Source organism: Typopeltis vanoorti, chromosome 9, assembly GCF_054136105.1.
Source record: "Typopeltis vanoorti isolate ZY-2024b chromosome 9, IOZ_Tvanoo_1.0, whole genome shotgun sequence".
In the NCBI taxonomy this organism is placed as follows: Eukaryota; Metazoa; Arthropoda; class Arachnida; order Uropygi; family Thelyphonidae; genus Typopeltis; species Typopeltis vanoorti.
In genome coordinates, this window is record NC_143557.1 from 39,484,005 (window position 1) to 39,556,093 (window position 72,089).

At 36.3% G+C, this 72,089-nt stretch overlaps 1 protein-coding gene across 1 annotated transcript; it reads right to left on the reverse strand.

Moving 5' to 3' along the window:
* Positions 1–22,355: 22,355 nt before the first annotated feature.
* On the reverse strand, positions 22,356–23,696 carry LOC150102990 (ADP-ribosylation factor-like protein 4C). The gene has a single exon (XM_090397926.1). The coding sequence runs from the start codon at positions 23,160–23,162 to the stop codon at positions 22,557–22,559; it is 606 nt and encodes a 201-aa protein (XP_090254052.1). The 5' UTR covers positions 23,163–23,696; the 3' UTR covers positions 22,356–22,556.
* Between the last annotated feature and the right edge of the window lie 48,393 nt (positions 23,697–72,089).

The window sequence follows — 72,089 nt, forward strand, 5'->3', positions numbered from 1 at the left end:
GGGGGAAAGAAATGCACTGGACGCGAAAGAAGGAAGTTAAATCTCCCCTTCAGTAAACGCATGAATTAAGAATTTCGGTTACTGACAACAGCAAAAAAACATTCTTTAAATAAAATTTCCTTGAGTGCACATCAAGTAAATTAAGTGGATCTCGCATCTTCTTGCGCGTGAGAAGATTGCAAACGAGTGTTTCCACATAGTTCATAAAAATACTGTATTAGTTAAAGTTTATATTTTTGGTGAGGAGTTTTTTTTGGTGAACCATGACCTACCGTCGTCAAAGGAGTATTGGACGATTTCATGGATGAATTAGGGAAATAACACTTTCAATCACTCTGAAATTTTGACACATTACAGGATTTATCGCAGCAATGGAGAATCTCAAGTTTTTTTTTTTTTTTTTTTCCCAAGCACAGCTTAAAAATCCCTGAAATGCGATTTGATGACAACGAAAAACTATTTTATTTAATCACAGCAGCTTCTGTTCATAAAAAGGACCTGCCATGCAGCGCAAAAGTTCTAGAATGACTTGTTAGAGAAGCCTTCCAGTTTTCAACTGCAAGGTTGAAAACTGGAAGGCTTCTGGAAGTGTATTATAAAGCCTTGGGTTCAGTTACGAAAACAGGATGTTAATTAGATCTTAGTTATCTTAATACTATATTTTATAATTTTAATACACTTCTTTTAAAGAATGCTAGGATAATGATGTAACAGTACGATAACATTTGCTGGCCTGGTTGGTTAAGTGGTTAGCGTACCCACTCTCCAGGCTGCGGGTTCGAGTCCCGTCTACCCGTGGCCATAGATGTATGTGATTGTCTTTAGGTGTAGATGAATTTAATGTCCAGTATGGAAAAACCGCCGCCTTTCTTATTGGAGGCTTGAAAAAGTTCCATGTTTGGAACCTTTATCTTAAAATATTTATTCTCATTAGTGTGTGTGCATGTAAACTATTTTTTAAGCAAAAACTTAGTGATTTAGAAACTGTCTTTCCCTTCTCAATATTTAGTAATACCATATGCTAAATCTGTTGTTTTTTTCCTTATGCATTTGACAAACGCATCGACCCAAACCCACGTTTATCTTATTCTGCCCATCAAATTTTAAGTGCATCACCATATTGTACCATCACCTGTCTTTAAATTCCAGTTCCTTCTTTCTAAAAACAGCAAATATTTCAAGCTACAAACATTGTAAGTAGACAGACGTGTTGAAATTACCATAAATCGCTATTATGCAGCAGTTTTGTTATCTTAACATTCTGCAATTTGAAGGCAGTTTGGTATGCCGAGCACACATTACAAGTATTCGAGTGGAAATGTATTCATAAACACTTCACATTATGTCACGTGACCGTTGCACGGTCGAGAAGGGACGCAAGAAAAATTTTCTTTAAATTTGTTTCTCAGCTACATGGATGAAGGACTTCGCTGACGAACATAAATACCGAATCAGGCGGTGGAGTGTTTCGGGCAAACATCTGTCCATTGTAAATATATGGTTGACTTGACGACAAAAAATTCCCACGATCCCCAAGAGCTATAAAGAGAGAGACATTACGGAGATCTGGTCGTATGAAAATGGAGGAAACAAAAGGAATGAATGCGCGGGGGAAAAGTCAGGAAAACTAAATTCATACAAAGAATAAAACGAAATTCAAGTTATAAAAAAGCGGAAGGAATTGCGAGCAGTTTCTTCTACGTCCGTCTCTCAAGAGATGATTATTTTATTTATTTATTTATTGTACTTTTATATTTCTGAATTCCTCTGTCTGCATAGAGGAAACGTCATCTGTTTCTTATTATAAACTGTGACTGATGTTGATCAGAAATGCTTAAGGGGAAAGAAGGTGAACAAAATGCATTCTACAAAATATTTGGTCTTGAAATAAAGCCCGAAGTTACAGTAATGGTGACATCTTCGTAGATGTCACTCAAGACAGAAAAATTAACACACGTAACAAAACTTATAGTGTTTTCAATCATCTGCAACAATAAAACCAAATAAGAAATAGTAGTCATCATCATAGCAACAAACATTTTGTCTTATTTTATTCCAAATCACCGAAGAACCAAAAAAAAAAAAAAAAAAATTGGTCGTTGTGAGCGTAAACGAAGTTTAAGAGGTGAACTGGCACAACTGTGATTTCTCAGGCTATCGTACCAAGTTATTCTTGCTTCAATAGCGCTCACGTAATCCAGTCTGAAGGCAGTAAGCATAAAGAAAATAAAAATCTTGTATTACGGCTGCTGGACCTTCAGTGACCACCAAAGCGTTAATACGAAATTATCGAGTGACAAACAGTTGCAGAAATGTCCTCTATTCGACTGTTTTGTTTATGACAGTGCAGGTTACGTAAGAAAATAAGACGAAAGCATTGGGGCATCCAGGGTGGGGGACATGGGGTCCCGGGCCCCGCCCAAAAAAAGAAAAAGGAAAAAAGCACTAGAAAATTTTCCAAAAAACATCATCTTCTTTTTACCCTCTTTTATCTTGCGGTGTCGAGGGTTTATTAATCATCGGACCTCAAACCGTTCACAGGATAAACTGGTCAGCCCCACGTCCCGGTGTATCCTATGCCCTATAGTGTTCAGTTCTCAAGGCCTGTTTGCCTGCTTTGCAGGGTGAAAAACCATAAGGATAAACCCTACTGTCCATGCCCAAGACAGGCTAATTTGGCTATGGATGAGGAAGATTCTTCAGCTCCTCACGTCACCGACGGGAATCGAACTCAGGACATTCCTTACCCAGGCATATGGTTGCGAAGCGCACAGACACAACGCTAACCCGAATCCAATATCTTTTCCTAATTACAATTCATTTTTTTAAATTTATGTTGTGTCGTGTCTTCTATACTAATGAATTACCGATCACATAAGGTAGAAATACCCTATAGCTCTCGGGAATCACGGCTGCTGTGAACGCAAGGCGAACGATGTAGTGCTCGGGCAGACCGGGCGCTACTTCGCTTGCCCGAGCCGAACCAGAGGAGATCACGGGTTTCATGAATTGGCGATCACTGCAGATGCCAAGTCATAGGTCGTATGCAATGCGTAGTAGTGTGTATTCTCAAATCGTCTACTCAACTCGGCTCCCCCCCCAAGATTAAATCCTGAGTGCGCCACTGAAAACGAAAGTAAGTTCAAAGACATTCAATGGGTAACTTCGTTTGCCCGAAGCAGGCCAGAGGAGATCATGGGTATCATGTATTGGCGATCACTGCAGATGCAGTGATCGCCAATACAATTAAACAAATGGAAGGAAAATGCATACATCGCAAGCGGCATAACGCGAGCAAACCTATTTTGCGTCAGCAAAACATGGAAAATATGCTCATTTCTCTTCGTCTTCTGTTTTATATATACAGAAACAAAAATTACTTTATTATTGTTATTATTACAGATAAAGTAAGTAAGGCAATGAATGTGTTCTTCGATCAGCGTGCAGGAATGAAAAATCTCAGTTTCAAAGAAGCAAATCTTTCCACCTCCGTCTGAGACCGTCAGTTAAAATGTCTTCATAAACAGACATAGTAAATTAAGATATCTACATTTTAATCTTGTGAAGACTACTGGAATAGAAAATTTTTTTTTTTATTACAAGCAAAAAGATGTGAAACTTCGTTATAATTAATTCTCTTTCTGATTACAAGTTACACACAGATTCTTTTCGTTTTTTTTTTAAGATAATTTATTTAATTGATTTCTTGCACAAATCAAATTTAGTTATAAAAAATTGAGTTTGTATATATGGATGCGTCTGGAAACTCACATAAAGTGAAGTTTTTATCACGTCTACTCAAAAACAGCAGGAAAATTTAAATTTTCAAAAATCCTCTTTTAAAAATATTTTAACAAAAATGAATTTGAAAATTTATTTATTTCCTAAGACCGATATTTGAATGCAAAAACAAAACTAAGAGTGACCATAACCAATGGATAATGAATCTTGTAACAGTTTGAAGTAAGTGGCAAAGAATTTTGCGCAACTTACGCATACAGAACAGCACAGATTCTGAGCAGACAGAATCTGCGCTGTTCTGAGGAACACTATGCCTCCCCCACCTAAAAAAAAAAAAAAACAGCTATTATGGTCAAGATTAGAGAAGAAATATCGGTACCGAACACCAAAAGAGTGGTGGACAGTGGTTTCATGAAGTCCCAGTTCCTGCTATTTGACTCAGACGAAAGGACAAAAATATGGTGACTTTAACACGAACTTCTGTTTGTCAGAATGATGCAAGGATGGGAGTGAAGACAAGGGAATGATAGTGTGGAGGACTTACTTGTGTCCTTTCGACACAAGTATATTTGTTCATTTTCAATTACATTTAATGACTACGTTCCCGAAAAATAAACTAAATTACGTTAATATTTTTTCCACTAACAAACACTGATATTCGTTATATTAAATAAAACAGCAAATTAAATTTATGCAGAAATTAATCATCAGGCATTTTTCAGTAGCATAATGGGAAATTAAAACGCATCAAACCAGCTGCAAGAAAACTTTGAAAAAAATCCACTTAATTCAATCACAAAGAAACGTAGCGACGACTGTTGTACAATCCAACCAACATTCCAAGGAACTTTTTTCTTCTCAAAGAAACGCTGGAGGGAAAGAAACAATGATTTGATATTCTTTCGTTATACCTTTAGAAAATCAGCGCCAAGATTTCTTAAGTGTAAAAGTGGGGACAAAAAAAATGACAGCAAAAAATCCGCTTGTTTCAGCAACCCCCGTTATTTTAACGATACATCCAGTTTCGAGGTGCGCTAAATTTAAGAAAGTTTTCTGTGCTACGTCATCTTTGTTTTTCTTTCATTTTTTTTTAATGTAAACAATTCAAGTGAGTTTTACTAGAAGATTTTTCATTAAAAATGCATTATAATATTTTGTTTGAGAAAGCACAAGACTCGGGTTTTTTCCGAGTTTAAGTGCTTTACGAAGATCGGTAACTTTAAATACAATTTATTTGAGAAGAAAGTCAATATTTTATAATTAATTTTTGTCCGTATTAACAGTTAACTTCCATAATGAAGATACGATTTTATAGTCTTCATACCAACATGAATTATTTATAAAAGTAATTAAATACGTTTAAGTACGGTATTTGAGCGATTTTCATCACTTACGAGTGTTCAGCATACACTGACATGACATGAATTTCGTGACTATAACACCCAGCACACTGCTGTGATCCGTCATTCTGGAAGCGCTGCGATAACAGGAAGATTGCTATTAGCAACTCTAAGGTAACTATAACAGCTTCCTTTAGTAGCTGGCCGCCACACCTCCTGTCATCGATTTAAAACTGCCACAAAGCTTTGAAGATGGAATCTTGTCTTCCATAGAATGTTGAATGCTTTTATCTTCAACTGACCTTTGATCCAGCAGTCTGCGTGCTGAAAGTTGCCGATAAAATGAAGGTAACAGCGAAAGTTTCTGAAGAAGCCACTTGAATTTTCAGAAATTGAACTGTTAAAGCGTTTTTAAACTTTGTATTAAAAATTCTGATGCATATGAATGCAGTAATTAATCTTATTATGTGCTAGCGTGGTTATTTTTATTTTAATATCAATCGCATACACGGGAGGTGGAAGAATTTATAGCACATCAGTGCTGCGGATGGGAAGTTGCAAGTGAGAGCTTGAAAAGAAGAAACCTATTGGCATTTTTCTTGAACAGTTGGATGTTGTACTTGTTGGAGTACTTTCATGAGGAAGGCTGTTCCATAGAACGGAGGCAAATGGAATAAAAAAGAATACGAGAATCAGGTTCAGTGTGTTTGCAGATGTACTAAAAAGAAATGTTAGGCAGATGCTGTTCGTGTTTTAACAAGCCAGACAGAGAGTGGAAAAATGATGGAAGGAAACTCAGTGGAGCAGTGTCTGTTGTTCAGCATTAAGAATTTTTAACGAAATTTTAGGAACACCATCTCAAGCATGTAAACACTAATGATGTGTGGATTTCGGATTTGTACAGAGTTAATAGCTGGAAAGTTAAGGGAGAGGCTTTTACATCCAGCAATGAATGGAAAAAGACTAAAGAAAGTAGCTGGATGAGTGAAAAGTACTGTCTTGAGAGGCGAAGAATGCTTCGTTTTTTGGAGACAAAAGGAAGATACTGATAAGATGTGCTCATGCCAGAAAAGGCTGGATGTAAATGTTAGTCAAAAAAGAGAGCTACGATACTGTGTGTTTGATTTGTATATTATTGAGAATAAGGGTAGGTGAGCTGAGATCCCTTTTGCAAGATAAAAGGCAAGACTGCGTTTTGGAATCATCGGAGATGGTTTATCTTCCTTCCACTGAAGGATTTAAAGGTACTTGGTTGCAGACGCAGCCAGAAAGCTTGGGATGACTGAGCACTGCATGGATCATCAAATGAAATGTACTATCATCGGTAAAGCGGTGGATAGGCATTATGTATAAAAGAAAGAGGACGGGTGAAAAGAGCCCTGAACCTCTTCTGTATTGATGGAGAAGCTCAAAGAGATGATATCACTATGATACGCAGTAAACAACAACAGATAAAGCTGGCTATTCAACCAGAGGATGACAAACAGACCGAAGGATCTTAAATTGATAATTTTCGATGGAAATATCACTGCATGTTTCTCCAAACTTTTTATGATTCGTATCCAGTGATGGGCGAGTCAACTAAGAGATCAGTGAATACGGAGTGATGGAATCCATATTGTGACTATTGATTAATTGGTGGGGTTCTAAGATAGTGAAGAAGTTGACTGTTATTGACTCTGTCCGTTATTTTGGAAAGGACTGATGGAATAGCGATTCGTTGACGGTACACTTAATCTCCCTTGTTTCGAAACAGAGAACCTCTATAAATCCTACTGGTCGAAAAGATAAGGGTTCGGATCACATCCCTGATGTGAAGAATCCTTATCAGATCTTTTCAGTTAAAGGCTAGTTTGTCAGTCGCGTACGATGGTGGTAGCGTTTTTCATCCCGTAGTTAGGCGTACCTGCCACCAGAACAAACGCAGTTCACGTACATGAATTTAGGATGAAAACTAATTATGAAAATCTAATTATGAGAACCTGTGGGTAGCGTGGATTATTATTATATTATTGCATTTTTTTTTTTTTTTTTTGGAACAAGTTGAGATAGGAGCTGGGTGAGAGCATAAAATATTGCAAATACGACGTGACAAGTGTTGGAGCGCAGCTTTTGAATATAGCTGGTGGGGATGTCATTGGGAGATGAAGATTTTTTGGCATCAAAGTTGCGTAATATTATTTTGATGTCTTTTTGACGATAAACCATACAAGATATATATAGTAGTCTGTTTCTGATATTAGGTGATCTGCGTTGGTGATTTATGTAGGAGTTGGAGAATGTCAGCTTTATTTTTGGTTGCTATGACAATGGCGCAATCTGAATGAAAGACGGGAAGCTGAAGGTAGATATCAATCCAAACCGAGCGATTTCATCTGTCTAGTGATTTGGGTATTACTGGGTATTTTTATTTATTTTACAGGGGTGGGTATTTATGTTAAATGTCGTAACATAAATTGTAACATATGACAAAAATACTTATGAGACAGATATATTAAAGGCCTCCATGAAGATAAAAGATTTGTTAATAACTTTATTCCTTCTGATATTGAAACAAAATCCTACAATGTTCCTTTAATTTTAGTTAACATAAAAAAAAGCTTTGAAAGGATGGGGGGGGGGGGCAAGGGAAGAAATACGCTGCGGTGTATTAGTCATTTATAAAACGCGCATTACAGTAATATGACTTTTCCATTAGCAGTGCTCCACTTAGATGTTTCATCCGATAATTATCCTTTGATGTTGACGAGTTATAAATATTTGTGCCCACATAAATAATCATAACAAAAATAATGAGTTTAATTTGAACCTTGCACTTGTTTTTCCGAATATATTTTTTCAAAATTGGCTCGTAAATATTGTTTCAAAAATTCGTGCTTCTCAAATAAAGCACACTAACTTAAAATAGACCCCGTTTTATTTTAGATTCATAGTATGACGTCAACAGATTATCCTATCTTCGATTTCTATTACTATCAACACTTTCCATCAAGTTCTTTACTCTTAAATTTTGCTTCCAACTTCATGTATTTTCTTGAATTTATTGACTTATAAGGCGGTTAGCTTTGCATTCGAGTTGTGTGTGCACCACCAATAACGAAACAACAAACATTCATTGCCGCTAATTCGTGCGTGTGGGGGAAGGGAACGGGGAATTACATAAACGATCTTATTCAAACAGTAATTTTGGTTCCACGGGCATCAGTTTTGGCCAAACACAGAAATCTAATCTTAAACCGCTAATTAAAGCGGAATGACCGACACGCTCATCACGCAGCGTTTCAAACGACAAACGCGAACATACGGACAATGGGCGTGACGCCCGCACAGCACTTCCTGAACTGCACTGTAGGCGTACACAAACTATTTAAAGCACATTCAACTACACAATGCGAGCCGTTTCCTTCCGCCTAATTGCACTTTGGCGAATGTTTGAAGGAGGAAAATGAAAAAAGACGAAAGAAACAGAAACTGTCGCATTTACTAAACGACACCCTAATTAGTTCCAGAAATTACTTCGGCGCATGCAATCTGCAAAGAGACAATACAGATAACGAGGATTTGTCACGAGGGACACGTCAGTTTTTATAACAACATCCTCCTCGTCGTGGCTGTCTATCTCACGAGACGTTCCAGTCGGCTCGAGAAGTGAGGTCCCCCCCCCCCCTCCCCGTCCCTTCGACAGAACACAGCCGTCCGTGAACTGTAAACACGAGATGTAACCTTTCGCAGTGCGGTTCGCCTCTCAGAAAACGTGACAGCCCCCTCAGGTTAGCACGTGCGCTCTTAGTAAGCTCAGGACGTGGGCAGGAAATGTCACAGAGCGAATTCGAAGCTGCAAATGGAACAAAAATTCGCAAGTTAGAAGTTAAGAGGAAGATACTGAGGTGAGCACGTAGTTTTCATGCGAGGTCATTGCAACCAAAGGTCAACTTGTTGGTTTGCTGTGTGTTGCGTAATTTAGGTTGTTGGCACGTACCATATTTCATGAGAAATATCGGGAGACAGGTCCGTCTGGAACAGATGAGAAGGGCGTGGAGGCCAATCAGTCGTGCATCGAAATAAAAGAACGTATAAAAATCCAAAACTAAAGGAATAATTTTATGTGCCAAATCATCCGAGATCCGTGAAAAACATGGAGGAACAGTTTTGGTGTGCTGAAGGTTAGGGTTGACCTTATCCCTAGGATAAGGTCAATCCTAACCTTCAGCACACCATAAAGAGCTCCAAGTTATTTTATCAGATAATTACTATTAGGTTCATCCGTAGATCTAAAGAGATGTTTGTTTCTTTCCACTGCTCTGAAACATTTTCACGGCATCAACGTGCAGTTTATGGCATTAAATGCATTATCATCGCGTAAAAAAATAACTGACACAAAACAGACAAATTTAGTATAAATCTGTAAACAAAGTAACACCCTACAGTTCTACGTTTAAATGGATTCTACTTTCTCCATTAGCGTTCGGTGCTAAATTTTTTGATTTCTGAACAATATCCTCTCGAGTGACATAATACCTTCCAAGCAAAAATTGCTTTTTACTTTTTGAGAAAATAAAAGCTATATTTATGTGAAATGAGGGTCATAAATGCTTATGTTTCATTGTACAGACAAATTCATCAAAAATAGTCATGAAAATGTAAATCTATAGATGGTGAATGCCATTAAATTCATCGGTGCCCATAAATGTGTTATCTTCATGCACATTTCGCGTTTGAAAGACACAGCGATGGTGGGGAGAAAATAAAGAATCCTGTACCTCTCCGGGGCCTTTTACTATAGAGAGCCTTACACCGCACGATTCTTTAGAATAGATGATGATCATGTTATGCCAAGACAGTCTGACGACGAAGGAATTCTGAAAGCTGTATTCCGTGACATCCCATCATCATACACAATCCGGCGGAAACATCGCAGGACGAATCTCGCGTCCCCCCCCCCCCTTTCAGAATGCATAGCAACCGCTACTATACAACTTACATTACCGAAAATGCTAAAAGAGAAACAAAATAAACAACATTGCACTATAATATATATTTTAAAGTCATTAAAAGAAGACAATGACCCCCCCCCCAATTTAAGAAAAAACAACCACGAAAAAAATAAACGTGTCTAAAAATCTACAGTAAAAGAACTTCACTAGCTCTGAAGATTTTGGGGTGTCCAAGTGATGCCATCAAACAATTTTGTTCTTTGTTTCATAGTCATGACGAAGTGAACCTTTACATAACCTTTAATTGGCGATGAGTTACCCGATCTCATAAGAAAGTATCATTTTTTTCCATCCCGCAAATCGACCACGGAACACATGCAGTTAACGGTCAAAAATACTATTGGCGAACGGTAGATGGTTTAAGTACAGTAGATTATCTGGCGTTGTCTAGAGGGGGTTTTCTTGCGGTAAATACTTAAAAGAAACCGAAGTTATATCGTTATTAAGTCAATACGTGGACTTGGAGAGGATATCTATTGTGTTGAACGAAAAACTGAGTTTTAGGTAGAAAAACACCTTTCCACGAGACCGGTTAACTCACCTTTTCGAAAGATACCTGCAATGAACGAGTCCCTTGGTCATCACGAAAATTCCATAACAGAGAGGCTATTCTATAGTAAGGCAAAACACCCTAATTATCGTATGCAAACAACACAGAACAGCTCCTCATTTAATGAATAATATAAGAGAGTACAACACGCGCATTTCTCCTACCCTCATCTGTGAAAGTACAGGCTAATCATTCTAATCGCTGCTGCTAGCTGGCGTTTACGGAAAGGTGCGAATGTCCACATCCATTATTTGAATAATCCATATGAATGAAGACGATTAAACAAATTGTGTTGTGAAGATTTATACACTGTGACCTATTTCTGTCATCTCAACTCGCCTCTCTCTTCCTATTCTTGCATAACTTGCAGTAACGCTTTTTGAATTATTAATCAAATTAGCCTTTGCAAAGTGCAGCCTGCGAACTATAATATAATGCTATGTTCTACTTGAATCGTGACTGACGCACTCGTTACATATAAGTTGGTCGCACACATAATGTGCATCTTTGAATTATGAGAAGCGACTAGAAAAAACGACAAACATGTCTATAATTGATGGTAGTTACACAACCCTATAATCACAAGCATCGTCCTACTTAGCTCATCGTTTTTCTAGTATCTCAGTTTGAATAAATTATTTGCATATGCTAGCAATTTATCTTAACTTTTTTCAATTTTTCTTGCTTTATATTCGTATAGTAGCCAGAATCCAATATAATTTTAATATTAGAGCGAATATTTATTTACATAATAATATTCGTCTGCTGAAATGTGACATCAGGTCTGTTTTAATTGTTGTAGATGTATTTGATACTAAGCAAGTCATTTCCTGATATTCGATATTTCCTTTTTTTTAGCAGTTTCGGCTAATGTCAGTAAATTTCGTTTTTCAATGGGTTCTAGTCAAGGACTGTTGATAAGATATTTTCTTCATAATTTTATGTTTATTGGTAAACACAATTTGATTTTTTTTTCACTACATTAGACTACTTTTATTCATATAACGATTAAATGATACAATTCATGCACTTGGCATTTCCTTATTAAATTGCATTTATCTTATTAAAAAGCAATTTCTCGTTTAAACTAACTTAAAATTTAAGACCAGTCATGAAAATTTATTTTGTCCTCGTTACACGTTCATATTTATTGAAAAAACAATTTGAAATTATAATAATCCTTAGTCCTTATAAGGACTGGCTTAAAGGGGCGAAGCAAGAATGCTTTTCATCTTCCCCGTTATCTGTAGAGGACAGTGTAGGGATAAGGTGTTATTGAGCTATTAAAGCTCTGATCATGGCAGGAGGGGGGGTTGAGGATCGGATTGATTCATTCAATACCCTTGGAGGGTAATGGATGGCAATGCTGTAGCTAATGAAGTTCTAATTGAGGCTCGGCTATCGCTGAAATTATAATAATTTAAACAAAACAAAATTATATATGAGCGGTACATATGTAAAAAACGGGTGTAGGTTCATAATTGTGATATTATTATTATACAAAGATGCTATTACAAAATGCGCCCTATTTATATAAAGGATATTACATGTCCTTTTCTTATTTATAGCCTGATTCAAAATTCTCATGGAGCTCATGAGAATGTAACCTTAGGCATAGGATTTACCTTCGTTAGCACTACTTAAAAGACACGAACTCAGCCTATGAGCCCTTAAATTAGCCTTTTATTAGTACGATAAGTTTTATTGTTCTGATAGCCGTTTCGAAATGGGATTGTGGACTAACTAAGTAAACTGCAATGCCGAAGAATGTTACATTCTCACAAGCTATCAGGAAAATTTAGCAACTGGCTATAAATAAAAATGGACATATAATATAAATTAAGCGGATATTTAAATCCAACATCATTTCAAAGCGTTCGTGTCACCTATAAGGTTCGTCTAGCGCAACTCGTAAATACCGGCGAGTGTATTCCCGCAATTCCTTGTCAATTTTCACACGAAACTTTTATAGTTTCTGTATTTGGCTTTGAAATGACGTTGGATTTAATATCTTAATGATATTAAATTTCACTTAATTTATATAATTTTGCATCACCGAAGTGAAGCCTTTTGGCTCTTTATTTTTGTAAAGGACATATAATATTCTTTTATATTAATGACTTACTTTTGTCCGAACGAGGCCTTTTCGATTCTTTATTTTAGTTACACTTTCAAATGGATTTTTTCAAGTATTATTGTCTCCAATTATTTCTTTACTTACTAGAACATGTAGTTTGTTTTATAACTTAAAATTTTTCGTTACTAGAACACTTTCATCACATGCTGACATTTCCTTCTCTTGATACCCACTCAGTGTTTAATTTTGCCCACCTTTCATCTATCAATATCTACTAATGTGGCCAGCCCATCTTCCTTCACACGCTTTACAATACTTCACAATATCCTCTACTCCAGTTTTCTCTCTAATTTTATTATTTCTAATTCTATCCCTTTTATGTGGAGCATTCTTCTCTTCCAAGACTCTTTGGGATACTGGCAACCTGTCTGTTTTTTAGTTTTTGTCCATGTCTCGCTTCCATAAAAAAACAATAGAATAATACACATATTAGATAGCGTTGTTCTTAAGCATACAGGCAAATGTCCTAACAGGTAATCTTCATATAGTCAAAAATGATTTGAATGCTTTGTTCCTTGTGCGATTCTTCTATTTGTTTCTTTATCTTGTTTTTATTTTCTTAAAACTAATTGACTAAATATAGTCAATCCACAATTTCAACAGGATTATGTCCTAATTTTCGTTCATTCTGATCTGAATTTGTCATTCATTTTAATATTACTTCTCAACAGTATTAGACATTATTTTTAAGCGTGAAATAAATAGATAAAAGTACCCGAATTAATAAATTATTCATTTTGATCAGAGCAGTAATATAGTTGAAAAGCAAATATGCAGTGTGTGTGTCTGTATTGTATTTTTAACTATGATAGACTGTCTTGAGTTTTTTTTTTTTTTAATGGTCTAAGAGTAAACTGAGAATATCTGTCGACATTCCATTTTAGTAAACGGTCTTCGAAGTCATTTACCTCACACTAGCTACACATATGTGCACGAAAGGTCATTCAGGAACTGGTTGGTTAGAAAACAACCTTTTATCTAGCTTTCTCTAAAGACCTCGTCCTACAGGGTAAACTTATAAACGCCTATTAAACTACCAGGAAACGAACTGCCGTGTTTCACGTGAGTGGTTGTGTTTACACGATTGCCAAAATATGAAAGTTATGCATAAAGAATGATTACCTCACGTGCTTCCGTTGAGTGCATAAAACCCGACTGATTTTCAAAGAGATTCCAAAGCACGGATGATGCTAATGTCCAATGCGGTGTTCATCGTCATTGTGCCCGATCAACGTAACAAGGCAGAGAATCCCATACAAGAGGCTGCGCGGGTCTGTATTCACAGTGGATGGGTACAGTTAAGGAGAAAGAAATATACCATTTACATGCGCATATATTATATGACATAATACTCTGAAATTCCTACGTAAATAAAACACATTCACGTTGTGCGTTTGCTGTCGTATGTTATTCACATTACAAATGACATGTACATTTACATACATATTCAAAGTTGTGCTAAGAATGGACAGAATGAGACAAACTACAAATATGATAAACTGTGCATTTATTAGAACACATAACAGGCAACTGTACAACAACATATGCTATCAGCTTGCTGGTAGATTCAATCTCTATATTCTGTACATGTGTAACAATTGGATGAACAGCACATCCAATCAGCTGTTGGTCCTGCGGCCTAAACAAGTACACACGCTGCTCTCTAGTTTGCTTTAACTTTGTAAGAGAGATCAAACACTAGTGTGATATGTTAGACGTGAAACTATAGCAATTTTCAATTTTACGTCACCTGGCACCAGCGTATCCCTCATTGACATAGGGAGCAAGCAGCTACAATATGCTTTTTTTTTACTTCGAAGTTATAATTATATTTTCGAAACCCTACAGATTTATGGGTGCATCAGGGTAGAAGAGGGAGACGTGCTACTAAGTAGGAAATTCTTAACTAATAACGACTAATATATCAATTATTTCAGGGGGGAGGTTCTTCGAAACGAACAATTCATATTTTTATCGATTTATTTTTTTAAATTGCATTTCATTTATAGCGTAAGACAGAAAATAATAAAGTGCCATCTCACAAAAATAATTCTTATATTGAAAAAAAAAAAAAAAAAAAAAAATTGAGCATGCGCGCTCATTCGCACAACTGACAGGCATCCAAACTCAGACATCCGGTTCTGCTGAATTTAGGTACCGCTATCCAGCAACGAGATCCTTACATGAGCAGTAAGAAGATATATAACACTAGTATTTTCGGAATGTTTCTAATTAGCAAATGATCTCCGGGTAGGAACCCTTGAGAAACAAGTTGCAACTAAGCAGCATTAAAATAAATCAATTAAGATGAAAGAAAGCAAAGTTCTCAGTTCGGGAGTTGCCAAAGGCGACAAGGCACGCGGAACAGCAAGGAGCCTTGGGTGCATGACTGCAATTAAGTTTTCGGTAGAACTGTTTCCCAAGTAAGGTACCTTAAAAAGAAGAAGCAGGCGAGAATGATTACGTGTCCATTTTCTCACAAGTCTTGATTCTTAAAGAAATGCGTTCGTTAGTATTTCGAGAGAACGCAAAACATCTTTTGTGGACTTCAATCGCCCGTGCTATTTATGTGAGATTTAACGAAATTTCAAATTTTAAAATTAGCTGCAAATCGTTCATAACAACAAAAAACTAAGAGGATTTTGGTAATACTTAAACTAGTCTAAATAAAAAAAAATGAATTTTATCTTAGAAGCCCAATGAAACAGCATCAATGATGATGATAACGGATACCGTGATTCAATTTTTTTGGAAAGAATCCGTTTTTAAGGATAGCAATATTAGCTACGAGCCTTGAACTCCTAGGATGCACTAGTAACATTTCATCGGCAATTATACATTTATTTATTTGATTTTTTCTAATAAACTAAAGGTAATCTAAAATAGATTTTCTCCTGTGGCATACATCTTTTCAGATTCCAAGAACAAGAATAGACCCCCCCCCCCCACTTTTGGAAGCAATCAACTCTTTGCCAAACCCCTAGTGTCATCTCTACGTCATTTCGTAGACAGGGACACTTGGTCACGTTAATACGCAATTAATCCTATTTTTAAAACCTCTTGTTATGATTAGTTTTGTTAATAAATAACTGAATATGCTTCCCCACAACCTAAAATAATCATTAATTAAGTATTCAGTTAATGAAAACGCTGCATACTGGTCGCACTGTTCAGGGTGTATATTATTTATATCTTTAATAAATAATTGGTTTGGACCATATACACAGACAAACAAGCTGGGATATTTTTACTTTCAATAAGCTTAATATTTTAAGGACTGAACCATATAAAAGCTCCGAAGTGTGTTCCATTAGTTCACTCTTATTGTCCCTCACCTTATTTAAATCTTTGGTTCGGTTTCACCAGTTGTTTTAACATAATGATGGAAGAAGGTTTGATAGTCCAGCATATAGTCACGAACACTTCACACGCAACGTAAAAGACTTGATGGAATGAATGATTTAAAAATATTTCCAATGGTTAAATTACACGCAGAATTTTTTTAAAAAAATCTACTTTTCGTTATCGCAAAGCACATAATCAACTACAGGAAGCTTCTTCGCCAATTACACTTTTAATCTTTAAATACGGATCGTTCACCTCCTCCTTCCACCGCCAATCATGTCTTCGGATAATTTTAGAATCGAGGTTCACGTCTGGTTAATTAGCCTTCAATACACAAACTTGTTAGAGCAAACAGCTAACTAAATCGTGTCGAGCTTTGTAATTGTCACTTGCCATTGTCGTAATAGATCAAGTTTGATTGGTGTTTGTCACAACATTACCAAGACAGCACAAATGTCATTGAACGACAATGTCTTTAAATATACAATGATTACATATTTTTTGCAAAGTTTACATCCGTAAACAACTTGCTTTTTTTTTGTTTTGGCATGGAAATGCTGAACGTCCGACAAACGTGTTAATAAATAATAATAATAACAGCCTTGCTTCTAAGATTTTGAAGTGCAGGACTCAAGAAAGCAGTAGAACTACTTTTGTTGGTTGTCAGTTAGCTACCTACTAACGTAAATAAGAATGAGGTAACGATAATGACCATCACCAAACCGATTTAAGATTACGATTCGCTATATAATTATGGTTTTAGATGCCACAGTTCTGCACTTCTTGTATTAGCATAAAATTTAAGAATTAAGATTATACTAAAAAAAGCAGTTAAATCCCTGTTATAGCCATATCCAATCGAAGCAGATGCAGCTCCCAACTGTTGCCTATCAACACTACCAATCCTGCGCACAGAGTACTCCAAGCAACACATTAACGAAACAGGAGTCAAGCGATCAAGGAATAAGTCCAATCTGGTTTACAGCAACAAAAAAACTGTACAAAATACTGCTTGTTAGTGTTATCTCTCGAAGGAACTTAAAAAGTGGAAACAGGCCGGTAAAACAGGAAGTGCAACGCGCACACACACAAACAGGAAAACATCTAAAGAATTGTGCAATCTCAGAATCACAAAGGCATAGCCGAGGCATCGTTAACCTGCTGTCCACCTATGCCAAGATGGCTCCAGCCAGGTTATTGACTCTCTCTCCGTCATTACGGCACAGACGAAATAGCAATCCACCTTCCACATTACGCTGCCTTACTTTTTTTTTTTTTTTGGTGTCTCCCTTCTCTAAACTTGTCACTAGTTTTTCGAATGTCACTTCTCCTTTTTCCCGATGGCCTATAAACTACACGATTACGATGAGAGGTGGCACATCACACTTAAACTGCATCGCACGCCACTATTACAATCAGCCGCTTGTTTTTATCGCCGGGTGTCATCGTGTGATATAAGTATTGAGTGTTCACTTCAACAAACACGTTGGCTTTTGTTGCTGATGTGTTGGCACGTTCAACCGATACCGACAGTAAACAATGGAACTGAAATAGCGGATATAATAACCATTACACTTCCTGACCTCCGTGGTGAGGCCAAGAAAATAATAAACACACAATCAAAAAAGTAGAAAATGCATTGGCTGAACTCCAGTTTTCTATTTCTGATAAAAACAGTTGCGTTTTGGTTTCCATGGCTACAAAAGGAATTCTTCTAAAGCACATTCTAGTCATTTTGATTTAGTTAATTCATCTTCAATGTATTAAATATGACGTCTGTGCTGAAGAATAAATGATACGCAATGAGATAATCTGTTTAATTAAAGACATGAAGAATCAAAAGAAAACTATAGCACCCATCTTGGAAATATCACTCGAGCATTCATCACATGCACATTTGCTTTTATAAAGTACGAAAGAAGAAAAGAAATAAACTGTTAATATTTCTGTTTTTAGTTTTATGTTGATGTATTCATTTTTATCGTTATAAGGTGTATAGCCGGATTCTAACCCATGTTCAATAGGATGACAAGTCTGATCAAAATAATATAAATTAATGCTGTTTCATTTTTTTTTTACTTGAAAATATCAATAAAAGGAATCTGCCTGAAGTAATTTGAAAATCACGCGTGAAGGAGACGTTAAAATTTACGCGAATCCAACTGAATTAAATAATAATTACTATCATTTAGGAGAATGATGATAGATTATTTTTAATAATAATCAGCAAATTTTGGTAAAAATATTTAAAATCATATATGTAATTAGATTGAAATAAGCGCGACGTGTAATATAACTAGGGTTATTATGAAAATTATGCACTATTTAAGTTGAACTAAAGCATCCAAGGCGAGATTCATTTCTAGTATTAAATATCACTCCGAGATAATTTTATCAGTGTATAACAGCATTTAAGAAACATATTAAGTTGAAAACATCACGAACGTTTAAACATGCACTTTAATTCTGTACGGAGAAAACGTGAGAATATTCATAAAGAAAGATTGTAGGAGAAACATTTTGGTAAAAAATTCTCGGGCTGCGCACTCACTATTTTAAGTATTTTGTAAGATGGCACTGGTCATCATAGGTTGAAAATACAATTAGATAGCTAGAAATAATAATTTTCCGTTTCCTTTTACTACTAATTTAATCAAGGGAAGGATTCAGGAACTTGTGCTATGGTAGCGCTAAAACATTTATCTTCGTTTGACAAGAACATCCCTGTATTGTCCTTAAGCGAGTGAGAAGACATTTGTATATTCTACCGACAAAGATAAATAAATAAAATATAATTAATTCTATGAGCGAATGATAACCTACTCGTATAAATGCCTTTCATACATCAACACGAAAGACATGTTTTGCCAATTTTATATTGAAACTGAATTGTCCGATGTAATGCCAAGAAACAGTTCACACTATAATAATAATGATGACGTAACGCTCACTCGCCTAAGAAACAAAGAAGATGGCCACCCATTATTTCAACTCATCACTTGATTACACAGCCTACAGTGTTCTGATTTTTTTTATCGTAAAATCTCTTCCAGCACTGATATAATAATAAATATATTTGTACATAATGCATATTGATATATATACACACTTATTTCTGATATTATATAGATAAGAAACTAAACAATCAACATTTAAATAAAGTCCATTGCTAGGATGCAACAGCACAGCTTTTATTTTATTTCTATTTTTTTTTTAAATAACTCACTCAAAGTCATTTGCAACTGCTTATATACACACCATGATAGATTATAGAAAAGTATGTGGTGCTGCCATCTGTCTGGCTTAGCTATCTGTCATTGATCTCATCTTTCGTTTCCATTTCTCTCCGCACTGGCGTCCCGTCTTGGATTGAGTAAGGGTTGACACAGATAAAGCATAGTGCGCTTATGTCGGACGGAGAGGAATAGTTCTGGAAGATTGATATGACTTAAAAGTTTTCGGTTCTTCTGTACCTTCGTGTGAATGGCTGACTTATTAAGGAGAACAGTAATTAAACAACATACGCCAACCTCTTCAAATTTTAAGCAGGCCTGGTTCCATTTGCAACATCGTTGGTTGTTGGCATGACCTGTGTATGAGCGCATAAGCAACTTATCAATTGCCTAACCAGAAACACATTTACAAATGTCTATTATAGACACATAAAGAAATAATAAATGAGTAAAGTGATATCGTGCATTTGTACGTATTCTATAACCTTTCCGTACAAGTGCAAAGCAGATGCTCGCCGCCTACAGGTCAATTGCGGGTGTTTTTGTGTTTGTGAACTGAATCAGGGAGGAAGAAGGGGCACCATGTGGACAAACCAATGGGTTTCGGCTTAGATGTGGAGATATCAATTTCGCAATGTGAATATTTCGTAAAATAGAACGCTTCCCATGGGAGAAATCCACCTGCAGCACCTGTTTCTTGCTTTGACTAAGAATGTGTGGGTGGGTTCCCGAGAGAGATAAGTGTATTCATAAATTGCCAGTCAACTCCATTAAAACAGCGGTATAACGAAGGGCATAGACGACACGAAACAGAACATCTTCAATAGGTTTAGTTGTTTCTAACACAACAATAAAGATAGCGTGGAAACCAGTTTAAGCTTGCGACACCTGTACATGCGTTACAATGACGTCACAAGGGCTGAATAATGTCAGTGTTTTAGCAGGCAAGAAAATATTCAAAGTGGCTTTTATCAAAATCTATAACGCTGTCGCTTACATGGTCAGAGAAAATTAGATATCACACCAGTTCGGCAAATCGTATAGCATATTCATGGACGGTAGCTAAGACGCAGCACCCGATTCCTTAACATGTCGTTTACGCCGATGTCGACGTATGATGGGGTTACCATGGCAACGGCTACCGTCGTAGGGAATTGCACTCCGAAGAAACAGCTATATAACAATACTTCTGGATTAAAAGCAAAACGCGTGGGCCAAAACATCTATTATGGATTATGTAGGCTCGTGTTACCTTATAAAACGGGATTACAAGTGAGCATATTTCTACACAAGCACAAGTCTACTTTAATTTTACTTTTGGGATTGTCTAGCACCAAATACGGTATGAGGTAACACCTTACAACACGACACGTTCAGCACGTTACATCTTAATATAACGGTAATACTGCACTGAATACAAACATTAAGCTTTTGTTTTTTTTACTCCTTTATAATACTTCGTGCTGTGTTTCCTTATTTCCTGTAAGTTTACGTGAACAACGTTGTCATAAGACATTTTCCAGAATTTTCTCACCGCATCAGTTTCTCTCAAAATACGAGATATTTAAATAATTGTACGACAATACAAATAAATGCCGACAGCGAATATAACCTTTAATTATTTCTTTAATGGCTTTAGCTGTTTTCCAAAACGAAGAAAAATATATATATATGTATATATATTAGCACATAAATTTAAGTTTTAAAATTCTTAATTCTTCTCCACAAGCGCACAGTTATTCTAAATGCTTATTTAGCCAAATACAATTATTCCAAGTTACTTTTTTACAATAAGGTTTGGGGAATAAAAAAAAACTAGAGTTTCTGGGGGGGGGAACCCTCCCATTCCTCCCTCGTATGACTGGCTAACTCATCTTTAGTTAACTGAAATGTTTTTATGAAGTTATTTTCATTCTAGGTGGTAATGCTGCCAACCAAATACCGAACGAACTACGGAGGCTCTGCACAAATTGGTGATTTCTATATCTTAACAATGGAATAAAAATTGAAACATTCCAACGCTAGGCAGAATGAGATTTCCTACTTTATAGAAGTTTCATCTGTTTCTGATTATTTAGTATAAAAACAAGAAATGAGATATCCTAAACAAACAAACAAAAAATCTGGTTTTGTCTTCATGTAAATATAAAGATTTCTTAAATCTCTGGACAAGGAAAGACTTATTTTTAAGACGTACAGAAGTAGTTGTGTGAAACAAGGGATTAAACGTACTAAGAGTGCAAACAAACATATTCCTTGAGGAATTATTTAAAAAAAAAGGTTCAAAAATACCGCTCAAACCTTGTTATCGAAATGTATGACCAGTCACCTATATAAACATGATCCCACCTTTTATTTATATCCCAAATTGGACCAGGAAATTTTCCATATTATTTGCAATTATCACGCGTGTGACCTTTTATTATTATGCGCTCATCCACCCAAGCCAATGTCAACCATTTTTGATAACAAATTCTATTATATTGTAACTACTTGGACAACAACAACTCACAAGTGGAACCACTGAAATATCATTTAGAACATCCTTTCATCACCTTTAAATACTAATAGAACAGTCCGAAGCCATTGCCATCATTTCTTTGTAATTAATTCTCACAATTCTTAAACTTATAATGCTTTATATAAAAACGAAAGAGATTTCAATTAAACTTTAAGATAAACGATTTTGATAAGAAATACTTTGAACTGTAAAAGCATGTTGAAGTAAGAATATTTTATCAAAAGCTAAGCAGTCTTCTTCGAATTATCCTTTTTCAGCTAACACTGGATGTTCAGAAAGATTAAAAAAAAAATTACGGACTACTAGTCCTACTCTGATAAAGATATTCACGACAATTACAGTTATTGAGTGCAAATATTAAAAACAAAAGTTTGAATCTATAAAGGGACTAACCGCACGTCACTACACAACATTATTAGTGGATAATATTAGCGATTGCACTAGAAACAATCAACAGACTAGTTCCCTGTACAGGGCATAGAAGACTTACGAAACAGATCGTTTATTAACAAAAACAATTGCACTTAAATGGAGCTATTGTTTCATGGAAGCCAGTCTGTAGATGAAAAGAGGCACGCCCCCCTTAAAACTACCCTTAACAATTAACTTAATGACTCTGGGCAAAACTTAAACTATAAATATCCGTCTGAGAGGAACTGTGTTCAAAATTACAGAGAGTCTTACTCAATTCGGGTTTAGTTTGATTTCTTCTTCGCTTGTTTGGCCAGTCTCCGACGTTTCAAAATCATCTCGTAGAGAGCTTCGAGTCCTTCGTCAAGTCCGTCACCTATAATCGCACAGGCCGGCTGCACGTGCCACAGGTGGTTTGGGCCTAGTTCGTGTAGTCCTAGAATTCTTTCGATTTCGTGCGGGTCCTTAGCACCAGGAAGATCCTGCTTGTTGGCAAGAACGAGGATTGGTACTCCAGCGTTCTCTGGACTTCGTGCCATTCGTATGAGTTCCATCCTAGCTTCTTCCAACCGCTCTTCGTCGACACTGTCCAGCACAAACACGATGCCGTCCGTGCAGCGGGTGTAGGACCGCCACAATGGTCGAAGTTTGTCCTGACCACCGACATCCCAGATTAGAAAGCTCGTGCCTTTCGCCTTACCCGTCATTCCTTTGATTTTCTCACAATTGAACCCTATCGTTGGCACTGTGTTGAGGTACTGGTTGAATTTGAGTCGGTAAAGGGCCGTCGTCTTCCCAGCGGAGTCCAATCCCAGCATCACCACATGTAAAGACTGGTTGGGTGGAAGGCTTTCGAGTAAAGAAGCTCCCTTCCCCACAGTTGATCCCATGGCAATGGTTCAATGATCACCGTCATCGGCAGTAGGTCCCACACTCTTCGCCATGTGTTGAGAAAAAAAAAAAGTTACGGAGCTGCCTGACGGAAGAGAGAACACATATTAGCACCCAGTGACCGATCAATTCCAACCTTACAGCTGATTCGTCGGAAAACCCAAGCGCACTGCTCTAAACACCATAGCAACAGCACGCATCTTGGACGTAGTCCGGATGTGATCGCAATGACCATATGACTGGACGTCAGCGGATGTGTGTTGTGTTCAGAAATTGCAGGAGCTACGCGTACACAATCAACAGGGTCATAGGTCACCTGTGGACGACTCGCAGAGGGTTCATCGAGCACTTACACAAGTGGAATTGCCGAGATCGACTCAACAAGACGGAAGATGTCTAGTGGGGGAAGCACGATTCACAAGAACAGGGTAGCCCCTTCTCATAAGCTGGAAGGCAAGGGTGGAACGGCCCCACTGGCGTGGGATGGGTGACTCGGCCAGTTCCATGTATCGAGCGATTCCGAACTGATAGACAGCTGCTGCTAGGAAATATCCTCCTCTTACCTCGGTACGGCACAATCTGGCGGTTACTTAACGAGAGCCGAACCTCAGAAGAGCGCGCCTCTATTCCAGCGATACATGGCCTCTCACCTGAGCACTTCCTGTGAGCGAAGCGGCATCGACGGCGCTGCATTGCAGGTGTCTAGGGAGAGCAGTCGCAGTGGCGACTTGGCAACGGATGTTCAGCATCTCGAAGGGGCGAGCAGTAGCAGCTGTCGGCAGTGTGTCTTATTACTGCCCCGACCACGAAAGAACAGCACCCTGGCAAACTTGCGCCATACGATCTCGTCGCCAGAACGAGTGCGTCCGCTTCCTCTTAACGATCTACAAGCTCGGTTGCTGTTCTGCTTCTGGCTCGTTCTGCTGTCCTAAACGCAAACCACGAGTCAGCCGTTTCACGCATGACGTCATGAACAAGAGAGGCTTATTCAGGCAGAATTATTACGGTGCGTGCATAGGAAGAAAAAAAAATGAAAGGGGAGGACAATGCGAGGATGCTACAACAGCATTAGGAAACCTCTCGCATAAAAAATACAAAAAAAATAAAATAAAATAAACGTAAATTAAATTAAATTGCAAAAAGTCTGTGGAGCAATTATTGCGAGGGTAGCATCGATAGCTGAACGTAATGAACTGAATTAAAATTCCAGACGGCGCTTTAGCTGTTGCATCACACGGCTTACCTAGGGATGAATGTCAATTAACAACGTAATTAGAAGCGGAATCCGGATCAGTTTCCTGGTACGAAACCGCATATTGTGTGTCAGCGTGGACTAATCTAACCGAATACCTACATGCAGATTTCTGGGTTGATCCCGAGTCTTCCCATTGCACAGTTTTAGTTCATATATGAAGACGATTTCACAGACTAAAGACCCTGCGTGCATTAGCAATGTGCATAACGGAGTTAGGCTTCGCTAATCTTCTCTCATAGTACGTTAACTATATACTCAGTCCACGCTAACAGCTATAATTATGAACATCCAGTTCTTAGCATTCATTGAACAGGATGTTTAGAAACAGCGATTAATTAGCTGAACTATTCGGTTGGTAAAGTAGTTTGAGATAGACTAGGCCAGTTGATTTTCTCCTTGTCGCTGGTTAAACTTAAGGATGAAAAATATTTAGAGAGAAAGGACCAATAGCTTTGGAAAAGAGGTCTCCCTCATCTCAGATAACGAAACTCGACCAGCTGATCTGAGTGATTTCATTTGAAAATGAAAAAGTAGCCAATACGAAAGGAATTAAATTATGTCTATGAATGCAGTGGGCTTTCGGCCTTGTCTGTTTGGAGAAATATAAAACTTGAGGTTCCGATAAGAAGAATCCTCATGTATGAGATAGGGCAACTTAAACTGAATAAATCTTTGATTAGAGTTTTCGCATCTAACAGGATTCGCATCCGTGCAACCCCCTAAAAAGTGCCTCTGTAAATATAGTCACGAGGTGATGATCTTTCGTCATATACTTCAAATACACACATTCGTTTTCTAATAAGATCCAGCGTATACTGATAACCATGTAATAAGCTATATGCGCTACTATTTATTAGTAAACATTTGTGAATGCAGCACGTGAGAGGTTATAAATACCTACTTTTTAATACATTGGATCGACTAGGGACTTAATAAGATGGAAACCGTTCTTTCCACATCAAACATGGAACTTTTAAAATCCACTTCAGACCTCCTGTGAGTGACAGCAGTCTCACACCGGACGATGGAATTCATTGAATATCTAAGCAAGCATTCATATTAACAGCGGGATTTCTACGATCTATTATGATCGGAGACGGGAAGTGTTAAAACTATTCAATCAACCTAGAAGTCGATAATTATGCTACTATCTAGTTTAAAAAATTGACACAAGGATGTAATTCCCTAAAATGAAGACAAACAATTTTGCTGTTTCTAAGCCCCACCTGCGTACATCAGTAAAGCACAGACGAGTCTAGAAAAAGGCAGTGTATTAATATGAATATCAATAATACATACACACATAAAATGACCTAGACGACACTTCAAATGGAAAATTTACAGAGCCAAAATTTAAGTTCTGACGACTTACAAACGGCATATACGTATATCTGACAACGTGAAACATGACACAACATTTTTTAGTAAATGCAAATTCATCCCGCATCCTAAACCAGTTAAACCGATCCAATAATTGTTCAACCATAGCGCACTCTTGTGGTCAAACTTTACATTCATTTTCTTCTATCGACAGAAAACAGTAGAGAAGAACTTCCCAAATAAATACTTCTGGCTGACAATGTTATCTGCAAATTAACGTTGCCTTTTAAGCGACTAAAAGAAACTGTTTTGAATAAGATATGGGGAAAAGGTAGTAAAGGATAATACCACGTTTTACCCATACATGAACGCTTCTACGAACTCCGCAAATGGTACATGCGGTAAATCCAAGAACTGATAAATGCGAAATCCATAATATGCGTGGAACCTCATCACTTGCAGAACCTGATTCTTCTTTCAAGGGTTTAATTAAGTTAAACTCCCTGTGAGTATCAAGAACACTAAAATGCTGCAAATTCGGAAAGTAATTTTTGCCCGCATCCATACCTGCCAGAGAAGAGTTGAAGCAGCCACGCAAAAGAGTCGAAATTTGGTCTAACTCAATGAGCCGATGTTTATTTTTAAACTAGAGAGAGATTATTTCGATTTTATCGATATATAATGAGTATATTTTCAGAATATTCAGAAATAGTCTTAGCACAGTTTAATATACTCTGATTATTCTACCTGTACAAGGAAACATTAATGAAGATGTGCTGCAACCAGCAAAAGACACTCCAGGAAGAGCCATCAGCACCAGCGGTGAAATATGTTCCCAACAAAACACAGTTTTATCTTTAATGCGCTATTATTCGACAGATGCCAGCATGTTTTACCATAACTAAAATACATGAATTTAATTAAGTTAGATATCGGAATGCTGTCACGAGAATCTGAAAGCTTTGATAAGTGCGTGTAGGAAAATAGAAAAAAAGGCTATCCAAAGCTAATATTTTTCTACCCATAAGGAGGATTAACGTACTTGCTTAACGATCTACATATTTAGATACGCTATTTATCTCTTTCAGTACCATAAGGCAGGTTAAGGTTCAATACAAGAGTTATCAGTTATCTCGTGCTTATAATAATAAGCACGTTTTAAGTGTATTTGATGTGATCTTCTAATCCTGAGAAAGAAGACCATAAAACATGAGAAACTAGCCGATATGTAAATTAATTTTCTGTGGCTATATACAGGATTACTTTATCTATTATGGGAATAACCAGAGAAGTTTAATGCGAATAAAACTCATTTCTGAAATGCATTTTTCAGATTAATAAAGAATTCGTCTGTTTTAAATGAGAACTAGGGAATCATATCGGATGGAAGAAATATCAGAAATGAGGCTGTTGAACATAATATATTTGTCAATTTTGATTAAACTGTATGTCCATCATCTCATCATAGTATTAAAGTATTGCAGACTTCTTGCAATTCAAGTGTAGAGCCATTATTAGGACGGTGAACTAAAAATCTGTGTCAAATCAAATAGAGAGTCTCTAAGCCTAGGAAATATGCAGGCAGAATGCAGTCTTTCAGGTAATCCTCTTGTAAGAGTTAAACGGCGTCATCTTGCTAGCGGAAAATTATGACAAAGGTGCAGTTTTGGAATTCCCCACAGTGAGTCAAGTGGGATTCACGTCCAGTGATTGTAGATCAGGTAAGCGGAGTTTGGATTAGTCATTTTGGTGCGGTAGCCAGCACCTATTAGCTTCGTCAGGTCTGTTCTGCGCGTCCACGTGAAACAAATGAGCCCATTTTAATGGAACTTAACATTGATGACTTGGAGAAAAAAACAAAAACAAATTATCAAACAATTTTAACATTTGTTAAAATCGGACAATTAACAATTCTCACGGGGCTGTGATGACGTGTACGTAGTCGAGTTTCATGTCATTAATGTTCAAGTTGGGTTTTAATTTGCTCGTTCGGAATATTGATCGCACTTGATGGATGTCCGTTGTTTTGTTTATCACGCCACTTCAGAAAGAACAAATCCAAGTATCGCGAACACGCTGCAATGTTCCGTACATACATTCTGACTTTAATTAGACTCGGGATTAGTTAGGAGGTTTACGGAAAAATCACAAAACGCATAAGTGAGGATTCACCTCTTCAGGTAAAGAAGTTTACAATCTAGGATTTAGGAGGCGATTACGTCTATAATATTCACAATCTATAATACTATGCCTGACTAGATCCCCTCTGACTTAGGGATACTGTGGCATACTGTCTGAGCTTTCATTCAATACGAATATTCAAAATATTCTTTAATGAAAAATGACTGTAATTAAAAAAAGGTAATCCTTTAATTATATTCTAATGACTGTAGACAAGTTATATTCCTTTCTCTGCCTTCACTCCGAAGAGAAAAATTAACGGTGTGTTCGAGACAATCTAACTGTTTAGAGACCGAATTCAACTTCTTTCATATTTAAAGTGACAAAAAGAAACAAACATATTTGAATTATAGGAAAACTAGAGAATAGTTGCCACATGCAGTAAAAGAACGGGGGTTATGGTTAGCTTTTTTGTGTAAACATTATTGGTTCAGTTTTTTTTTTACTATCATTTTACGAGTGCGTTTGACCGTAGTGATTTTCACTCGTTGCAACGATCTTTTATCTTAGTTTCCCTTCCAGGGACATCACCCAGAAGTAAGGACAAATATTGGATGAGGAAGACTTGAAAACTACTTTATACTTATTGCCATTTCTTGTTGTATTAATAAAAAAAATATCTACTTCAATGTTTACATTTAACATTTACGAGTATAATTACACCAGCCTTTGATCTGCTCAGTTTTTTGTCCTTCGATTTCTAGCATGACAGAAGGATATAATTAATCCCCTTCAGGGTCCTCAGGTGAGTATGAGATACATTAGTTACTGAAGGACATTTTTGAATGTGCTCGTTACACGCAGTACTTCCTCTTGAGCCACAATTCCTTAGTCAATTCACTGCTAATTAAATTTCTTCTGATGTAATATTAGTATCCTCTCTAGAAGAGCTTTTCTAGTAAGCCCTGTTCATTTTTCAAATAACAAAGTAAAAAAAAAGAAGCTTAAAAGCAGAGAATTAAATTCGTAAAGGACTGCATATTAGAGAATTCAATTTTATCAAAATATGAGAGCAAGTTTTGTTTGTTTTTATTTTTTTCTTAACTTCCTCACCTTTTAAGGCAAAGTAACTTGGCATCGCAAACATAACGAATCTTTAATGGGGAATTAATCCTGTTTGCATGTCGCTTCTTATCATTTCAAATACCAAACTGAATTTAATCTTACAAGAAATACAGAGAAAGGGTGGTTGCTCCAAAGAATGGCAGATGACAGCATTTGGCGAGTCCGAAGTCGAATTGCAAATAATTGTCCGTTCATGTGCGAAACAGATCATTCATAAATTAATGCACTGGGAATTGCGAAATAAGTAGGTAGGGTATAGTAAAATGCAGATATTGGATCGGCCCAAAATGAAATTTGTAGAAGATTTTTTTAATTGTTTTACACGAAAAATAACACTGTGGATGAAAGATGACTTTAAGAGCTTACAGTTTCTGGAAGGTGAATAATTTATATACTCGTATTTTCACAGATATATATGTATAACAAAAGAAAGGCTGGAGTTCAGTATTCGCAGTAGAGAAATCTGGTGTTGTCCAAAAGTTTGGTGTTATTGAAGATAGCAATAACAGAAAATATTTTAGATCCTCACATAATAAATTATTTATTTATTATTATTATTAAGACAGTGTGCTACTTCCTGCTTTATGTTTCAGCGGCAACAATAATTTTTTGGGCACAATAATCACAAAGATGTTTTTCCCTCCCTTTATTTAGCAGCTCTTTAGGGGAAAGTTTCTATGTAAATAACTGTGTCATTGGATGATGGGTGACAATTTGTGAGTATCAAATAATAAAGAGTCTCCTTTCAGTGTGAGGATTGCCTATTACCATTTAGCACATTGGGAATGATCTTTCATGCAATAACCCCCCCAGCCCCCAATTATTTTTTCTGATGAAGAATAAGATTGTTTGTGGTAATTCGCTACCTTAGCTGCATTCAGGCACCACTACATAACATTATTATGACGCTGATAAAACAGTTTATAAAGCTATACTATCGTGCACTCTTAACAATTAGGTTTACAGTTCCAATTTAGTGAAGGTATTATGCGTTTAGTATTATAAAAAGCAAATAAAGATTCTAGAACAACACGATTGTAAAAGCTCTCAAATTCAAATAAAGCTGGATAAGTTTTCTGTTAAACTCCTTTCAATTTCTTAGGCATTTTGTTTCATCTAAAACATAATTCTATACACAGCGATTTAAACAATCCTTACTTACATGGAAATAAACTGTGTCTTATTTGAAAAGGCTTTTTTTTTTTTAGGATTGAAAAACATGAAATGATTCCAACAGACAGTCATGGTGTAGATGCCTTTGCATTAATGTATACGCTTTTATAATGAGGGATACAGTAATTATCCAGGGTTAAAGAAATGGATTTAATGGCAGAAAGTTGGCAAACCGAACTCTCAGATTGTAAAAGTCTGTTGGAAAAACAGCTTCTTCTTATTATTATTTCTTTCATCTAGCAGTTTGCTTTTGGCTGAACACACTTTTTTTGCGAGAGAAAGTTAAAAAGTAAGATTTCCTATTTTATTGCTGGCTAAAGAATTATCAAGGGAACTATGACTGGAAGATGCGCCAGCACGTTCTCACCAGTAAGAACCAGGCGCGCGCGCGCACACACACACACACACAGGAGCGAAGAGGCGTTTCTTCTCTGGAAGCTGATGTAGGGTTCTCGTTGGGAAACGGCAATCAAAGTGAACATACGCATGCGAAAGATGAGTCGTGATCTATAATTCGTTTCCTGTGGGCAAAACGCACTCGAAAAAAAAAATCGTTCACAAAATACAGAAGGAAGTGGACAGACGTCCACTGTGTATACCTGTGACCTCAAACCAGTGACACATTTCCACACCTTCATAGCTGATCTGACACTACAACTGTACACAGGCACAAGCATACATGTTGACGTTCATACCATGCAGTAATGTTGCAAGCACTTTCGTTGTAGTGTTCAAGGAATTTGATTTTATGCTTTTTTTAATTGTGCGGAATGAACAAATAATTTCTAGCAAAAAAATTTACAGGGTGAGGCGGATCTTAAGATATTAACAATACAAAATTAACATTTCGTCCACCTCCGAATTAATTTCACATTTTAGAAACATACAGGAAGTGGGCATGCGCACAAAAAAGTATATACACAGAATGTTTTACTACATACACATCTACATCGAGGCAATCATTGCTTTCATAGGACTTGTCACACAGCGCAGGCTGTATCTTATCTTATGGGATTCTGTTCGTTCAGCGCGCTGACTGTATCGAAAATGTGGCCATTAATATTTATCTTTCGATTTCTCAACTCTGATTGCCTCGGCCGTGGAGAATTAGGTCGTCCAGTCAGAGCCATATTCCAGATGAGTCTCTAGATACCGTGGAGGCGTTTTTGCGTCCAAGATTGTTGAGAATGTTTTTTAACGTTCAATGCGTCTGCTGTGAAAGCAAGTTTACAGTCCAAAAACAGCGAAATTTATCAAGAATAAACAGATAACTTAAACGACTTTTATTATTTTATAATAAAGATAATGTGTGTAAAGGCTCAGGTTAGCGATTTATCTATTAAGCTTTTCTATACAGTGCATTTTTTATTTTCAACATAAGATATTTCACCATAAGAAAATGACCGATTAAGCCTATACTTTGTATAGAGAAAGAGTTAATATCACCTTCATAGTAAAGCATAAAGCAGACGGGCCATCTTGTTTTTTTGTTTTTTTAAATCCTACTTCGCTTATTTTTCAGATCGAAAATTACTGAGTAAGGATATCAATATCTAAAATCCTCTATTGAGTGCATTTAAATGCATTATTTTATTAATAGCAAAAATGCGTTGGTCTTTTGTACACCTTCTCTACCCTTTGCATACGAATTACATCACTATGGTTACCGATATGACGACAGCGGCATAAGAGCGCCTCTAGCGGCGAAGTAAAAAAATGAAATCAGACGAGTCAATATAATAGATATTCGTATTACGCAGCGATTTCGAAGAGCAAGTGTATTTTATTTTATAAAGACTATTCTCTGTGATATTTCAATAATTAAAAATGGAATTTGCGGCAGTCTGACGAATTAAAGTCAGAATATTTTAGATTTCTCGCGTGAAAACCTTTCCTACCACAGTTTTATATTCTAAGATACGGACAAGTCAACCCTTAAAATATATACTTTACAAACAATCTACAAGACTCATGGTATGAGTTGCGATGACCTAAAACAGCACAAATGCGCATTCTTAATATATCTGCAGGTACATTATGACCTAAAAGCGAAAATGCGACTTAAAAGCAACCAATTCTGCCCTGTACTTAAAGCCGACCGCAGCATGTTCATATTTAAATATGAAATATTCACTTCTTCGAAACACGTCCAAAGCTTACACGCTGCCAAGACGAACAAAGTGCATTACACCACACAACGTATCTTATCAAGAATTCATATCTTGACCATCTGCTCCTGCACGAGATCATAAATAGGCTTCCATCTTTACTAATAGTTTCTTTGAGGAAAAGTTTTCAGTGTAATGTACGTTGAGGTTGTTTTATTGACCTACATTTCCAACAAGCTGGGGGATTTAGTGAACATCTCAAAGAATTAATGAGTTTTTGATATCCATGTTACATATACTGCCTCTTAATTGTTGCCACTCTAGGTTTCCGTAGTGTCTCGACACCTGACGCTCCCATAATTACAAAGCACTAGAGAAGGTAGCGCTGTTCTCTCGCATGGGTCATTAGAAACATTGAAATTTCGTACAGAATTAAAAAAAGAAAAAGAAAAGAACGCTGCTGGAAAAGGGTGGGATAATTAAAGGTCTCTACATACAAGAGTTCTCAATTTGCGCATGGTTACTTCCCAACTGCTTATTCCTCATTCTTTTTTTGTTTGCTCATTTAGAAAACTGCTGTTCAGTGTATTTCCGCATTTTTTCGAAATTTAGCAAGATTAAAAACTATTTCCCTATCTAAAGTAAAAAACGTAAAGTTTTTGTGGTGTTTTAATCCTTAAATTTCTCTTAAAGTAAGTTCATTTTATACTTTATTTTTATACCTAAATTACGGCAACACCCACGTCGAGTTCACTCAATTAAAAACAAAGTTAGGGTGAATTTAGATAAAGTAAAACTAGTTTAATGCTGCCAACTAACATAAGAAAACAAAATTTTCAGGTACGGTGCTATTAAGATACTAAAGAGAAGATAATCCAAAGAAAATTTAGTTTTCCGCATATCAACTCATTTGAAAAAAAAAAAAAAAAAAATGCGGGCTAGACGAGAAGTATTGTGCAGCACCCACATTCAGTTGCTGCAGATCCAAACATATGACAGGAAATCAGATACAAAAAGTTAAGTCAAGAAAATTACTTTCAATAACTGCTCAGAAGATATTTATTGCAAAATTCTAAGTTAAGCTGCAGATACTAATACATGATTCCAAAAAACTTATCTGAATACTCTTATTCGATCGCCTTCTAGATGGAGAGATGAACGCTGATTGTACTAGCTAATAAGGATGTCAAAGAGAATTCGTGAACAAGGAAATAAAACTAAAGGGATATGTGCTGAACATATCCCTTAGCTGTGAAGAGGTTCTCTTAATAATGTAGTGCGCTGATGTACACTCTCCTTTCAACGTATGAGAGCTCTTTGTTCTGTATGAGCATCTATTTACTATCTCGAATTTGCACAATGATTGCCAATGCTATCAATAATTCTGATTCGTTTTTCACAGTGAAGAGCAATATTGGCATACGAGAAGACTTTTTTATTTATTATTTTTTTTTTCAAGAGTCGTTCTCTGAAAATAGGCCCAAAAGTATCCTGATAATCTAGGAAACTAAGACATAGCCCACTGGTTTCTCTTAGCTTTGTGCAATATCATATCTATGAACTACGCTTCGCTAAGTTAAGAAAGTGCAGCCGATAGCAAACTTCTGCCACTACCTCCTCAAAACAGTCATCTTTAATATACCTGAAAAAAAAATCTACAAAAAAACCTCCGGTTACATATTGAATTTGAACACAATCAAGTGACACCTGCGGAACCATGTCATAATATAATGCTACTGGTTTACTAAAGCTTCTAACAAGAACTTTCTTTCTGGTATATTATAATCGCTCGATACAAATGACTGCTTTGCTGTTCATGTGATATCTTTCAATGCACCGCTTTTTTAGTTATTTCTTTCTTGCTCCTACCATTCTTCATGTCTTAGGTTTCGAAAGAACACGCAGAATAGTGCCTGGAGGTGTAGGGATACTTTTGAAAAGTAAATGCGTTTGATATCTTTACTTCGGTCTCTCTATTCAAGAAACACGATCATTCAAAGGTTAGTGGAAGATATTTCGGCGTGTTTTTTTTTCATAATTATCGCGTCATCTTAATTTTGTTTTCATTGAATATTTGAGTAAAACGTGACGTATGAGAATGTAAGTGCTTATTTTGGTAAATCCTCCAAAACATTTGATTTTAGCTTCTTTTTTTTTTGTTCCATCTATCTTTCTTTCGTCATTATTAAGGTTAGGGAATAGAGAGAGAGAGTAAATAGGAAGCAGCGCCTGCTTCTCTAATCGGACATTAGATGTTTTGCTAAATGAAAAGGTTTCGATCTGAATCTTTTGCAACTCTGGATGGACTATTTCTAGGTGGTGTTGATGTCTGCATCCTATTTCTAGGATGCAGAGTTCTTTTGATTTTGTGGTAGCAAATTATAATTCATAAATACATATTACAAATGATATTAATATAAACACTATAATATAAATAAGCAACAAAGTTGTTATCAGCAACAATCTTTAGATACATTTTAAGTGAAGATAGCAAATTAAATATGGACATGGACAACTGAGAAAACAAAGCTGGTACGAAAGAAAGTCAACTGAATAAATGTATACAGAATAAGAGAGAAATTAGTCAAAACATTAAACTAACTGTATACAAGACAGTGTTCAAACTAGTTTTAACTTACGAATCTGACAGCTGAATTAAAAAAACAGTTGAAAACTGGAGATAACAGATATGAGTTCTGAGAAAGATTAGAAAAGTGAACGGTAGTATGAATAATAGAATCATATTAAAAATTAGGATATTACGAAGGAACTGATTTAGGTAACATTCAAGAATGTATGAGAAGAGGTAAGCTAAGGTGGTATTGGTCACTTAAACAGAATGGATGAGGAAAGGCTAGAACAGATGTTTAATGCTAGGATAGCAGAAAGAAGACCCAGAGGAAAACTTGGAACTATAGATTCATGTAGTTAGAAATGCCTAAGTAGATATGACAATACAGAGGTCATTACGTGATCAGAATGTTGTCAGATTAATGTGGAGAACTGTCGATAGGATGTCAGCAATAACGAGATCATGTAGTATCCTGTACGCCCTCCTTCAGTTTACATATCATTGGGAAACTATGGGGCCGTACTATGTAATATACAACCTCGCTCGGTCAAGTCAACCCGGCCTTCACGTGGAGTGGTCTGTTTCTGCTAAAGGGGTTCTGGCGACAGCGAATATTCCCGCTGCAAAGTTACCTTCCTAGTTGGAGGAAATGCCAACTAGTCCTAGATGGTAGATCACTCTCATCGCGGTTAAATACCTCGACCTTGCTTATTGTTAACCTGAAGCGGTTATCGCCATCCTTGGTTCCTAGAGCAGGAGTTCTAGTTTCTCCTTCCCCAAACCTTCGACATGTAGTGTGAGTGGCACCCTTCGAGGGTATCACTCATCTTCCTTCGAGGGTACAGCAGTAAAGCAGTTGCTGGCCGCCAGTTAGTGACAGGACAGAACCAGATGCTAATGCGGGTTTTTTTTTTTTTTTTTTTTTAGGTAGGAGGTTTCCTGATCAACTGGCACATAATCTCGCTGCCAAGTCGTGCCTGGAGGTAGTTTGCGTAATGGCATGTGGAGCGCTGTCTAGATTACGTTGCGGTTTGGAGACTGGTTGTTCGCTGTATGGCCGACATGTTCAAGAGTCTATTTACTCCCACTGCGTGTTCCCCTTCTATTTTGTAATATTAAATGAAACTAAGCCTAAATACGTATAGTCTCTCAGCGTTAAACAACAACAAAAAAACTTTCAACCCCCCCACCAAAAAAAAAAAAAAAAGACTCGATAAATCGCACAAAAATGTTATATATTCATTTTACCAACATCCATGGCATCAACAGCAACTTAAATGACGTGCATCATATCATCATCTTCAGTTATCCAAACTTGATGTTCTGATACTGAACCTGAAATTTCTACTAAGTCAACCACATCTCATCTTAATTATCCAAATTACACCCTTTATGACCGTTCTGCTATAAGGGAGGTACTTGTACTTTTGTACGTTCTGAAATTCTTTGCCAAAGGATATCTGACCTAGAATCTCACCTCTTTGACCTAACTTATCCTAACTTTGACCTAACTATATCTAACTTAAAATTCCTGTGGCTTAAAATTTCTTGTCACATTTTGTTTCATTCACCCGCTTTCTACCGTTCTCCCAATTCTGAAAATCATTCTGACCTCTTTGACTGGAAGGAGATTTCATTTCGATTTCATTCAGTCAAAATTTCCAAATAGTGAAGTCATCCTTCTTGGTGATTTGAATGTCCATAATTGAAACTGGAAGAGAGAGGCAGAGATTTTGTTGTAAGTAATAAAAAAAAACAGATCATTCATCTTCCTACCAGAATTCTCGACAATCTTCTTCACTCACCCAACCGCTAGAGAACTTGTTAACTAGTTCTCCTTCTAGGTACTCTGTTCAGGTGACTGTTCCTCTTGGCAATTCAGAGCACAATCTCATCCAAGTTTCATCTCTGGCGGAACGTCATTCCTTCAGCCATTCACAGCTTTGCATGCTCTGGCATTATAACCAATGCCAAGTGACAGGACTTACGTGACTTTTACTCCTCCTCCATTCCATGGTGGGACTGTTTTCATTTTTCAGATCCAGAGACATCTTGTGATCGTGTTACACAAATAATCCATATTAGAACGGAAAATTTCATTCCCTACTGTTAAAATTTCCAAATCCATATTTAAACCATAGTTGTCCAAGAAGTGGTAGGGCTCAAGAAAAGCAAACAGCCTTTCATAAGAAGCCTTGTTTCAGCTGAAGCTTGTTGAAGCTGTTGTTTCAGCCTTGAGACTGAAACAACAGCTTCTTTCACAGCTTTTGTCGATCTATGGTAACGCCTATATCTAACAGGCCTTTGCCGGCCTGCTTGGCCGAGTGGTTAGCGTATCCGCTCTCCAGACAAAAGGCTGAGGGTTCAAATCCCGCCATGGGGATGGATGTTTGTGATCGTCTGTGAAAGTACAGGTGGTGGTAGTCGGCGGTAGATGGCGTTGGCGTTAGATGATGAAGGTTGATGGAGTAGTAAGACGAAGAGTTGTAGAGTAGGCGCCCTCCCTCGATGAGTCTTTGGACTCCCTAGAGGTGTTACGCAAGACATCATGTTACAATGCAACAGTAGCATTGTAACATGATTTCTTGGCTTCATTCTTCTTGGCCTAGACCACTGCATCTTATTCCACCTGTGATATACCGCCAGAAAGAGAAGACTCTTGAATAACTTGGATTGGTCATGATGTAATCCTACCCATTTTGTTCAAAAGATGTGCTCCTGAGCTAACACCTGTTCTTTATCATCTATTCATTAAACTGTACTCAGCTTGTTTCCACCTACAGCATGGAAGACTACTTCTATGCTGTAGGCGGATGCTGTTGTTGTTGAAGAATTCACCTACAGAATGGAACAAGAAGTACTCATATACAACCAGTTCTCCAATAAAGGAGTAAATGTTTACCATCAAGCTATCGACCTATTGCTCTTACATCAGTTTTGTTTGTAAAGTAACAGAGAAGGTTGTCAACAGTCAACTGCTTCAACACCTTGAGAACTGCTATCTAATTAGTGACCACCGGTATGGGTTTCGCTAATCTACACCCACAGATCTCTTGGCCTACGTCACGGACCTGGTAAGGTCTATCATCGAGGGCTTCTCAACAAGTTACCATAATTTGGACTGCCGACGTCCTTGTATAAATGGGTTACCAGTTTTCTCTTAGATCGATCCCCCACTTGTAATGGTGTTCTCTCTTCAGACTTTCCTGCTAATACTAATCTCTCCCAGGGTTCTGTCATTTCAGCCATTCTTCCTCTTTCTGATTGATATAAATGACATGCACTTATTGATTGAAAACCCTATTCATAGTTTTGGTGATGACAGCACGCTCCACTTGTCCTACTCATACGACAAGCCTTGCAGCACTGAGAAATCTCCAGTTTCAAGATCATCTGTAATAAGTGCCCTGGACACTACTGATCTCCTCAGTATCCTTGACTGGAGTGAAAGCAACCTAATCGACTAAAATGCTTCCAAAAACACAGTTTTTCTTTTTTTCTCGTAAAAATGCCTCAGATCATCTCCACTTACTTTTGATAATGCTAAACTCAACAGTCAAGACCAAATCTCTCTTCTCGGACTGACTCTTACTCCAAACCTTTCCTGGTACAATCATATCACTTGTATAACATCGCCAGCTTCAAAAAAAAAAAAAAAAATGGAAGCTGGCGATGAAAAGACACTTATCTTACAGACCCCCTATTCAGCTACTTTACCACAGAAGTTCAGTTTCTGCGTTGAGTCTCTTCTATAGATCTTTCCATGACCATTGCTCAGCAGAACTAGCATCTATTATACCTCCCATTTCTGCCAGATCTACAGGAACTCAAGCAACAGCTGCTCAACATCCCCCATTACTATCGAAGTACATTCTCATCGAATCTGCTACTCCCAGTCAGTTTTCATTTCATCCGCCTCAGTTCTATGGAACAGTCTCCCTCATGAAGCACTTCCAAAGGACTACAATATTCACCAGTTCAAGAAGTATATCAACGGACTACTCTATTCCTGACCCTGCCCTCACAAAGCATCTGTTTGCTATAGATTTTTCTTCCTTTCGTGTGGGGGGGGGGGGAGAAAGAAATCAGGAATTTGATGATGATATAAATGATTATTTCACATAAATAGAAAATCCTGTGTTAAATAAATTATAAATGTTAAATTGTTTCGGATATTTTTCTGCTGTAATGGTGAAATACTAATAATGATAACGGAAGGTTATCATTATTAGTATTTATTAAGTGCAACACTTTTACTCATAAAATACTTTTCCTGACAATAAATTTGATATGAGAAAATAGCCATAAAATAAAAATAGAAAAAATCAGTTAATTAGGAGATAATAATAATAATGTAGTGATGTATGTTTAATTATTTTTGAATTACGGTCGAGATAACCAGTTCATGCTAGGAAATATCTCAAAGAGCAATTCTAACCGAAGGATCGGATGAAGCGATCCGTCGTATACATCAGGCACTTTCGGAACTTAGTGTGATAGATTTACTGTGTGGGATTACTTGATGAATATTGTGTATGCTCACTCTTCTTTTCTACACCTTAAAACAGTTAGAAACTTCGTGAAAAAAACATGAATCTGCTTCAGATATTTTCGATAAAGATGTGGCATCATCCAACACCACACTCTATTTAACTGTGTGTTAATTTATAGTGTTAATTATACACCTTTCGTAGTCAAATTCAGGGAGCACATTCAAAGCGGTGGCGGCCACTTTGAATACTTGTGAATTGCGATGTTATGAAACAGCTAAAAATAGACCCTCCCCCAAATAATTTTTTTTTTTTTTTTAACTGAGCTACTTTTCTAATTCTCGCAGTTCTGTAACCGTTTATGCGATTTTTGTGACCCAGAATAGCCCGAAGAATAACTTTATAAAATATTGACAATGTCTTTGGATACTGCGCATCTTACATAAGAGATGGACAATATCGCATTCGCTATGCCCTGCAGCTGAGAAAAAATACCTAACCCTACACAAACTGACTGATACAACCGATGGTGCAACAGGTGAACAAGAGTGAAGTGTCCATGCTTACAACGTATCCACTGGAAATGGTTACTTTTATGAGAACGCCACAGAACATGAATCGTTCGGGGATGGTCCAAGGAAGTTAAATTATCAGACCTCACGCTGCCTACTCTACCACGTGGTCTCAACTCGGTGTCATCGGAATGAGATGGACGTTTTATTTCGTGATGGAGATCCATGGCAGTTCAATCTGAATCGAGTCTGAATATGCGTACATTTCTATGAAATTCTTTCAGCACCTCGACTAGTCCGTGTTCTGACTGGTTCAAGTTGTTGTTCTGAAGGGAAGCTCAACGATGTGCTAATTGCTATCACGTAGGTCCTACCTCCTCGCTATATATTATTTGGCAGAAAAGAAAAATGTCAGGAAATAAAAACATGCCCATACTTGCAAGTTAATACAATTCCTGATATGGAAAGCTGTTTTACTAATCCAATGGTTACAATAATAATTCATATGAACATCCGTCCACATACTTTGAAATAGTGCATTTTCCGAAAACTTTCTGCAATTAAAAAAAAATGAAGAAGAAGAAAGAAAACCGTATGTAAAGAAATTGATCTTTGGATGTTGAGGGAACACTTAAATGTCAATAGCTTTTGATAATATTTCCCCTCTCGGGATGGAATTACACAAACTACATTCTTATAACTCGAAGGTTTTCGTACTTCGTACTGCTTAAGAGTTCTAGATCATTTAGAAAATAAACGAAATAATATTTGATCTTCAAATTGACGGTAAATGAAATAAAAAGGAAGCCATAAAAGCCGTTGTGATAATGGCGGTGCAGTGCGAGTCTTCAACAACCTATGAAAGAAGTATTTTATTTGCTTGCATTAACAGCGTCAACTTTTTTTTTCCGGTTTAAATCATCAGCATTCCAAAATAACTTAAATGAAATTTTGTACCTTTTCCTCCTTTGACGTGGCCATTAACATTCAAATGAATGAAACGAAGCAAGGGCAAATTCGCATCATTTTCTATAATTACATCGCTTTCAAATACGTCGCAGTCGACGTCTGTATTCGCCAAACATTGCCAGCAGAGAGGACAGCAAAGATAAATATTAAGAAAAGTCATTATAAATCAAGTAGCGATTCAGATAATCTGAAGATTTTTCAGGCAAAATTTCTATACTTAGTGTGCATTGTACGTGCGTTATACAACGTGTAGTTAGCGTAGAAAAAATTACGCTAAGTAGACCTGTCAACTTCTTTATGTATAAGGATGAAAATATTTTTAAAATACAAGTGAAGATTCTGACTAATTCGATAAACGCCAACGTATATGCGTCTACTACCTATTTATCTGACTATTTTCTTATTTGTTTTTCTTATGTCCTATTTATCTTTATTTTTCTTACCTGAAAAGAAGTAGAACAATACTGCAGTCAAAGATCCTCGGTTACCATCACGTCACACAGATTATGAGAACGATTTGCATAACATGCGACATTTTTATTTCCTAATTATAATCATTTGACTTAAGTAATAAAAGAATGAGGTCCATACTGTATGCTTTTACGACTAAATTGTGTAATATGTCTCTGAAACACACGTGACACTAATATTTTAATTAGCAGCTCCTCATTTCCTATGTGTTTTGTAATCCTTTCTGTTATCGAAATAAAGAAAAACCCTGGGCGGTTAAGGAAAACAATTATGAATGGTCAGATATTAATACTGTATTCAGCTGAAGCATTAGTGCTGATAAAAAAAAAGCAACCGCTAATGACAGAATGATTGTCGTGGCTTCTTATCACCGAGTTCAGTTCGAAGTAAAGCAAATTGGAACGAAATGAACATCGTGGGGAGAAAGCGCTGAGTGTGTCACTAAAAATGTTATACAACTGAAAAATGCTCTGACACATCTTGCATTATTTTCATTTCCATCGTGATGGGGAAAGATGGTATATTAAAATCCTTCATTAGATTTTGTTTTTCATCCCACCAAAGAAATAAACTGGCTGGTGATTAAAAAAAACTCAAATATATTGGTGTCTCATGGTCTTAGTTGTATCGGTGACTAAGGAAATGCAAATGAAATTTAAAACTTATATAAAAGAGACTAACAACGCATTATTCGCATAAATACAACTTAAATTTAAGGACTAAAAATTAAAAAAGATGTTACATCTGTTACAGTTTTGCAGAAAAGCAAAGAAATTTACGACAATTTTAACCAGATCGAGGACTTAACCTGGTTAAAAATGCACCGAATGCTCTTAATCTAATGCGACGGCAATTCAGTCTGACAGCTCACCTATAACGCTGCTCGACAACCATTTAAACCAATATTCGAGCAGGCAGACCACAATGAAATCTGTAATGAATGGAGAATGCTGTTCGGTAGCAACTTGTGTCAAGGTTCGCGACATTTCAGACCAGCAAGGACATTTGTTCCAAGGTTATGTGTGCAAATTCATTATTGCAATAACAATATCCTTTGTGTAGTCATTATGCACTTACCACGTACTCATTTCTCACGCAACTAAAATAGGAAACGCTGCGTTGATATTAGAGTAATTATTACGTAGAGCATTGCCAAGTTGGATGATAGCGAACAGAGCATTTTCACTAGAAACTTCATTTAACACCTGCAGAATAAGATACGTTATGAAGAGCTGTGTTTCAAGTTATACTTTTAATACGACGCATGCTCAGTATGACGCGTAAAATTAACCAAGTTCACCAAAAGACTACATTGTTACATTTCATACGAATTTAAAAACCTAATAAATGGTGAACTTATAACAAAGGCAGTATGGATATCACGATTTGTATTCAAAATCACAGTTGTCATTACTGTATCTAAAGCAGACGGTTGAAAATAAACAAATCGCGTCATGAATAGAAACATGTGTTACTCTTCTGAAATCCCGAGGGTATCTGCAGCACAGGAAAATATAGCATCATGCTGCTTCACAGGATCAAATCATATTATGTAAATTTGCGAGCAAGAGATGAAAACGCCTTCCGGAAGAAGTATTTGAATTTTAAATTCGTGTCCGTATATTTCATTATTTGCGCTATTCTCTGATACATAATGGAATCATTGGCTGCTGTCTTCACAAATTCTTCGTCTTAGAAGAGATGCTAACATACCTTTCACAAAATTCCTATCGGCGTATCGACGACGGTTTATCAAATATCACAGGAATATCTAGAAATGACACATCCTATCATATTGAATCAATTTCTTAGATAAATGGAGTGTCTCCCGTTGCGCAAACCTAATTGTGACTTCTATTATGTCAAAGTAGATCTGTCCTCGTTCAAGGTGAGACGCCAAGTAAAAATTGTAAATCCGGGAATAGAAAAGGGGAGTTTTATTGCAATGAAATGGCATTCGCACTGGTGTGCATTGCTATTATAGCAAACACTCGCAATCAGTGAATCAAATCAACACTCCCAGAAGTATTTTTCCATTCCCGCATCATCCACTTCACAAGAAGCAGTTGCAAGTGATGTACGTGTTTCTTATGAAGCAGTTCATGTTCATCTTTCGTCGATGCTTTTAGTTGTAAAACCGTTTGATGGATTTTGATGAAATTACGCAAAGGTTGATTAATAAATTATCAGTTCTGTTTTCAGTTTTATCTACAGTTTTGCACATCCCGATTTTAATTAAATAAAACTTAAGATAATGTCCGCGGGGTTAGCCGAGTGGCTATGCGCTTTGCAACCATATGCCTGGAAAAAGAGTGTCCTGGGTTCGATTCCCGTCGTCGACGTGAGGAGCTTAAGGATCTTTCTCAGATATAGCCAAGTTAGCCGGTCTTGGATGCGGCCTGCAGGGTTTTCTCCCTAGTTTATCTGGGGGTTTTCCTCTCCCAAACAGGCAAACCGGCCCCGTGAACACACGCAATTACAGGCATAGGACACACCGGGAGGCATTCCACCTTATCCTCGGGACGGGGACGGCTTAGTAGGGCTACAGATAGCTCCGTAACAGGCCACTAGGCCTAATACCTGAAGGGAAGAAGAAGAAGAACTCAAAATATGAGAAGAAACTACCGAACACAAGAAGTACAAAGGGAAAAAAATAATAGAATTATAAGCAATTGAATTCTATTTAAAAATAGAACGTACCGTTCTTGTTTTCGATACAGATCAGGTTGGTTGTTAACAGAACAGTAACGTATTTTGCAACAGCGAACAAAAGGCATTAATATGATCTTAATTAAAAGTCTCATAATTTTATACTGCTCAGACCCTTCCGATTACCTTAAGGGTAAAATTTATGAAAACAAGGACTCTTATAACTGCACAGAACCTCTACAATGATGAATTCATTGCGTGCATTTTGTCCCTCTTTTGAATCCCGTTAGTCTTTTCAACCAAAAACTCAATCTTTTAAATGCATCACGAAGAAGTCTAGTAAAGTTGTAAAGAGGGTTGTCAAAATGAGACCAATGGCGAGTATATTTTAAACATAATAATAATAATTTCATTGTGAACTCGAAAAGAAAATAAACTTTGCTTTATTCCTAATAAATGTCAAAAGACGACAATATTAAACACTAAGAGACAAAATATTTGTCAACTTATGTAATATACATAAGTATATTAACTACCTAACCTTAAGTGCGAAATCATCTGCGAAATGGGAATGTCGTACAACGAAATATGTTCAAAACAGTTGTACTACTTCCAAAACAGATGCAACTGCGCAGAATATGTGCAAATCCTGTGGACTACCTCTGAAGGAGATCTGTAGTTGACTTTGAAGTTATCTACCAAAAATTGTATGCCACGGAATGAGTTAACAGCGTTTCAAAAGGGAATAATAGCCCGATGTTTGTACGTGCTACTCCCAGTAATAATTCTCAAGTTCCATTTCTTCACCATCTTGTGAATTGTGAAGTTCTCCAATCCCAAGCAAGTCCAACCGACAGGTGTGCTTGACAGTAGAGAACACCAAGCGAATACCGTGTTGAGTCAATTGCATTAATGACAAGTTTAAAATGGCAGCATGGTGATGTCAAGTTGCTTCTGTCGTACATATCATCATGACTGCCAAAGTCATATCCTACATTGATGTTTTGGACAACTGTACGTGTCTTACGCTGCGGTATTTTTATGGCTGTCGATATACTGGACTAGGAACAAAAAATGAGTTAATATCCTTAAATGCTACTACAAGGGTCCAAGAAATTAAAAAAAGCACGCTAAATGATATAAATAGCAAAATTACTTAAATTTTACAACTTAGCACATCATTCGAGTTGATAAATGAAATATTCATGTGTGGTGTAATAAACTAAACTGACCTGTTTAGTCAAAATGCAAGGCATGTAGCTTTGCATTTTGAGATTCACCATCGTCTGTGATTCCCTCATTCGATACGGTGTAGTTATTTTATAGAAATGGTGAAAAATTAAGTTCTGAAACTCCTGGAAAATCCTTCAGAATCTTTCACGACATAAAATCAATGACACAGCCAGCATAATACCTGTTGACCTGTTACTATCTTCATTTCAAGAAATCTGTAATAATATCGTTACTCTAGATGTTATAAATTATACTAATCTATAAATTATAACTTACAGATTTTATATTTTACACACATTTCATTAATATTTTATAAAGTATTAATAATGAATCAAAAGTCGTTGTTCGAAACTTCAGTACTAAAACTCTTTTAGTACTGAAGCTCTTTTGAAATTCCAATGCGATTTGAAATGAACTTACATTTTTTAACTGTAGTTTAGTCCTACCATTCTATAGCTACAGGAAATATTGCTCTCACATTACACGCAATTCCAGTGTAGAATACGAGAATTGCTGATGTTTGCTAGTTGGCTTATGTCACTGCAAACTTAAAAAATGGCTGACATTTATTTTATATCTTTTTCTCTTTATTGATTCCAAAGGTTGTCGCCTTTAAAGGAAATCTGGCATTCGTGATGTGTTTGTCAAAAGTAAAAAATATCCTCATAACTCGAAAATGGGTATTCTTTGTCGTAAACCCGTAATTCCGGCCAGAAAACGATCTACCAACAATAATAATGCAGAGGTCGTTCTGAGTAAAGTGTGTCCACTGAACGGAATAAAACGTGTTTAAGTTCCGATCATTTGACTGTCATTTGGACAAGCGGTTAATGTCACGAACGAACTGAAGTCAATGTACCCTCACGCAATGAAAGAGGATGCAGGGATTAAGCAGGCCTGGGAAAACAATGCATGCACGCTCACATATACACATAATACTGAAGCTAAGGGAATAAAAACGGGCATAAATTTCGCTTTTGGAAAGTAAACACAAGAATTGACATTTCCTTTATATAATATGTAATGCCATGCGAATGCAGGAACAATATGACCCGAGGGAAAAGATATTAGACCTTTTTGCAGGCTTATAAAACTTCGTTGGAGTAATAAGCAGAATACGATATTCGTAATCAATCAATAATAGCTAGATATACTTCCAGTTAGAGAAGAAAGAGCACTATTTCAAGACAGAAAATAATACAGGGAGGGAGAGGTGCCAGACGCTGCTTCATCAACTAAATCACGATTAGAAACTCGTAGTTTTAGGATGCAGTATTCACCGTTCACACACCTCTGTTTGGTCCCAAATGGATTCTAACAGCAGCAGCAGAGAATGTGCCTCGCGTGTGGCATGAAACGAATTACATCGCTGTTGGTAAATTGTAATTTATTGCATTCCTATTTGCATATTGTGTCATTATGTTAACTACTGTCCGCACAGTACTATTGAAGACAACCTGGATTCTAGGATAAACCAAGAGTATCCGATTAATTCACCAATTATATCGAAGTATTATGTAAGTATGTATTCAGAAGACATGCTGTCTTATCTGCTGCAGATAAGACAGCATATCTTTTTGAATTATTGACGATTGAGAACTAAGTATCACTATTCACTCACTCTTTCATATTAATATGTAATATTTAAGCGCGTATTAAGCTTTTGTGAGGTACATGTACGTCATATTCTCTCTCTGTTGTCCTTGATATCTTGGACTGCCTATCAGTGAGGCAGAAAGAATGGTGATACTGCCCCACCTATTCCCCTGAGACCGCTATTATTAAAATAAGAGCAATCTCGCGAGAAAGATGGAAATTTCGTTTCCATCGGGTTAACAGATTTTTAAGGGATCAGCTGTGATTCTCATCCCAGGACCGAAAATTATTAAACGGGGAATGATTCTGGATAAACCTGGGTTGTTTAGCAAACAACCCCCCCCCACTTTGTTTCTAGGACAGAAGTCAAAATTCGGAAATTCAGAGGACAAACTGTGGTCGCTGTGGTTGGAATAAATGGTTTTAAACAGTTGTATTTTAATGAGTTTTAACCAAATGCATTGCATTCCAAGTTTATTTAAAAATGTTCTTAATTGGCTTTTAATCGTGAATCATTGCCTGGAAAGCTACTATTTGTTGTAAGTGTTCGTAAACGAAAACAGCACTCCAATCAGAGCCACGAAACAGTGGTCGATGAAGCAGCTGCCAACACGTCTTACTTCCTCGTCCGTGCGATTGAACACCTATGTCTACTGTGAATCATTTTAACTCTTTATTAACACTCACTCTCTCTCTCCCCAGTGTACATTTGTAGACAAGCGTGCCTGAGACACACATTTAAACCTTCCTGTCCATCATGCGTGAAGAACTGTTAGCATCCAATTCCACTCTTGGTGAATTAGTTCATTACAAACCCATTCAACGTATAAAGGGTACATTTACTAGAATAGGATGTTAATGAGGTTGATTGCACCGTTTTCTATCCAGAAATAAAGACAGACTGCGAGCACATAATGTCAATCGGACATTTAGAATTAATCCTGACGCCAAATGTGGTAAATGCAGTTTTAGTTAAGTTGCATGACATCAACCAATCCAGTGGAACTAATGTTCGTTCTTGAATAGAAGCTTCCGAGCATTTCATTTGAAATACAGCCTTCAAAACATTTCCTGATTGGATAATAAAACCAAAACAAAATCTCCCATGGATAAAAACATGTAAATATTTCCAGGGTTTTGTTTGTAATAATTGCTAGCTATAGAAAGTAAGTAATCATTAGGAAGTCACCGAGTTTGAGCTGCTGCAAGCAGGTGGTAGCAATTATCTCCAGCAATTTACATAACAGCTAAGCAGCCTGTGAACAGTTAACCTACTTTACAGTCCGTGTGGACAAAAAACGGAGCTATTCGAAAAGTCATTTGGCCTATCGCAACTTTAATTACAAATCAAACGACGTGTACATAACAAATAGAATATAAAGTGCTGTAATTAAATAGCAACAGCATGGAATGTGGTTTGAAAAGGTTCCAACATAATTATCAGCAGATACGCTCGTTCCAAATGAACATCTGCATTTGGAACAGCTAAATGCACGCGTACATATCGGCATACACGTTTTAAAATTATAATAATTAAAAATGCCTACGTCGAACTTCACTTTGTTCACAAAATCCTCTACTAACACATCCGATGTGCTGCTATTCACATTTGGATGATTACATTCGAGTCCGAAGAGCAATCTGACGATACTGACAAACTACCCAATTCAAGAACGAAGTTTTACCAATGATTACTTTCCTTTCAACCATTAAATGTTGGGAAAGTGATCGATTATTTTATCTAAAAAAAACTGGTTTGTAAATTGTTCAGACTATTGACAGTTTAACGACGTCATGGTTGATATAACAGTTGTCAGGCAACGGTCATAAACCTGACTACGACGAGTGTCTTCTTAAGAATGTTCGCGAAGGTAAACACTTTCAAAATCGTTGATTTGAAGTTGTTTTGATTGAGGAATATCTAAAATTACTTAAGAATTCTTTTTGCTTCGCTGGTCTTGGCATTTAAGTAAATGTTTCTGTTGTTTCACTCGAACATGTTTTCATCATCCATTTCGGAACTGTGGCTACGCTACAGTAGCAAAGATGTTTGGAATAAATAAAGATAAAAAAACACGGCATCATCATTAGTTATGATTTGGTACAAGGCCAAGATTATTGGCAGCATTCCCTTGACGGCGATATGAAAACAACACGTCGAAATGACAAAGCAAAAGCGACAACGACAATCATTCATCGCAAAAAGGAAAAAAAATGGAGAAAGATGGATATTTTCATCAAAGAGTATTCACTGAAATTGTTCTACGTCATGTTTCGCAGTACATTCGCAAGTGGGCGAGGAAGGGAAGATGACAACGCTGCAACACAAAGCTGTACAGGGATAATTACTACACAGAAGTAGCTTCGTTAGGATGGCATTTAATCTCCACTCATGTACCAAAAAGTCACATCGTGTTATAGACCCTTCATTAGACACTTAAAATGTTTAAAGTTTAGATGAAAATTTTCGAAAAAATTTGGAGTAATAAAATTTCTGCCTCAAATATCGAATCTTTGCAGACCGATTATGAAACATTACATATATTCTTCCATCCAGTTCTTGTTTCCAGCAGAAATGGGTTTAATCCTCTAATTGGGAATTTTATACAATTAATATAATTCATACTTTGTGGTAAATTAATGGAGATTGATTGTCATCCTAACGAAGCTACTCTTATGTAGTAATTATCCCAGTACAGCTTTGTGTTGCAGCGTTGACCCATTGCTTGCCCAATCCTCTGCTGCATTCCCTAAGGGCGGGTATTTAGTCTGTAGATATTTGTTCAGGCGGCCGGTTTGTCTGTTTTGAGAACTGAAAAACCCATCGCCTAGGTGGAGACCGAAAAGCTCAGATGAATTTTCGTATTATACACGGGATTGAAACCCAGGTCTTTCCAAATGAGGTACGGAAGCTCTTATATACTCGTGTGTGTGTGTGTGTTTAAAGATTTGAATGACTAGAACCGGGATTTAAGTCAAAAGGTTTTAATATTAAAACACTACTAGTTTCGGCTTGTAATAGCCTTCATCAGGTGACATAAAAGAAAGAAAAAACACTAAAATACTGAAGCTTAAATAAACTATGAACATCATAGAGAGTCTCTATCAATTTCATTTCTCTATCAGTTTCTTTTATTATTAGAATAATAAAGTAATAATAAAAGAAACTTCAACAAGACACTAAAGAGGATTGGACTAAGCATCAATAGGTTGATAGAGACTCTCTATGATGTTCATAGTTTATTTAAGCTTCAGTATTTTAGTGTTTTTTCTTTTTCTTTCTTTTATAATGTCACCTGATGAAGGCTGTTACAAGCAGAAACTAGTCGTGTTTTAATAGTAAAACCTTTTAACTTAAATCTCGGTTCTAGTCATTCAAATCTTTTAAAATATATGTATGTTAACCGAGTTAATGATCATTCATTCATTCACACACACACACACATTAAAATCCCTCAAACTGGTTACTTATTAATATAGTTTTGAAACCATATTTAGTATCATCAAAACGATATAGTGATAATGATAGTTTATACAGGATCGCACAGTGAGACGTCTTTGCGAAGAATCGGCAAAAGCTTGCAGGTGAAAATCTAAAAGTATTTCATCGATTAACTTATGTTTATAGTACTGAGACAACTTCAGTCTAATTTAACATGTTCATTGCCAAACACGCGATATCGCGCGATGCGAGCTCCCACCAAACGACCGATCACGCGTTATCGCGTGGACGCCGTTAACTAAATAAAAAAATAAAAAAACGTTGGCCACCACACGAAATTCCAATTTTCAGCTTGGCAATGAACAATATCGCGCGATCACGCGATGCGAGTTCTCACCAAACGGCCGATCAAGGGTTATCGCGTGGACGTCGCTAACTAAATATAAAAATATAAAAAATTTGCCCACCACACGAAATTCCAATTTTCAGCTTGGCAATGAAAGTGTTAAGAACTTCTTAAAAAAGTATTTCATCGATTAACTTATGTTTATAGTACTGAGACAACTTCAGTCTAATTTAAGAACTTCTTGGCATATGATAGCTGCCATTAGTCCCATAGAGTAGAGTGATAGCATCTTCATTACAATCAACTGGAACTTGCCCAGAGAATTCGCGCAATTTTCTATACGGATTCTCTAGATGATGTGCATGCTTTACACAATAAAAAATCCTCAAATTCTAGTGAGAAAACTTTTCCATAATCGTGGGAAACCTTTTAAGACATCTTTAGGTAAATGCCCTTATAAAGATTCCTCTTGTCTCTCCTAGGTATTTCCGACCAAGGGTGGCTTTGCTAGTCACCGCACTAACGGAACGGATTTAAGAAATAAATAATCATGCAAATACAACAGGAGGCAAGCTCATTCTTATGTTTTACCGCCTCCATAATAAATGAAAATCATTTGTTTCACGCTTTTTATTAGAGGAAAGAAAATAATTCTAATAATAAGTACTTTGTTCTATCACTTAATCAGTGAAAACATCTTGGTGGAGGAGAGGAGAGGAGAGATGGACAAAGATCTAGAACTTCGGGGACATATTGCTAAAACTGTGAGCACAGCGAATAATGGGAATTGTGCGGAGGGCTTACAGAAGTAAGGATGTCATGGTTCCCTTGTATAAGTCTTTAATCAAGCCACACATGCACTAATTTGTACAGATTTGGTCACTCCGTTTTCAAAAGGATTAAAATGTATTGGAAAAGATCCAGAGACGATTGACGAAGGTGGTTTCTGGAAAGTGAATATCAAGATAGATTGAGGAAATGCAATTTGCAGAAGCTGGTGGATAGGAGGGATATGCGAGACAAGTTATTAAGGGGTTATTACCAGGTTAATGTGGGAGAAGGTTTTTCATAGAATGGGTGAAGACATGTAGAGAACAAGAGGTCATCCCTGGAAACTGTATAAGGAGAGTGTGAGTAAGGACGTGAGGAGCAGGTTTTCTGCACGGAGAGTGGCCAGTGATTAGAATGCATTGCCAGAGAGTGTGGTGAGCGCAGAGACAGAAAACCTATTTAAGGTGCAGTATGATGAACTGTTGCTTGACAGTGGGGCCTCCCCCAATGAGTCTTTTGACTTCATGGAGGTTCGATAATAACAATGATCACTTATTGAGTTATATCTCGCTCATGGATGTACTAGCACCACCTAAAACTTGTGTCGATAATTGTTCTCATTATAAGATATTATTCGAGTGAGGCCAGCTACACATCTCTGGAGATAAATATCATCGTAAGTTTTTATGTGACAGACAATTTTAGGTTCCTGGTGCGAGATTACCATCAGGCTTAATAGAGGCCTGAAGTGGCTGGAAAAATTACCAAGTTTGGTCTCCAGGGAGGTATATCCAGCTTGCTTACCCCTGTAATGCACATGCTGTACAAAACGTTATAGGTTTCCACTGGGTTAGAAAGTACATTATAATTGACAAATCATATTCTTGTTTAATCTTATATTATTCTGCACTGCTACAAAATGAACTTAATGATCAGCAGACAGCAAATACAATAGCGAACGAAGTAATCCGAACAAGCCGAATTTTCGTGAAGTTTTTGGTTTCGATTTTAGGTCACTATGTTTGGTTGAAGAGATCGTGGCATCACCACGTTACTATCCTCTATCCTATAGTCGACCATGGAGAAACGGAAATATTTTACAAGCTATGCTTTGGAAGTTGGAACCTCTGCAACGTCCCAAGCTGTAAATAGTTACAGGGAAGCCGACACTGAAACTGAGTTAAACGAGCGCTGCAAGTGCACTCCATGATGATGTCAACTTAACTCCGAAAGGAAGGTCGGCATCTGATATTATTTGTTTGAAAACAAGAAACAGAGTCTCGAAAATTGGAACGTGAGAACATTATATAAACTACGGAATTTTGACAACTTTATACAGGAAATAAAAATACTTAAAGTTGATGTGATGGGAATTAGTGAAAAAGATGGCCTAACACGGGAAAACTAGAAAAAGATGGCTTTACATTTGTATGTTCTGGTGGAGAGAAGCAAGAATATGTAGTGGGTTTCATGATTAAGAAAGGCATCTTTAAATGTGTAATGGTGCAGTGGCCCATAAACGAAAGAATAATACTTATTTATTAAATTAGCCGCAAAGCCTTTTAACGTCATAATTATCCAGGTTTATGCCCCTACGATGAAGAAATATAAGATTTTTATAATAACTTACAAAAATCTATAGAATATGTAAAATCAAATGAAATACTCATAGTGATGGGTGACTTGAATGCAAAGGTTGGAGAAGGGGAAGAAAATCCAGTTGTTGGAAAATTTGGACTATGCGAAAGAAATGAAAGAGGTGAGAGATTGATACAATTCTGCATTCCAAACAACTTACGCATAGTGAATACTTTCTTTCAACATCCAAAGCACAGACTATATACTTGGACAAACCCAGATAAATCTATGAAATCTATTTGGTTTCTTATAATGATAAATAATAGATACAAAAATAAAAACATACCCAGGTGCTGATATAGGTTCAAACTATAACCCTGTTGTGTCTACTTTAAAAAATGAAACTAAAAAATATTTCAAAAAAAAAAACAATCATACTGAAAGACTTGACTTAACAGCTCTGAATATACCTGACAACATAATGGTGTTTAACTCAGAAATTAGGAAGAAATTAGATCATGTAGGATATAAAACAGAAGACAATATACTTTGTAACACAGAGGAAATTGAAAACAGGTGGTCAAATTTTAGAAGTGCAATATATAAGACGGCCAACGAGGTTATTCCAAAAATTAAATACAATAAGAAAAAACCCTGGATGACTGAATAAATACTAGAACTTATGAATGAAAGACGAAAAAAGAAAAGTACACAATAGTATAGAATACTCAGTAAAATTATAAAAAATGAATGCAGGAAGGCTAAAGACAAGTGACTACATAAATGTAAAAAGAAATAGAGGAATTGGACAAGAAACACAATAGTAAAGAAATGCATAAGTCAATCCAAGCTCTGACAAATAAAAAGAAAAATTTCAACCATAATCTTTGTATAAAAGATCAAAATGGAATACCAGAGACACAAGATATCATAAAAAGATGGAAAGAATATGGAAAAGAACTGTTTGACTCTGATCGCACAGACGCACCAGATATACAAAATATAGATGGTGAACCAATTACATATGAAGAAATGGAATACGTTCTAAGTCAGATGAAAACAGGTAAAACACCAGGCCCTGATCGGATGCCTATCGAATTGTTAAAGAAAGTAAATGAAAACACACTTAATGACCTAAAGGTTATTTTTAATAACATCTATGATACAGGATACATCCCTGATGATCTAGGGAAATCCATCTTTGTTACTATTCCCAAAATTCCAAGAACTTTTGAATGTTCAGAATATAGACTAATAAGTTTAACAAACCATGTTACAAAATTGCTACTGAGAATAATCCTAGAAAGAATAAAAGGCATTTTTTCAACAGAAATAGAAGACACTCAATCAGGTTTTCTAAAAGACAAAAAGGTACAAGAGAAGGAATTTTCAATTTGAAAACATTATGTGAAAGAAGCCTAGATAACCAGAAAAGCATCTATCCTTGTTTTATTGATTACACCAAAGCATTTGATTCAATAGATCACAAGAAATTAATACATATCCTACAGAATAACGGGTTAAAAGGAAAATATCTACTTATAATTATAAATATATACTGGAATCAAATGGCCTCAATAAGATATAAAAATGCATCTGTTCTAATAAAATAAAAATAAAAAATAAAATAAAATAAAAATGAAAACTGTTCTAATATCCAGAGACATTAATATAGACACAAGAAAAAGATTAATAAAATGCTATATCTGGTCAAGCCTTCTCTACAACTTGGACTCTAAATAAAGAAGAAGAGAAAAAAAATTATGTTTTCGAAATGTGGACCATCAGAAGAATGTCGAAAATACCATGGACAGCGAAAATGAAAAACGAAGATGTTTTAACGAAAGCAAAAATGAGCATGGTGTGGGTTTGGATATTGTTAATGCCATTTTAAAGAAGTTTTACGGAAGATAGGTACCTTTTTCTCCTGATGACAGAAAAGGAAAATGTGGGCGAAAAAGGAATACACTTACTAGTTAAGAAAAGCAAAATGAATCCAAGATTATCTAACTGTTGACTTAAACAGAGACTTGGCAGCTAGTGAGATTAATGTTTCTGACAGACAGTCCTTCGAAGATTGTTGGAAACAGGAAGGATTTCCGACAGACCAAAAAAAAAAAAAACTTTTGAGGAAGGCTATGCAGAAAAAGAGCCTCCAGTGGGCAAAGCTGTACAAAGAGTGGACTGTTGGGAAGTGGAAGAAGATCCTATTCTCAGATGAAAGCCATTGCTTTGTCCAAGGAGAGCGGATACCTTATGTTAGCATATCAGCCGCTGAGAAGCTTCGACAAGGTTCTAAACACCCAGCTAAAAAGATAAATACAAAATTAATAATGGAAAAACTCACGTAAAAAGATTATTTAATAGTATAATTTTCGCCTGACGAAAATTATACTATTAACTTATACTATTAATAACTTATACGAAAATTAACAACGGAAAAACTCACGTGAGTTTTTCCGTTATTAATTTTGTATTTATATGTCTGCTCACGGTTTGCCACTATTAAAACTTATAGCTAGAAAGATGTTCTGGAATGTTTTACATATGACGATACAGGATCAGGGTGACCACATCTAGTACTTTCGTACTAGATCTAGTGCGTTTTATAAATTTTTAGTGTTATAGTACGTTCACCAACAGATCTAGTACTTTCTTCCTTCCAAATAATAATAACATCAGAATTAGACATACGAGTTTAATGTTTTTCTCTTCTTCCACCTCCCCATATGTCACATTTAGTGACAAGAATATGATTTCTCTTTTTTTCCTGCCGCTCTCACTGTTGCTAGTCTTCCCCCCCCCCCCCAAGATCCCGTACTCGGGCAATACGACTGGCATTAGCCAATGAAAATATATTCTTCGCTATTCAAAGTTCAAACACTTCTCGCGCGTTATAAAAAATCCAGTGTTTTTATTAATTTTATTAACAAAAACTTGTTTAATTCTTCATCGAAAATATTATTTAGATTTTACTTTTAAACATGTTCTAAATTTAAATTTGATTCTAAATCTCAGGAGAAAATGTGTAGTGCATGAGTCAGTAAAGTACATAAACGAGCTATTGAAAGTGAAGATATTAATGCCTGCCCTTCCCACTCACAAGAAACCATTTCTCACACAGATAATTCAGATAAAAGAGAAAGTGATGCTAGTTATGATTCAAATTCAGGTTTACAAGGTTTATTTAAAAAGATGAAATAATCATATAAGCAAAAATTCAAAAAAGAATGGTTGGAGGATCCCTTTCTTAAATCCTGGATTTATTCAGGTAAAAGTAAAGAACACACTGCTTATTGTAAATTTTGTGATATAAGCATTAATGTAGCAAATGTCTATTGATTCGTTATGCAAACGCTCCAAAACATTAGCAGAATGTAGAATCTAAAAGAAGCTCACCAGGTATAATGTCGCTGTTTAAATCCAGTTCCAAATATCAGTCGGAAAAATAAATTAAAGAGGCAGAATTAAGATTATGTGCATATGATGCAGACAGGTCCCTTCCGTACAGGGGTGGAAAGAACCCGGGAGGCACAATTTAGGGGCGATATAATCGAACACGTTCATAAAAAAATAGGGAATAAATAATACACTGAACTGTTTGTGCATATTTGTCACCTTCGAATGTGAGAGATTTCAGTGAGGGGCTGAATCGCTGGGTAGTTAAATAAATGGTACAAGTTTCAACACAACTTACTTTAATCACTGCTCTCAGCACAGTGAACAAACATTTAAGAGTTTCTTGAGTTTTCTTCTTGATGGACCTGTGTTTCACTCAGGATTTCTCCATGAGTGCAGGTCACAAAGATGCCTCCAACGATCTCGAGCCTCTCTCTCTCTTCCATGTTATCCCCATAGATTTCACTAGTGGATCTTCTCATCTTGTAGGTGGTCTTCCTGGTTTTCTCTTTATTCTTGTTGCCAGTTGAATATTCTTTATGTCCCTCTGTTATTCCTGAGTGTCTGGCGATGTGATCTGCCTATCTCATCCTGCAGTTACCATATCTTTTATGCCTGATCTCTTTCTTAGTTCCGTGATTCTAACATGTTCCATTTTGTTGATGTTACAAATCCTACGTTCCATTGCATGCCGAGTTATTCTGAGAGTCTCTTCTTCTTTTCTTGTCGTGTTCCATGTTACATTACAGGAATATGTTTGTTTATTATATAAAAATAACTTTTTTTTATTATTTGTGTTTTTTCTTTATTTTAATATACATTCCTCTTAATGTGCACTATACTAAAATGATTCGTAACGTGTTATTGTACTTCGGGATCCTTTAATTTTTGATGGAAAGGGGGGCACAAAAATTTTGCACTCAAGAGTCGCAAACCCACGAAACGGCCCTGGATGCCGAGCACAATCTGCTTTTGTGGCTTATGAATACTCTTCCAACTCTATCGAAAACAATTGCTCCTGATAGTGAAATTGCTAAGAAAATACAGTGTGGACGCACTAAATGTAACTATCTTATACAAAAATGCGTTGGCTATAGATTCACGCAATGAAATCTCAAAAAAAAATCTCCTTTAATGAATGGACTCCTTTTGACAAAAGAAAAATTGAAACTTTCATCAGCCACAGATTTTACTATTTCTGAAGAGTTAATTGATTTAGCAAAATCTGATAAAAATAATGAACAATACTTCCAGTGTTTTTCTTGTGGGTGGGAATCCCTGTATATATGTAAACAGCATAATAAATAACTGAACATTTAATGTTACATTATTTAAAACGCTAAAATGAGACTAAAAATTATATGGTAAATTAATGCAAGTGCTTGAGTTACAATTGAGACTTCTATTATGATGATTGAAAACTGCAGCTCTTGGACTCAGATGATTACAGTGAGGTGAGTTTTGACTATTTTTCTTTTCATATTTGTTATACCTGTGTTAATTTTGAGGTTTTACATTGCGTTCATCTATGATAATAAGGTAATAATACTGTAAAATGCCCTTTCGTTTCATAGAGTGAATGAAACGAAAGCAAATAAAAATTTAGTACTTTTTATGAGATCTAGTACCTTTTTTCCTGCATAAGTTAGTACGAAATATTTTTGTTGAGTGGCCACCCTGTACAGGATCACTTGTGCCCGTTGATGGTACGATGAAAAGTGACCAATGCATAAAAATACTTGGAAAAAAGTTGGTGCCACAGATCCAGAAAGACAAAACTCATCTTCCAACAGGATCTCGCTCGATTCCACACTTCAAAAAAAAAAAAGTGAAAGAGTTCCTCAAAATCACAACATCCAATTGCTTCAGTGGACGGATAACTCTCCTGACATTAACCCAATAGAAAATTTGTGGGCCATAGTGAGAAAGAGACTTGGAAAATTGAACAGTTACACAAAGGATAACAAACATTATAAAACTATGGTTTCGAGATGCAGAAAAAAGAAAAATGTGTTCGCGTTGGTAGAGTCCATGCCTAAACGATTTCATTAACTTGTTAGAAACAGAGGGGCACATAAATTATTAGGTGAAGTTGGAGTTTAATTTTTGTACTTATTTTCTTGCGAAATTAAACTGTTTCTTTTAAAGGCGAGTGTTTGGATTAATTTTACGCTACTGTGTGTGTGTGTGTGCGCGCGCCAGAGATAGAGAAAGGAGAGAGAATTGTTATTTACTTAAGAGAAGTAAGAAACTGTTCTTGCTGTTTTGCATTTCTTTCTCTTTAACGGAAAGAGTCTCTTCTCGTTACAGAATAAGATGTAGGAGCGAAATATATTTTTTTTTCTTTTCAGTTTCAAGAACACATTCCTGTCGTCAAGTCTTGTCTTTGTGATAGAGATTTCAGCGGACTCAAGTGAACGTAGAAGAAACATTCCTGAGTTTTATTTTGAAGTTTGTGATAACGTCGGCGAAAAAGAGTTGTTGTGTCGTGAATTTTTAAGGAACACTCCTGTAAGGTATGGAAAAACCCTAGAATTTGATTATTACAATGAGCGAACTTGTTTAAATAACTAAAAGAAGCATACTACACAACAAAAGTGTTATTTAAAAAAAGTCTAACTTGGAATGGTGTAAAATAATTATTCAATCTGATATTCAAAACAAACTGATTAAGATCCATCTACAAAATCACCAATTAAGAGAACCCTTAATGGAATCAGTTGGCAAAATAAATAAATAAAATACAAAATGCTTCAGAAGAACAAGGACCAGCCAATTACCGCTGAAGTCCCGTTGCAATTCTAGATACGTAACTTCCTTGGTGAATGGAGTGACACACACAGACACACACTTGGTCTTTCGAGCAGGATTCCCAGCTTGTCTACTCCTTAATTCGCACCACTGATGTTCTTATACACTTGTAGGTGGGAATTCATTAAACAGTTAAAAATCGACATAGCAGACTAAGGAAGAGTCTTAGGATCCATTCGAATAGTAGTAAATTCCTGAAAAAAAAAAGTCTGCAATGGACTGCTCGTGTAACGCAATTCTTGAGTTAAAGTGAACAAAAACATTCCAACTTAACTTGGTTCAAACAAACAGACCAGTTGCAGCAATAATCATGCGTAAAAAATATTCACTTTCCAGAAAAAAAATAGTCAGAATATCAGAGAATATTATAAAAAGGTGCGCTTCTTACCTAACTCTCAAACGTCTTTTGGTCTCAGGAATGCGAACTGCTTCAATAATACGATACTCGATGGGCAGACATTTGAAATCACAAATGACTGATATAACATGCAGATTCCTGGCTCCTAGTAAGCCATTCAATTGTGTGTGTGCAGAGAAATTGCTCAATTTAAATAAAAACTGAAATGCTTCCACATCTAACTGAAACATCATATTTCATCAAAATCAGTCTATCCGTATATGCCTAAAGATGGATGGAAACAGAGATCTCAGAGATCCAAACGAGCCACATTGCAAACTTAATATACAAAATTCGTCATGCTTTTTGCAATGTGTATTTGGAATAGAAGAATAAATTGAGTAAACGCAGCGATTAGTTTTTATCTCGGAACAGGATCACAGCAACACGATTAAAGCCAACAGTAGGTATACATCTTTTCATATCAACGTAAAACTAGCGGATTCTTGACACGCTGCTCATTCACCTGTCAGCTTGCGATCGAATCCCGTATTATGTTTATAAAGAATAATTCCACGCCATCTCATTAGACTGTACGATAACTTCAATGGACGGACGTGCCTTTATTTGACACCAGCAAACATCTTCTCGCAGTGTATGCTTTATAAGCGGTACACCGTAGATTACCATCGGACTATTCCCTGAGATCTTTCGTTGGCAGGTTTTCCTGGAAGACACGAGATAAGTACGGTTAACATTTACTTTGAAGGTATATTAAGGTGAGACATGTTGACCCCATCGTCTTTATCGCAGTAATTGGCAAAGTGCAAGAACAGCGTGGAGAACAATCGCCGATGCTTTTCTAAACGGTAGTGGGAGGAGTTTGGTCGATCTCTTCCTGCCCAAGCAACGTTTTTAAAATCCAAGAAAAAGGTGAAGTATCGCGGTTCGCGTGTGGTGGATAAAAGCGATGCTAGGAAATCCCGAAAAATTCGTTATTCTGAAATATTCACAAAGAAAAGCTGCATTAAAAGGTGAAACAGCAGCTATCAAGTGTTTGGAATGTGACAGAGAATTTCCATTACCTTTCTTATAAAGGTTTCAGTCCTTATAATTATGAATGCTTTTAATAATTTTATATTCATTTTAGGGTTTTTATAAAACTTTAGAGAATCAGCGCACTAAACAATGTAATTAATCTACACCAGAGGAATGACGTAACAAATGAAACACGTGAATAAACGACCTGTTTAGAGGTATGTGCAGGTTGTTTTGTAAGCTTTGTCTAAAAAGCGGAAAGCTATTCAACGAACGTATGTCGGATACAGGAAAAAAGAATAACCGAAGGTAAAGTGCAGAAAAGGAGTAGGGGAGGATACGCGTAGGCTAACCGTGGGAAAGATAATAAGGCAGATAATTTTATTTGTCAGATAAGACAGGAGTGTTGCGCCTCGGTGACCATAAATGCGATCCTATGGCGCAAACCGCACATACGTGTATGTAATTGGAATGCGATCAAATGAATCAAGCCCATTGCTAAGAGTGTCTCTGGAGCTTCTGTAACAGCATTGGAATATTCACGCTGTTGCTATCAATTCTCCAATTGCTCAATGTACGAGTATTAAGAATTCCGAACGGGGCAATAATACAGATATTTATTTAAATTACAATAAAATCTGTTTCCTACCGTAATAATGGCATTAATTTCAGAGGGAACTTATATTAGTTAAGATAATGAAAACATCTATACAGTAAGAAGAAATAGTATTCATTACGATTTCCTTCCGCTGCTAGAAATTATTAAATAGAGAACAATCGGAGTTAGAGATGCTCTATTCTGTTAGGGATGTTCTGATAAGTTAACCTCCTTCAAGAAGCTTAATTCTAAATTTTATTGCTTGGTTTATGATGTGAATTTAGGAAAACATTCATATTTATAAACAGAAAGGTTTATAAACATAATCTAATGGTAATAAGCATTACCTTATTGTGTTTACGTTTTATGTGTGTAATGGTGGAAGCCTCAGGCCAATTTTTCTGATTTCTTTTCAGGCGTCATCTAACCTGGCACTAAAAGCCCTTAATGGAAAGCTTATGTGCATTGCATTCCTTAACCCGATATGTAAGCAAACAGATGATTTAAGAGCCGCTGTCGATCCAGGGATAGAAAGTTGCATGCACAACACTAGCGGAAGTATTTGGACAGAAAACAGAAGTTGAAAGCTCATATGAGTTGTCTGAGTACCCTTTTTCTCACGAGTCTCTTTTCCAACCTTTTTATAATTAAACTTAAATCGATAATAAGAACCGTCGTAAAAAATTAAAGATTGGACATCTCTTTGACTTCACTTCAGATTTAATTCCTCTTGTATATTTCAAGCACTTATCGCATTATTTTACCAGATAAATAATTTCTTACTGTGACAGGCTTCAAGACATTTAAAGCCAATATTTTACACACGGACAGCCATCGCAACCCGACGAAGCATAAGGCAAATGCCTTTGTACGGTGCTTTAATCCGTCCATATAATATACGGTGGTATCTTGCGCAGGTGGAGAAGATATTCCGCATCGTTTCTTCCTTAATTACGATCCTTGAGTGTCAATGAATTATGCATAGAAAACCATCAGGTTATCATTATGGGACCACAGAAATGCAACTCCTGGACTAAGCCGCCGCTTCTTCGCTTTTTCGTTCCGCTGCAGGCTCGTTTATTTTAATGGGTTCGCTAACTTTTATCGGAACAGGTAACTGCAACAGAAACTCGACATAAATTACTCCCAGAGAGAAGCTTTTGTTTCCGATGCCTTTGAATTTATTTTAAGTAAATTGTTATGTTTGGTTTCATCGTCACCTGTCAGAGGCATTCGGAAACAACGGGAATGCATAAAAAGATCCTTCGGAAATTACGACTGCTTCTTTTCTCAGCTTCCGTTTTACTTGATTTATAGTAGGATCGCACCTGTTCTCATTTCACCATAAGTTCGTCTATCAGTTTGAAGAAAAAAAAAAGTCTATTAAAGCGAAGTCTCATAAGAATTATTTAAAGAAAGAGATGAAAAATAAAGTGATTAAATGGAATAGTCTGAAGTGAGTTACAAATAAGGCTGAGTTGATCTCCGTGATTAGTAAAACTATGAGAGCTATTTTGAAATGAAAGAACATAACAAAAGTTAACAAATAATAAATTCTTTCTAATATTTAGAATTCTTCGTTAAAAGAAAACCAACATCATATTCAATGCCTCTAAGGTTGATGACGGTTGTAGTTGAATTAGCATGGAAGAAACTAAACCCTGGGGTGGGGGGACATCAGACATCGTGTGTGTTAACAGTGGCGGCTCGTGGTTTGAAATCGTGGGGGTGCTGCAACTTTCGAAATACACACACTGTAAGTACAGTGCATACGTGTTTGGATAAAATATCAAAATTGTGGTAAAAATTTATAAAAAAATTATACACGAAAAAATATTGTTTATTATCGATAAAATTACGCAGTTTAGTATAATTAAAAATTACTTAAAAATAAAATCCATTATCATAACCCCAATAATGTTCTAAAATAAAAACTATAACAAATGTTATGTCTTTAATTGTAATGTCCAAACATTTAAAGTGACGGAGTAAACACGATAAGCACTACGTGCACTCTATTACTGGCGCAAACTACATATAAACAACAGTGGAACTGCGCGACGGACAGTGTCACATTACGCTAATAGCTCGCATCTCACTATGACGTGCTATGCTTGCGCGCGTAGCAATATGACACTGTGGTAAACACAGTGCTACAAGATGGATTTTTATTATTTTTTATACAAAATAAGAGAATTGTATAGGATTGTTGTCGATAAAATTAAATATTACAAGTAAATATAAATAAATTAATAAATATATTTATATATCGAGAAAAATTGGGGGTGCTGCAGTTCCGCAGTGCCTATGCACGAGCCGCCCCTGTGTGTTATACTGCTAATTACACGTGTAATCTTGTAATCGGAAAACTATCTTTGTTCAGGACCGAATAAGTCAACCTTTGATGAAAAAGGGTATGGAAAGAAGACTGTCGAATTCTTCTCAATCCCATAAACTCGTTCTTACAAACAAATTAATAGCTATTCAAGCTTTTATTTTGCAAGCTATTGAGCATCATTAAATGCATCGTATGGGATATTTTAGTATAAAATATTTAGAAGGAATTTTTTAAACATAATTTTGTGAATTATCCTTAATAAAACCATTAAATATAAAACTGATCTCTCCCTTCTCACAGCTATTTTGGAATAATGAAAATACGAAACGAAGAGAAAGAATTAAGATTTCGCGTTAAGTGCAATAATAAGATGGATTGTGGATGGAGAAACCAAAATCACTTTTGGAATTAAATTTTATTTTATATAGTAGTGGTTTTGCTCTTAATAAACGCATCATCCGCTGAGGTATCTAGAATACTCGGTACTTAACTAGATAATTACAGAACAGATGTTAATCTGCAAGATAACTGAAGTATCTGTCACTATTTTCGTATACCACTACCTGTTATACGCTTGCATAAACTTGGGAAGGAATTATAACTCAGATACACACCAGGATGCTTTCAATAAGGCCGGATATAGCATGGATGCTGAAAGGAAGCAATGCGCAGAGGCAACACTCGGAACTGGTACACATACATATCGTGTGTATAAAGCGACCTCTATTTAAACAAAGCTGTCGTCGACTTCGATATAACTGATAGAGATCATGGTCGGTCGTCCATTAAGTTCCATAGTTCAACTTCCGGCAGGATTGACATCAAAGTTTTGTTGATAAAACAGAACAGGATTTGAAGATAGCGAGCAAACACAGAGGGAGAAAAGCAGACAGAGTGAGGCGTTGTCAGATGCGTGTCAGTTCCTGCAGTGTGCGCATTCTATAAGGAAAGAGTGCGTGTAATTCCTTCCGTCCGTTGCTTACTATATCTAAAGGTCATCTGATTATGAATTAAGGGATATTCCTCTCCACTGATCGATACGTTCCACGCTACATAATATGCCAACGATATTGTGTACTTAGCAAGGTGAATGAACTATCAATGGTTTGCACTTAGGAAGATTTTACGAGAGAGAGAGATAGCTGAACTGAGTACATCCATCTTTTTAGACACATTTTGATGCAGCAACTATTTGGTAAATAAACTTTCTAAAACTACCAAAAATACCGCAAATATTTTCATAAATGCATAGCACCAAAATGCTTTGATTATGGTAACAAGCTACACACAAAATGTTTTTCAGGTATATTTCCAAACGGAAGCCAATATGAGCCGAAATATACATTTCTTCATTTATAAATAAATAAATAAATAAATAAATAAATAAATAAATATATATATATATATATATATATAGTATGCATCCGAAGTCTATTCAGAAATACACCGAGAAGGGTTTTTGGAAAGTCCAATTACAAACACTGTGTCAATCCTACAATCGAAACATCAGCAATCATTCCGACTCACAGAACTACAGTTTCCAAATTACTTCGTGAGTGTTACAGCACACTAGATGGCGCTGCCTTATGCATACGCACGCAGGTAAGTAGGAAGTGATTGAAAAGTGTGCGGTTTGGAAGAACATATTCGCTTATAAGTTCCAGAACATCGACTCGGTTCTTTGTTCGTCCTTCACACGCAAAACGAACGAACGGGTGTCATCATCTGACACCAACATCAAACCCACGTTACTTCTTAAAGGCTAATTGCCTACTGAGTTCCTAACTGACGCCACCACATCACACCTAAAAAAAAAAAAAAACAGAAGGTAAAGAATACGACATATACACAAGTGTGCACGCATATAATCGGTGCCGTGCGAGCCGATCGGGTGTGCGTGCTTTCATGGGTGAAAGTCGTAAATGAAGGTAATGCATGAAATTGCTGACTTGCCACATAAAAGAAGAAACACGCGGTTTCCTTCTCCGATGACAAGCTCGTGATCTAACGTCATTGTTGCTACGGGGAAACTGAATTAACTCATTCTGACCGGAATTTCACACTGCTAATCTCGTTTAGTAGACCGAAGGGATTGTTTTCGCTAATGTCCAATTGATATATCAAGTTACGGCTGACTTCCGATATTTGCAGCAATTCCAGTTAACCGAGAACGAACTTCTGCTGATAAACACGATTCGGGAAGTAATAAATAAACCGGTTTAAACCGGTCCAGAACTAAACAACGGAGGTAGAAGCTTCGAGAAACCGACGTGTGATCAAAGTACGGTTTCATGCTGGTTAAAATGGATTTGGGAACCATTCCTTCCCTAGAACAATACACTTCGTAAATTGAAAGCATTTTCTTGCGATATATACTACTTGGTCATCTCTCAATCTCGCTCTATTTATATAGGATTGCATTGCAGGCACACTGTGTCTGGTCTCGAAGCTACAGACGGTCCGGCAACAGTAATGATGACGTGAAGACTGGTTGGCAGAAAGATTAGCGCTGCCACATCGGTCTTCGAAATGCTACTCTAAGTTATGGTAGTGCAATAACCCTTACAAAACATGGGAGGGTCAGTGCAACATTATTGCATTCCAACATGCGGCCTTATTTCATTTCAGATGTCAATGTAGCATTGAAGCATGTCACAGAGTGATGCCTTTCCTGCTCATGGTGTCTGTCCGATTGCCACGTCGGAAATTGCCACTAAAACCGAGTTACTAACTTATACACACGTGTTTAGGTTGTTGGCTAGAAGAAAGATAATTATTTACTCTTTCTTTTGCACTCAGTTTATTGCGAGAAAATTCATTTAAATCTTTCACATTACGTTTTCTCCATATTTTTTTCTCTAGTTGCAGTAGTTTTGTTATATATATATATATATATATATATATATATAACAAAAGTTTCAGTCCATATATTGGACTGAATAATTATTTTTAGTAATCTCATTTACTGGCAGTACGTGTAATATATATTATGCACGAACATTGGTTTTGCAAGCAAGATCTGCTGATTTCACATTCATCTTTAACAAAATTAGATACAACATCACTCCAGGAAAAGCTGTCTTATATAATACCATGGGATGAATTATGTAGATTTTAAAAAAATGGATAATATGGGAAAGCATGTTCTTGAAACAAAACATGGAGCTTTTTTTCGAGATCTTTCGCACCGTAGTAGTAGCATCACACCGGATGATGAAAATAGTCTATCACTTAAGAGTAAGAGAATGTGTAATTGAATGTGTTGGTTTCGCTGTTAATCGACGGATTAACGCTACCTAAAGGAGGTGCTCTACAAGATCGATTTAGTAACTTTGCATTCTCATTAACTCAAGCCATGCCATCGCAGTTGCTGTAAGCATGACATGGCCATTATCAAGTGTTGTCAGATTTGCTAACACCCACTCAATTGGCCATTCATAAAACTGACAGATGTTCAAAATCATCAGCATAACTCATTTTTCTGGATCTGTGACAAGAAACTTTACTCCAAACCAGGAAAAGCGTAAGTATATCATACCAGACCGGACCATTACACTAGTAGATGACACCTTTTATGTATAAAATCTAGACAGCTGTCGTACCCAATCAAGTCTTTCCGATCTTAAGAGCTTGCATCGATTCTTCAACGTACACTACATGCCTTGCCTCTTTCTTTTTCGCCAACAGATCCAATAAATTTCATGCTTTTTGATGTCTCCTTCATTTGGTATATGCTTTAACTCAAGTTGCAACTGAGATTATAACCGATCTATACAACGAAGTATCCTTTCAACAAGCGTATAGTGAATATCCAAGCACTGCAGTTTACAATATAACTATTTGGAGGACACCAACTAAAGCTAACAGTACTGTTTGCACGAACTATAGCATATTGATGAGACAGAATGAGTCACGACTGTATTTGTTTTAATTGCTCGAAAATTCTAATATGTGCAGTAAACTTTCATACAGCCGTGAAGCGATGTGTATCCGAGAAGAACAATATTCGTGAAACGAAGTACTTATAGGGGGGGGGGGGTTCACACCATACTAATTATAAGCGCAGACTGGATGTTTACCTTGAGTGAAACAGGAGAGAGGGAACGTTTCACTAATATTTTTCCCATTCCCACATTGAATGAATAACATTCTACTCACAGCATTGCATTGCTACAAGATTCGACTCTTTTCACTGAATATAAACTCGTGTCAAGCACAGGATATTTGCATCGTTAATCACAAAACCAGTTCATTCATCGGCAATTATCTTTCCGACGTCAGATGACATATTCAATTATTCCCTATTATCAATACAATCCCCAGGAAGTTCCTGACAAGCTCCACGATCGATAACACTGGGATAATTAATAATCATCACTAATGTGAGGTTCTTTTGAGAACTTCACATCTTCACCATTCAAACATAAAGACCTCGAAGAGCTTCGACGTGTCGTTGTACTTAGAGTTGTTTCCTTTATGCATTTACTAAGATGAGCACATCAGTTCCTCACACAACCTTTAATTTTTTTTTCAACGTAGAGAAGTAAACCAAAATGCTCGCGCATTAAATAAATTCCATTTTATTTCAAATGGGTTGCTGATGTAAAAAGAAGTGGAAATTTAATGTTCATCTTTCGCAAAAGAATTCGACATTTATTATTTTGAACGAAGCTGCTACGACAGTTCTTCGCATTACCAAAACAAAACTTTTATCTTGAATTCAGTATCGATTCGAACTACATTTTAGAATATACTTCGAGAATACGTGCTTCATCAAGGCTGCGAAACGGCTCAACAAAGAACTCTCACGCACACAAGCTTGTTAGCGGAGGACAAACTACAGCAAGCAAGGAAGGAAGGACACTTCTGGACTGCTGCCTTACTTCGAACTTCCTCAGACAACACGGACGTTATTTGTTATTATTTCGTGCTTACAGCACGTACAAATCAAGACAAACTGAACGAGCCGAAGAAGAGGAGATTATTCGACTGTAGAGTTAATGAGCTCGGTTGTGACACGGTCTTACGATAATGTTATGTAAATAGAGAACTTTGTCTCTCACTGTCTCGGGTTAGTTAAAATGACAATTGAATTTGTTCCGCAGAGGAAGCTTCTACACATCGCTAGTTAATAATTCTCTAAGGTGAAGCAAAGGAGAAGAAGAGAGAAAATAATTATGAACCTTCAGAATTATATTTCCGTGTCGGTTTAGAGAGAAACTCATTAGATCGAAGCCCGGCGATATTACGGTGGTTTAACGATGCTCATAAACATTACACAGGAATGCGATGATCTCTAAAGAATTGATTAAAATCGTTTGACATTTTACACTCGCAGATTTTAAGTTTTTTTTTTTTATTTTTTTTTTATTTGCATGAGTAGTTTAAGCTACACCACCGAAGAATTAAGAACACACGAAAATAATCACGCCACATACAAACATCATTGCCGAATAAACGCTTCCACTCTTTCACATCAAACTGGATTCAGCAGCCAGGATCTAAATATATGCAACATTTCTCTTGGCATTGGTAGGAAAGCACCAGCTACAATTTTGTAATTAGTTTATATTACTTTTGTTTATATTGTTTTCTGTAGATTTTTTTCTAGCAATGTATTCGTCGATCATCATTACGCACAAAGCAAAATAAAAACTTTATAAGGCAGCATACGATCCAGTTTCTCTAGAAGGGCAGGCATTAGCTAAATATCTAAGATGTTGAAATAGATAATTCCATACATTTTAAACGGAGGATGAAAAAATAATCATAAAATGATCGTACACATAATTCTATAACAGTTTATGTTTATAGGGAGGGAGAACAAGACGTTTTTATTGGAATCCTCTATTTCTGTTGACTTTAATAGAGCGATTTAACGGCTAATTTATGTGAATTCTTTGGAAATCAACATCAAGGTCTAATGTACTACGACATGTTCGCGTAAATTTTAACTTATTAAATAAACATGTATTAACATAAATACTAATTGCTTCAGTATGCAAAAATGAGCCTCCTTAGGTTGATTGGAAAGATAGGTTCGCATCACAAATGCCGTTTTTTTTTTAAGTGAAGGTGAGTTAGTCTCTCATATGGAGGGATTTTTCTCCCAGAAAGCAGGTCAGAAGAACCACGCAATTAAAAGACACAATACACTGACCTTTCAGCCTTATTTGTTTGACACAGTAACAACACAGCAAAATATTTTGAAGTTTTTTTCTTCTTCCGGTGATGCTCTTTTTATAAATAAATTTTGAAACCGCACAGATCATTTTTATTCACCCTGATGTATATCAAGGATAAAAGGCAACTACCATAATGTTACGATAAAACCAATGTAAGATTAGAAGACAGATGGATCCGAATAAAAGTTAAGCTAAAAGCTTCACTAGTATATTGCTTCTATATAATTTATAATATTGTTCTGTCTGGGGGATATTGTCTTCCTTTACTAGCTCAAACCACGGAACATTTTATTATATATTCGATAAGCCGGAATATTTGAACGGTGATTTTAGCGGTGACTCATGTAAAATAAATCATTTACGATTATTTTGGTTGTTGAGTTCGTGTTGAAGTGTCTGCTCCCTGGCAAACTTAGAACTTAACTTTTCTTTTAATAACAAAGTAAGTATATGCAAGATAATGCCGACTGTCATTGTTCTTTTAATGACATTATGAAGTTGTCCATCGTAAGAGGCAGAATAATAATAATAACAGGACATCAACTCCGCTGACAACCATCAAAATTTCTGAAATATAATTTCCTTCTTGCTGCAGCTCCTACTGTGCTATGAATATATGCGTGTTAGTGAGCAGATATTCACATTTTAGTGCGTAGCCCTCTTCAAACAGCAATTTAAGAAGCAAATTAAACATTTCAACTGACTAGACAAATCTAGAAGTGTGCAAAATATCAAGCGTGATGGTCTCTGTTACAACAACTCGCAGTATTTCACGTTTTCTTGAAAGGGATCAAGTAAAATTACTATTAAAATAATAAGGACGCAATTTAAATGTATCTAAAATTGCAATCGTTTTCATTAGATGGTATATTTACTCATCTTTATCAGGATAAAGATGAGTAAATGGTAACTGCTCAGAACACTGAATGTTTCTGAGCAGTTACTGAAACTGATGGCAGATTCTTGAAGCCGAAACACGCTTCGTACAAATGAAAAATTCTGTAATATAATTACAATTCTTAAAGGACCACATTTGTATTCACAAGAAATAAGTACATTCTCTTAAACTATAATAAAATATAAGCGTTAGTCGACTGTTGTCATAATTTTTATTTACATCAATTACTTTAATGTTCGTCATACTGTTTTAAGGAATGCATTTATACTTACATAACAAGAGAAAATTACATTTCGTTATAACCGTGTTGGCCCTTTTCTAACTCACAGCGAGATGCTTGCGATGCTTAAAATATTCAATGGCAATAACTTTAAAAATAACGGATAAAAAGGAGCAAAACTTACAAAAAAGCAAATAATGATTACATTTCGTATTCGTAATCATTATTATGTCTAAGATGTATTCAATAAAATCAAAATTATGGTGCATGTATAAAAACAACCAGAAAAATAATATTTAGGTCCAACTGAAACGTAATTACTGCGTAGTTTTTTCACAGTAATTAGTTTTGCAACATTATCTGCACCCAGAAAATAAATTACTTTCGCTGAATACACCGCAGTATCTGAAATTTCATAATCACAGCAAATACGAGAATACTAAAGGGGAGATTTGATATTCGATAGATTTGCGCGACACACTTTAATTTAAACATAATCTCTCCGAACTTTAGTTTCTGCATTTGTCTGTCGAAAGAGCTGTGATTAATAGTTTTAAATTCCTACACAGAAAAATAAGCAATTAGGAAATTTTGCTAGAAGTAATTTATCTTTTCGTTCCCTTCATTAGTTTTGGAAAAATCGGATACCACCTACTGGACTAATTTCCATCCCTTAAAAGATTCAACATTTATAATTGAACAGCAGTTTCTACTAGTTTTTGAGCTTAATTTATGACCATCTAAGGATGGCAGAGCAAAATACACGGAACACCAATTATTTTTAATGCCCATTACACATTCTAGCTACTGGCATCATTACACACTGAAAGGGATAATAAATAATTCTTGATTTTACTGTCTTCATTATACACTTGGCGATGTATTAACGCACACACAGAAAGAGAAATTATCATGAACTTCGTTTCTTTTATCGATGGTAATTATCAAAGTTAAAATTCATGCCTTGTAGTGTTTGTGTAGTTTCCTTTATGATCATTTGTCATGAAGCTTTTAAACACGATCGGTAACAACAAAAAAGTACATTACGTAACATTGAAATTCTTCAACTCCCTCTTTCTGCGAAATGAACTCGTCCTAACGACAATGAGGAAATGATGTGACAACATCTAATAACTTTCCAGCTGTTACTATGGCGTCAAAGGATGTTAAACAAATCGCAAAACGTTGTAAGGCGGATAGCATCGAAATAACTGCAAGGTCAAGAACAGAACTGAAAGCGAATAAATAAATAAAAAATTCGGTATTTGGGTTCGCGTCTTTTTGTACATCTCTACTGCATTACCTAATCCCATTTTTGGTTAAGGCATTAAAATGATTAGTTTTTCTTTTTAATCATTTTTTCTGATTATT

Coding starts and splice junctions, on each gene's coding strand:
- LOC150102990 (XM_090397926.1), bottom strand. CDS start 23,162: ATGGGATCAACTGTGGGGAAGGGAGCTTCTTTACTCGAAAGCCTTCCA.